At 40.2% G+C, this 60,948-nt stretch overlaps 1 protein-coding gene and 1 long non-coding RNA gene across 3 annotated transcripts; one reads left to right on the top strand and one right to left on the bottom strand.

Moving 5' to 3' along the window:
• Positions 1 to 507: 507 nt before the first annotated feature.
• sema3d (sema domain, immunoglobulin domain (Ig), short basic domain, secreted, (semaphorin) 3D) lies at positions 508 to 34,722 on the top strand. 2 transcript variants are annotated; one of them, XM_049722834.1, is made up of 18 exons: positions 508 to 527; positions 13,237 to 13,481; positions 18,017 to 18,177; positions 19,846 to 19,908; positions 20,002 to 20,118; positions 20,304 to 20,397; positions 21,064 to 21,192; positions 22,225 to 22,361; positions 24,240 to 24,354; positions 25,451 to 25,520; positions 25,611 to 25,755; positions 26,361 to 26,583; positions 26,830 to 26,918; positions 27,082 to 27,123; positions 28,477 to 28,634; positions 29,272 to 29,336; positions 29,421 to 29,560; positions 32,496 to 34,722. In XM_049722834.1, the coding sequence occupies exons 2-18, from the start codon at positions 13,274 to 13,276 to the stop codon at positions 32,913 to 32,915; spliced, it is 2,376 nt and encodes a 791-aa protein (XP_049578791.1). In that variant the 5' UTR covers positions 508 to 527; positions 13,237 to 13,273; the 3' UTR covers positions 32,916 to 34,722. The 2 variants fall into 2 exon arrangements, with proteins under 2 accessions (XP_049578791.1, XP_049578790.1); XM_049722833.2 differs by lacking the exon at positions 508 to 527 and adding an exon at positions 5,601 to 5,859.
• Positions 27,318 to 29,534, bottom strand: LOC125970502 (uncharacterized). The gene is made up of 2 exons (XR_007482121.2): positions 29,398 to 29,534; positions 27,318 to 27,943 (listed from the first exon to the last, which is right to left on the bottom strand). It is a non-coding gene; the product is annotated as an uncharacterized lncRNA (long non-coding RNA).
• Positions 34,723 to 60,948: the final 26,226 nt, after the last annotated feature.

Raw genomic sequence — 60,948 nt, 5'->3', positions numbered from 1 at the left:
CATTGCCCCACTGTGCCCGCTGAAACTTTCAATCGTGGAATATTAGTGGAAATAGAGAATGTTACTGTAGGATTGGATATATTTACGCAGCGAGAACAGCTGGTGGAGGCGGGACAGGTTGCCATGATAAAACCACACAGCTGCCCTTCATCAACACTCGGACAGACACACACAAATCCAACTGGACGTGTAAGGAGGCTGTTAAATGTGTTCAAAGTTGTCCCGTGGGTCCAATTAATACGTCGTCCTCCTTCTCGGTCCTCCTTCAGAAGCGCAGCCGATGTTATCAAGATGAGACCCACGTCGTGTTTATTTCAGCAGAGAGGAATGTGAGGGTCCGTTAGAACCGCAGATAGATGTCAGCACAACTATTTAGTCTGCACGCCCTGCCAAAAGAAATGAACGCCTCCGACTGGCGCTGCAGGAAAGTATCTTTACGACTGAGGCGTGTTTTTTGGCTGTGAAATTTAAATTCTTTCGTTTGCTCAACTTTTATGTGGATGAAGCGACTCAGGAGTTTTTCTAAGGTAGGAGGGAGCGGGACGTTTTCCTTAAAATAACATTTATTTTTATAAGTGAGGACAAGATAAGAGAGCAGTCCATTTCCTCAGGCAGACCTTGATTGGTTCTTTCCTCCTTGCTCCTGCAAGCAGGAGATTAGGGAAAGTGTTCCGTCTTCTCTTTTGGGATTACCTGTCAATTTAATAGCATTTTAATGACATTCTCAACATTTGGGGCTCTTTTTTTGGGTGCTGTCGATTTTTGGTACAAACATGAAGTTTAGTGGGCAGGAGGATACCTACAAACATGTCTCAAGAAGCCACATCTGAAAAGACATAGCAAGTCAGCTATTTTGCTTTGAAGTGTTAAAATTTTGTCCATATCCATAATTCCAGAGGGGAACTGTGCCATGGTTCCTTGAGATACAAGAGAGCTGACTTATGAATATTTTTCAGATGGGAGTAGTTATTCAGGTATTTTTTTGCTTTGACTTGTGAGCTCAAATTTGAGATACAAGCATGTTATAGTGGCAGCGAACTCAACAACTCATTGTTCCATTTACTTCCATTTGTAAAGATAGCTTTGAGTCACAAGCGTAGTCCCAAAACATTTAAACTCCTACCTCGAGACAGCACTGTATTTGTATTTGGTTACCTTCCAACATGGATTGAGTGTGTATTGGGGCATCCATTAATATTATAAAGCAGCAGTACGCGAGTGTGAGCCAAGGTGTAAATAAATAAATGATCACACGCTTGCGCAGACACTCGGCCATCACTAACAAAGCCAAAGATGTGATAAATAAACAACACGTAAGGCTTCTGCTCCGTGCTTGGATGTGTTTACTCCGAGAAGGCCCTTTTTGTTTATGTGTATTTAATTGGGTGGTGTGGCTTTTCCGTTGGCTGCAGTTCGTGCTGATGTTGTGTGTTGAAGTAGTCGTTGTTGTGCCATGGCCAGATTGTTATGCCTGATATGGACTTCTGTACAGAATCTGATTTGTTTTGGAGATGTAGGGCAGTTTGTATGACTTTGCAGGATTGGAAGTGTAGAAATATGGAGTGTTTGTTTATTTATTTATTTATTTATTTATTTATTTATTTATTTATTCATTTATTCATGCTTGTCTTAAAATAAATGTTTCTACTTCGTTTTTTCAGTCAGCATTTATTTGGGTGTTTTACGTGTTTACTATTTTGTTATTAGTTAATTCTTATAAGTGTCTGTTTTTTACAGTATGTAGGTATAATTTTAACTGCGTACAGAGCTATGTATGCAATTATGCTTGTTTTCAAAATGTTCTACAAGTCAAGTTGTGTTACTTCATTTGCATTTGAAACCACTGATGTAACAAAGTATAATTGATGATTGGAAAAAAATAGAAAAGTAAACGTTGACAAGTAAAACAACAATGACAAATACAAATGAGTATAAAGGCTTCACTGAAAACAGGAATAAAATATTCATCCATCCATTTTCTTCAATTTTGTAAGAACCTTTTGAAAATGGAACTATATTCTTGTATCATTCTAACTTCCTCAGAGTATTACTTTATGACTAGTGAACTTTGTTCTTATAATACTATACATTTTCTAACAATAAAACTGTACACTGATATTGTTACTGATATTCCCCAAAATATAATTGTAATCTTATAACAGACTTTTCTCCTCGTTACAGCTTTTCCCTTGGAAGGTTATAACTTTTTTCACCTAATATTGTTACTTTATTTTAGGTAACAAAATATTGCTTTTTCTTGAAAACCAATGTCTTTATTATTATTGCAATGTAAATAATAAAGAAAAAGCCAACCATATTTTTTGTAACATCCAAACTAATAAACCATTTATGCACTGTGCACAACATTCCTTTGTATTATTTGGCCTACTGGTGTTGTAAGTGAGCTTGTAAAATGTAGCCACATACTTTTCGTCCTTCAGTCTGCTTGAGATAAGGTCCATGATTGGACGCCTGACCTTGATAAATAGTTGCTTTAGCTTGTGCTTGATAGGTGGCACTGTATGTAATCAAGATAAACAAATGAGTGCTAAGCTACATTGCTATTTAAAATGTCCGAATGTTCATGTGTGGGAGCTGCCTGGGTGAGCAAGCGTAGCCTTACGCTGGAGATTTTCCTGATTACAGCATGAAATGACTCACAGATTGTACTGCCTGCTCTCACACATACGCACGCACACACGATGACCTCCTGCTGCTGCGTGTGGATTTGTATGAAAAACCTTTCTCTAAACAACCGAGAGACATCCAGGCTTCTAATAAAACAAAGTTATTTGTGCACTCGCACTTCATTTTGCAAAGCGTCTCGGCCAAGGGGAGACTATAAATTAACCTTCTACATTGTATCAACTACCGACTGCTTGCAGAAGAGTGAGCTACGAGCCACTTACACTATCCAAACACATTCACAAGAAGTGAAAATTTTGCCAATATAATATCCGGTAATCCCTCCGACGGGGAAATTATTTGGCCGGCCACCGACTCCTTTGCTGAGCAGATAACGAAGCCATCTTCCTGAGGTGGTTATTGTGCTCTCCATGTAGTAATCGGAACAATTTCCGCAAGAATGATCACTTTTATTCCAGTTATTGCATATCCACTGAGTGGGATATTTGTAGAGGTGCAACAATTAATCAACAATGAATAGATTAGCAAATGTATCAAAAAATATTTTTGATACTCGTTACTCGATTAATCGTTTAGAGACCTTGTTTAGACTAGAGCAAGAGGGTAAAATGAGCTGTACTTTTTGTTTTGGGGACTTTTGAGCAAAACATACAAACATGCTATGAGAAAACTTGAGAGCTATTTTGAAATATATTTAAAACAAAGCATAATGTCTTCATTATGGCTTGCATAGTCTGTGGTTTTTGTCCCTCGCTTTCTTGCTTTGCACGAAGCCCTTCGAAGCCTAATTGGATGAAAGAACTCCTCGCTGGGCTGTCACAGAGCTTTCACTCGGGATTTTTAAACAACTTGACAGCTGCTATGGGAACGAGTCGCCCAGAGATCCACAAACATCTCTCAATTAATTTACAACAGCAACCATAACATTACTACACATGAACGAGGTAATGAGATCCAATGCAGGAGCCTTATTATCCTTTTACACAGAGATCCTGCAAAATTCAAAGTACAGTATCTGCAGGAACATCTGGTATTCATTTACATTTGCCTTTTACACACAACCCGGGATAGGAGAACAAACAGTGTGTGCACACTAACACAGCGTCCTGTGATCAGATAGATGAGATCAGCTCGTCAGAGAAAATAATTTTAGAGACAAGCGCTGTCGACACAGGAGGACGACATAAGTGAGTGTCAGACGTTACAAGTACCACATTACACGTTCCATTCTTTCCTTCATAATGAACAGGACGCAGAGAGAGCCATTTTTATCTTTTTCTCAAACGCTGTACTTATAATTCGAACAGAGGCACAAACTTATTTGATGACTTTGGTGGCCGTAAACAGAAAAAAGAACCCACAGGAATGATAATTTATTAATGTCACCACTAGGCTGTTTCAGGGATTTATTTGTGCATCGTGGCACAAATCCAGACCAAAAGAGAACGTTGGACAAAGCAGCATCTATTTCCCTGCACATATATGTGTCATCCATGCTGTTCATAACTTGCAGATTTATTGTGTGTGTGAGTATGTGTGTGTGTTATTTCAGGGGAAGTCCGCACCCTGGCTAAATCCCCCAGCGGGGAGGGAGGGCTCCGTTTTATCCCATTAACCCATAACCCCTTTCCTCTAAGGTAGCAAAACCTTAAAATGACCACAACTACAATGGCTTCTTTCCACTTCAAAGTGCATTGTCAGGCATCCCAAAAGCAATGAACTCTCAACCTATTAACAGCACCCCTGTGTGAACCTTGCTCTTTGAAACTTCCCCATTTGGTGGCCAAAATGAAAAAAAAAAAACGTGTCTATTCCAACTCTGGGTGTGTACATGTGGGCAGGCGCGCCAAAGACATCAATGTTTATTTAGAAATCAGTCTAGGGACAAAGGCTGCACACTCCTGTCTGCCAGACGTGAGGCCAAGTCGTCCCACCCTGCAGAAGGAAAATGACGGTTTCCGAAAGAGATAGTGAGGTATCATTAGGATTGCAAGATGTTTCAAAGTCGGAGAACGTACATAGCAATCTATTGGAGTAAACTGAAATCAATCAATTTATGAAATGAAAAGAGTATCTCCTAATAGGAAACTTAAATATGGATGGGGAAATACAGTTTAACATATTTCTGAATTTGGGAGTTAACATAAAAGATTGCAGATATGTACATTATCTTCACAGGTAGACTTCAGTTCACGTGTGGAAAAGCGAATGGATGGACTAGAAAAAAAAAAACCAAAAAACCCAGCTGGACTGCCACATCTGCTTCATCCTCAATGGGGCTGTGCTCATTCAGTGACTAATTCGGAAAATCCGTTCCGCAAAAATCATATCCATAATATTGATGCATTCCTTTCGTTTTTGATGTAGGAAACTGGAGATGGGAATTGCGTCTTAACCCAGGTGGTGTCTTTATTGGCAGTTAGGAGACGGCCGCCTCAGGGATTTTTTTTTTTTTTTTTTTTAATCACTATTAACCCATTCAGCTCTTCAGACAAAGTGCATTCATACAAAAACAGTTTTTCAGAAAATAACGACCTCAAAACATTGGCTGTATAGGTAGCCATTAATGGTCACAAAAACCCCTCATGACTTCAATAAATCTCATGAGAGAATACCGCAGTCCACTGATTCTTCAGTCTCATAAAATGTCAAAGAATGCTGCAAGAATTTATATGATCTATAAAAAAATTCAGTAAATTCTGAGACAAGTGATTTTTTCGTGAAGCTTCGAGACTTTTTTGTTATTAAAATTTGACATGAAATGCCGTTCGTGTTTTTTTATGAGGCTTGAAGAGGCATTACACATATCTAGGCATCCATCTTTCTACAAACGCACAGATGCTGAGGGGCCCTTCCCACTGAGCTGAGGGCCCCAATTAGAAGTGAGTGGTCTGTCCCTCTAGGGGCGAGCCTGCAGCGCAACACACAAACACATGCACACACACGCGATCCGAGTGCAATAGGAGTTCAAGAGCACTGGATTCAAGGGGAGTGGACACATTTTGTGCTCACCGTATCAGAAAGGAATCACTTGTGCGTTTTGGAGTCAGAAGGAAGGAGAGTCAACTGTTGCTGCGGCTGTTTCTCTCTTTTTTTTTTCCAATTTTGACTTTTGAGCTTGTGCGTGAGGGGAGCAAGCATAGTGGCGCTGTGTTTAGGTGCAGCACAGACGGGGGCATGTGTCGCGTGTGAGAGAGGCAAAGTTGAGCGCAGGTAAGATGCAAGCTTGATGACGTTATTCTAGTGTATGTGTAGTTTTAAAATCACTTTTTACTGCGTCTTATTAGATTTTTAATCTTATTACATCACAACACCAATCTGATTGTTTTAAGATCACTTTTAGAAACTTTTCAACCAACTTTTAAAGGGTCAAATATCAACCCTTTGTTGTCATTGCTGTCATCTTTTAGTTGTTTTTGAGCAAATTGTGCAAGTTTCAGTTTTGGCATTTTTCTTACCATTTTTGATAAGTGTTAAAAAATGTGTTATCCAAAACGCAAAGAAAACAAATACATTGCTTGTTTGTTTCTAATAAATGTGTTTTGTCTCATTATCCCAAACTCCACAATAACAACCTTTTTTGTTTGCTTTGGGGAAAAAAAGTTGTTTAAAACTTGATCAACATGCAAGTTTACTTTGTCCACTGCATTACAATTAAGCAGTTAATCCTATATATGGTGCCATTTTAAATCAAGTTTTTTATTGCTCTCAATACATTCACTTCGGAGCTTAACTAATGTAAATTATTCCACATGATTTGGAGTATGTTGTGGGATTAGCAAAACACACACACAGTGGCATGATTAAGATATGGGGGGGGCATGGGATCGGATATCTTGAGATTGGTATCAAGTCTCTTCTAAATTAGATAAAAGTCCAAAATGTACTGGCCATCTGTCTGCCATTGCAAGTTCAGCGTAAACACCCCCTAATTTACTTATTACGTAAATATTCTGCATTAGAGCAATGTCTGTCTGCAAAATAATTGCCTATGGTGACCAGTGGCGTCTGTTTTTTTTTTTTTTAACTATGCACTTGACAATATAAACCTTATATCTTCAAGTGACAGCACGTTTACCACAGGTTTATTTTTACGAGTGTGCAGTGCAGGGCTTCTGTTTTCACGTTTTTTAGCATGCATATCCGCTCCAAAATACTGCTCACAGTCACCCTGTGTCAAACATTCCACTTTGCGAGAAGCAAGTGTTGAATATTCACTGTGTAGTGGCGCACAAAAGCAAACGAGACACAGTTGTACGGCTTTTGTCTGTAGGCTCCGCTCTCTACTTGCTTCAAGGTTTTTCTCCAACTCCCTTACAAGGAGCTGGAGGACGGTGGGGGCGAGGTGAAGGTTGGGGATTGTCAAAGGAATACAGAACGTGAATTTCTTAAGATACGTTTGAGGGCTTTGACGAATTACCAAAAGAAAGGCGACTCCAAAAATGACATCATTGCTGGGTCGTCCCCGCATGGCGCCTGCATAGTCTAAAATGAGGACGTGCTGACAGGTAACATCGTGCTCTGTCGTAATCCATTTTCTATTAAACTTCTGGAATGGGAAAGAGGAGCTGGCTCTAGACATAATATATTAAATTTTCTCCAGTCTGGCCCACAGCAGTGGTGCATTTTTTTTCTCCCTTGGTCGGGCGCAATATCCCTAAAAGTCCAGCCTCGTTGTACAGAGAGGGCACATGTACGGCAGTTGTGAAGTTTGCACTGTCCACAGTGAGGAGGTGCCAATTGCTCACTGGCAGACATTCTGTCTGGCTTGGACTGGCCTGTGGAAATATAGCGCAGGATGCACCTTTCTGAGGCCACTTGAACAAAAATCTCTTCACTCAACTGGGGTCAAAACAAGTCTGACCTGGTGAAAACATGTTCACAGGATGTGCAGCACTGTAACTGTAATGAATGGCAAATTCTACATGTTGCGTCTCTATCAACACCAGTTTACAGTACTTACAGTACAGACAACATAATGTAAAATAAAATCTGAAAAATGGTCCCTTATTACATTATTATGGCCTAGTGAACACCTGAAATGACCCCTCTCAAAAAGATAGAATTTCTCTTTTGAAAAAATCCCAACCCTGACAATACAGTGCACAAACCACATTCAAAAATGTATATTGTGGGTGTGGCCTTGGATCGAAAGGACAAAAGAAGCGGACAATGGTTGTATAGCTTCGGCTGGTGTGTGCAGACGGACAAGTGAGAGCACTTAGAGCTGTCACATAGCACTTTCACACCCCGCTGCTTCCATCTGCTCACCTTAGAACAGGATTAGGTTACGCACATATGCTCGTACATGCGGACTCATACAAACGCAACGCGGCGGAGCCGGGGTTACGGCCTAACCGGTGTGTGTCGAGTTACTTGCTTTGTTGTCCCGCATCGTCAAAGCCTTTTGGCATTTACATCTGCGTCTCGATTACGCGACCGCGTCTGTGTTTTCAATATAACTTTGTTTCCACTTTGGGTTGGTTCCGTCTCCACTGATAAACACCAGATCTAGTAACCTTCCATATTTCTATTCGAGCCCACAGTCACTGACCCGACACTGTATCACTTTCATATAAAGTCCGCCTAGCATGGACAGAGTTATGGATTAAACTGCCACATGATACCCAATGAGATTGTTAACAAAGACTTGAGATTTGCCTGAAGTATTGTTTGTTGATTTAATTCCACCAAGTTTGAGTATTTTAGTTGTTCCTTGCTATAAAAATCAGCAAAGGCCAGATTGTCAGATGTTTCTAAAGACTATCTTGAGCGATTGTTCTGTGGTGCGAGACATGTTAACAGTCCTCCCTATTCTGCTATGAAAACAGTAGAGGACAACAATCGTAATTGTTAACCTGTTGAATATTCCCAATTGCAAATTCTTGTGCGAGATACACGCATACTGACAATTGGGCCAAATCTGGGCATTTTCCCTTTAAATATGGTGATCAAAGTCATTAAAGGCCTCCTAAAGATTATCCTGCATGATTATCCTGTGTGGTAAGAGTGATGTTACCTCCCAAACCTGCTCAGAAAATTGATAAATACAACAATCATGAATGTTAAGCCTGTTAAAAATCTTCTTTGTCTAGTCAGCGTAGTGTAGTGTGGGTTTCTCCCGATTTAATAATTACTTAAAAATCTGTGAGGGACATTAAATGCAGACTGGCCGCAACTTGGAGATTTGGAATTCAGTCTGTACTCCTTGGTGTTGCCTAAAGACTTTGTTTTCCCTTCCAAAAGAGAATGAATTCTACTGGAACGTCCTCTCATGGGGGCATAATTTGATTTTGGACACAGATTGTACGGTGAGGTCGTTTATTTCAAAGTGATGTAATGAAATAAGTGATGCAAAACATGCAACACCGTGACTGCACTTCATAAATCCACACCACAAAAAGATTATTCCATGATCAAAAGAGTCTGTGGATTTTTTTTTTGTAGATTTTAATAGAAGGTAAACCGGCTGTGGGAAATTCAAACTTCCCTGATGGCAGTGAGCCTTGTTGAGGTTTCCATGGAAAACTTATCTACTTCAATGTTTCACTACACTTCCATTATAGCTGGTGACTTCAAAGATCCCGTGACACTGAGATGTCCACACTTTGCAATTATTTTGGTGACAGTTTTGCATTCACGCTGATTAGCAAAATACAAATGGATACCATGGAATTAATTGGAAAGATATGCACACACGCAAGTCGTGTTTGAGGTTAGCATCTCAAATAAATGACATTGTGTGTACTGCCTTGATGTTTGACTCAGAGAAAATGTTGTTGCACATGTTTCCAGTCTATTTTTGCGTGATTGTGTGTAATGAGGGTTCCGTGGCCGCTCTCAGACAGAATGTGAGTTGCGCGTTTATGGCGATATACAGAAAATCCCCTTCAATCTGTACATTACAGAACACACAAAAAATATATATGCCCGTGGCATGTTACCATGGCATGCATGGTAGTTTTGTAGAAAAAAACTGACATGCGCTGACTTTGGCAGTTGAAAAAGTTATGCCCGCAAGAGCATGTTGTGCAACAGTGCTGTAAGATGGACCCAGTCCTTATACATTGGTGATATTTAACTGTAGATGTGGCTGTTCTAAACATGGTTATGGGCACTTGCTGGTTGACTGTGCTTCTTTTTTAGTGTACCTGACAGACAGACTTTAAATTTACAGCAAGGGAATAAAAGCTACTAAAAAGCCTAAGGCCTCTCATATCTAGTTTTATAATAAAAACACCAGTTGTGTGGCCTGGTGGCAGCCTCGTGTTTTCACTGAGACGTGAACTCAGACCGACGACTCACAGGGGAGTTGCATGCTTGCTTAAACGCAAGATTACCAAAAAGAAAACAAAAAAACGGGTGACTGACCATTGCCAAGAAAAACAAAGAACGTCTTAAGAGTTAGGAACAATTATCCATGTTGTTACGTTTGCTCGGTGGCCGGGAGTCGACAAATAGCCCGGCTAATGCACCTTGTCACGGCGAGATGGAGGGATTTGATAATGGCGTCCTCCACAGGGCACCTGGGTTGTTGCTAACTGCCTCATTAGGGGTGGTCTGTGTGTGAGAATTCCCATGGCCACACCGCTTTGCCACCATCTGCTGTCTGACAACCTGCACGGGGAAAACGTCCTTCAGAAAAGTTTGCTTAATTGTCGGACTACATTTTGGGATCGCTATGCATGGACTGACGGCCGGGCAAAGTCGCCTCTCCTTGTTGATGTTACGGTAAACCAGAGTATGTGACCCATAATAACAGAGGTGGGCAATAGTTTCCATGATAAGTTTGATTGACCTTCATAAAGACTAAAACCAGTCAGAGCCTGTGGATGAGTCAATCTTTGTCCAGGTCTACATTATAAGGCGGCACCACATCAGTGTCTGGCTTTAAATCTGTCAGGGATGTCGGCAGGTTTGTTTACTGTTGCCCCCCTAATCCCATGTGCAGTCCGCTCTGCCAAAGACAACAGGGGGAACTCCAGGCCGAAGTTGCCAGGAAGCACTTGGGTTTGTTTAACTCGCATGGCACAGAGCCGTGTGCTTCTCTACCCCTGCTGTCACTCTTCATCTATTTTATTGACTCTCAAACTGGATAGCCTTTGTCTTTTCCTGCCAAATGACATCAGAGAGCTTTTTGTGCACCTTCATGTGAGAGCTGCCGTCTGCAATAAAGCTGCTACCCTATTTTGGCGACACTGTTGTTTAAAGAATAAAGTTAGAATTTGTTTGTTGCATTCCCACCGAAGCGACATGACTTTTTAGACCTTTAAACCATGGCGTCACATTTGGGTGGCAAAAGCACAAGCGAACAAACCCTAAATGTCATTTAACTGAGGCAGACTGAAAACAGGAAACTGCTTGAATAATGATTTTAGCCCTCCTCTATTTGGTGCAATAACTTGACTGTGCAGAGTATCAGTCGTAAAGGCGATTTCAACAGACACGCTGATCAGAAATAGATGTGGTAAAAACTCAGAAATGACTTTTAATTTGCTTGACATACATAGAAATGGAACGCCCAGACATTAGAATGAAGGCCAGCTGTTTTGTTCTGATAAATTACTCAGACAACCTGCAAGAAACATTTTTACCTACTTGTGTGATAAAATCTTTGGTTCCGAGGCTGTACCTTTTGAATGGGTTACTCCGCCTCCACTGTAGGCAGTCTTGCAATTATCCCTGTAAATCTATTTACGACATACCCGCAATTGATCCTCCTCACCCACAGGCTTTCCTGGAATCATTTCATTGTTTTCACTTCAGGTCAGTTCCTTGTTACTTGCATTCTGAGTGCTGAAAACGTCATTCAGTATGTGCTACCAAAGAGGCTGCTCTTGCATTTCCAAGCTTCGATTGGCTAAATAGCACTTGACAGCCTTCAGATGCGTTTTGGACAGAAAACATTCTTTTGGTCCCTAAGTTAAAAACAATTTGAAGTGCAAAGAGGTTCCATGAAAACCTAGCCCTCTCTATCACATTCGGGCAACCGCTTTGCTGGACAGGCCATCTGTTGGACACAGCTCTGTATCAAGTATGTAACCCCCGCAGGTGTTAACGTGCCTAAATTTGTCATCTAAAATAAACATCAGCTTGTTTATCGGGGTCTTATTCTCTCTGGTTTGTTGCTTCAGTGGGCGTGATATCATAGCACTCACTCAGTGTAGGCGACTCAACATTCAAACAGTGCGGTCTGCAGTCTGTTACATGGGAAATAAATAAAAAGGCAATAGGAGTAACGGACACTTTTGCCAAGATCCCATTGCACATTATAATCTTTGTTTACGGGAGTGAATGAATAAATGCCTTCAGAATGTCATCTCCATTGTAATTAGTTTGAGACAAGGATAGCAATATTTACAATGGCTCATGGCGGAAGCGGCATGCTTGCTTATAACACTACAAGCGCGACATCACCGCTATTAGTCTGGCTTGACTTTGTTCAGGCAGTCATTGAGAGGCCAATTATGTTACAAAAGATAGGAGGTGGTAAGAAATCAGGGTGATGTAGTGATGAGCAGATAAGGGGGAGGACAAGGGTGCTGGAGCGTTATGAAGCACTTCATTGTTTGTCGGGTTAATTAGTAGCTCAGATTGCTGTGAAATAAGCTGGAACTCCGGTTTGATCAACCCGGCGGGTGCGTAATTAAACTTGGTAATTCAATACATTCAATACACGCAATCTGCAGCTGGAATATATCACTTCCTCCTTGAAGTGGAAAACAATTGCGCTTATAAAGGGTGGCAGTTGGAGAGGTCAATACAGAAATTCACAGAGTAAATTAGAACTAATTATTGAGCACTAATGTTGAATATATCGGTGGAATAACATTTGTGGATAAGTGTTTGCACTGGCAAAAAAACCCCAGATGAGTCGAAACTATAAATCAGTGCATAATCTTGCCGTCCGTATATTGATCCACGCGGCTACAAAGTATATTGATTACTCACTCATTTTTAGTATATCACTTGATTCAACCATGAGGGCAATATTGAAAGAGTAATTATGACATGTTGTTAGTATATTTCCATTGTCTCATAATTGTCTTGCTCTTTGGTTGTCCCCTTTTTCAAAGACGCTCCACAGTTTTTTTTTGTTCTTTTCAAACATTTCATTCATCCTCAAATCCAACCTAATGTCCCGGAGGCCTCATTGTGTCCAATACCTGACGTGTCTGCGGACATAAAGGAAGGAACTGACAGCGTCATCAGTGACTGCTCTGAACTTTTGCCAAGTATCATCTAGGCAAAGCATTAAATGAGTTAGAAGATGAAGGAGTGCGAGAGTGACAGATAGCAAAGTGTAACTTATTTTGGGGGTTGACCTTTGTTTTGAGCAAACAGATTTAAAGGCAACACAAAAGGGAAGAGCTGAGAGATAGGATGGTCGAGGAGAAAGGGCGACATGCCTCCAGGGCTCCATGGTGAAACCGCTCACTGGTCACAAACACAAGTGTGTGTGTACATATCCTGCACTGGATTTAGAATAGACATCCCCCTCACACACACACACACACACAGACACACACACACACACACACTTATGATTGCTCCTCCCTGGCTTCATCCTATGCTTTGGTCTCTCTCCAGGGCAGCACAGAGGGGGAATCAGACCCATCCACGCGCCATGAAGAAAGGAGGCTCTCGCGATCCAAATCCAAATGAAGATGGGGCTCAGCGCGGCATGTCTGGCAGCAATTATGGCACCAAAGACAGCAGGATTAGGGTGCTATCCCATTCAGGAGTCCTATTAGTGGGATTGATGTTCTTGGCCATCCTCCCGCTTGGAGTGAGCATCAAACAAAGTGTCCCTCGAGTCAAACTGAGCCAGAGAGGTAAGAGTCGTGATTTGTGTGATAGCTTCCAGTGTTTATCCTAGGTGGCCACCTTTTACAATCACAACGTATTATTAGCTTTTCCCCTATTATTAAAAATAATTTATAGTGTGGTTATCTCATTTCTGAGGTTATAAGCGACTACAGATGCTGCATGGCAGAGAAATTAAAATGTGCTTTTTCCTATGGATTAACAGAATGGCGGCCATCTTTTTAATAAACAGGAATATAGGAGGAATTCAACTTAACAAGAACTTTTAATTCACAAGTAAAATTGTTAGTTTTAAAGGACTTTTCATTAGAATTCTTGAAGAGTAAAGCTCTTTAATGCCATTCCCAGTTGAACACTAAAACTAAAATCACATTAAACAAGGAAATTACATGTTGGGTATCTAAACCAATCACACAATTCTGTTAGCTTAATGCTAGCACACAACGTGAAATGCCATAGACAGGCTAATAAACGGCAATGACTGTTCCCGGTGGCCAAGTCACACACACAGAATCACAATGAATTTATCATCAGGCACAAACAGATTAATTTTCATTGACTTGCAATGCATGACACGTATCCTAACTCGATTCTATATTTAGTTATTACATTATGTTACTTAAAAAGTATAAGGAGTATATTTCCAACAAAGGGAAGAAATAATCATGCTACCCCCACAACATGGTACAGTCTTGTTAAAAGTTCTTTCAGTGGCTTGTGGCCAAGATACTTGTGTTTGTTTTCTTTTAATTTCTCACCTGGAAAGCAACTACTGAGAACATATTCTGGAGCAAAATATAGATTAGTCCCACTTGTCACAAAGTTCAATTTCCTGGTCTTGGTTCGGTCCGTTGAGTGACTATCGGCCGTTACCTCTGCTGTGTGCTCCATGGGTATTAGCTTTGAGACACCGGGGTAAAGCCAAATGATGGCTAGCCTTTCTATTCATTACAGACTTCAGCACAAATGCTACTTCAAAGTCCTATCGCTCGTGCTATGTATCACTGACAGAAAGCACACAAATGAATGTCTGTCTTGCTCATAAACCCAAATCCCCTCAGCGACCTGAAAGTAAAGTGAGGCTTACCCAAGGCACTTAGTCATAGGCATCCAAAAGTCTGCATAGCTGCAGATTCATATTTATGTTCTGGCTACCATAAATAAAAGTCAAGTATCTGTGGGAATTATGATTACGCTCTGTTGTGTTTACTCAGCAAGGTAGTCTTCAAAACTGGAGTAGATCTTTCATGTGCTTCTTCTCAAGCCATTATGATGGAATCTGAATGCTCGCCATTCTGTATTTTGGCATCACTTGTTTCTGTTTTCCACGTGCTCAGCAAATTTTGTGCTCAGGGGAATACCCTTTTAGCCCTCGGAGTGTGTGACAGTGGATAAAACTTCCTTGTTTGGTTATCTTGGTCAGACAGTGACCACAACTTTGTTTCATCACCGCACATTCTTCAAACACCACATTGGAGCTAACCACGCATGAAAATTCAGCTTGAGTGAGGGAAGTTGATCAAAGCAGTAAATTATTCAGGGGTCAAAAACATCCTCAAATGACAGTGGGGTCACGACTGCCCTTTTCCTGTCAGCCAGCTTTATAATAAACATTTTCAGTTATTTGCAGATGCACCTTGCTCACTAAACTAGCTGCCTTCCCTATTTGCCTCAAAGTTCTGAATCTGACTCAAAGTTTTGAATCTGACTCTTGACTCTACCATTCCTTGTAGTTTGCATGTTCTCACCTGGTTTCAGTGAGTACTCTAAATTGGTCATAGTTGTGAATGTGAGTGCAAATGGTTGGTTATCCATATGAGCCCTGCGATGGGCTTGGGACCAGTCCAGGGCATACCCTGCCTCTCAGCCAAAGTCATCTGTGGTCAGCTCCATCTCACCCTTGACCCTAATGATGATAAGTGCTGTTGAAAACAAATGGATGGATGGATGACTTTACTAGTACTTAGAGATTGACTATCAAATGTTTTTGGACTCATGTACAAATTCCACAGCAGAAACCAAAATGAGGAAACCATGTTTTGTATCTTAAACACTGAGTCCTCATTTCAGTTAGCCCTTAAACCAGAGCAAGAGTCAATAGGATGATGTTACACACTGGGACAATGTTGATGGGATTTAAATAATATGCTTAGTGAAAATGCTCGGTTGGCTGACTTCGGTCGAAACAGCCGATGGGTGCACGAGGAGCGTTTGGTTTATCCGGGCTGTCTAAGCCAATTTGCTGGTGTGTTACAGGTTTGGTGTGTGTGTGTGTGCATGTGTGTGTGTGAATGCTTAGCAAGAGGATCCAAATCAAGAGCTGCTGACTCTGACTGTGCTCTCCTCTTTGGGGAAAGGTGAGAGGCATGGTGCTAAAAAATATCAGCTAAGCTGGCTGATTTAAAAGGACTCACTGTGCTGCATGTTTACAGAACAGATTAGTGTCCGCCGATGGGGCGAGCTGGTCTAATCTCCCTCTTTTGCCGTGGGTGTGAGGTGTGTGGACGGTGAAAGATATGAACAAGTAGGGGTGCTTTCTTGTATGGGTCGTTGTGTGTGCGAGGGCTTATGCACTAGAGGAGGTATTAAGAGGGATTGTGAGGAGTGGATGAGATGGAGAAGTTCAAATATTGAAGGTTGGTAACCTCTTCAATCCTTCACACCGAGGGGGTAATCACAGTGTCAATCCTTTCAGAATGACTCCCACAGGACTCCCCACACAGTGAGCTAGAGTTTATCCGAGGCACGGTGCTGCACTGATGCACTGGAAGACAAGCTTTTTTCATCAAGGACACGCCGCACTGAGAGTATAGTCAGCAGTCATCTCCATGGTAACCTTAACAAATTCTGTCATGAAGCTGCATTCCATTTGCTGCTCATCATCATCTCGCCCTTGATCCATTTTATTAGTGGTTTCTTGAACAGATTGTCTGTAATACCCTTCAGGGACGTCTCAAGAAAGGAACATAACTGATTTTGAAAGAAATATTTTTTTAAGCAGGGTATGCACGTATTGATTCACATCCAGACTGCCAGAAAACAAAAATAACGAGTAGGAGAATAGAAACGGAACAAGCTCGAGTAACTCTTAGCGTATCGGATAACGACATTGTGCTTGCAAACACTTTTCTCACGAGTCATTTCCATTATCCCGATTAACTTGTGAAATAGGCGATATCAACTCTAAAAACAACCAGTTGCGCCTTTGTTCTTCAACAGTGCCATCTTCAGAGTCTCTAACTCAAGCCAGCTCGGTGTTGAAAACATCCAAGGATTTGCCACCTGTTTTCCAACTGTTTTCTGAGAAGATCAGTGAAAACTATTAACATACCCCATACGACAGGAAACACATTCAGAATAATCTTTTAGAGACATCTGGTAACAGTCCTTTCCTGACTTGGAAGTTGGGGAGTAAAAGTTGCCCTGATTGTCAGTGCGTGTGCACTTAGCTTCAGCTAGTTTGAAAGTTCAATAAGTAGCTACATTGTACATATTCTTAATCACTATTTTACTGGTGCATATACAAAGTCACCAATTTACAGTCTCATTCCTTCCTGGATTACTTCAAACTTTATCGAATTATTTCCAATTGTGAAAACCAGAAATGATTTCTTGTTATAGGGGAATGAAAGCAAAGCTGTTTCAGGATGGAACCTAGACTGTTAATTGTTCAACAGAGAACTGTTACTAAGATGCAACAATGGGAATGGAATGCGGAATAGCATAAAACCTTGCCTTTTCTCAAAGGTATGATTGATGTCTTAGTAATAGAGTGAATGGCTGCGTTCCAAGAAGAAAGAACGGAAAATGCTGAAGGTCTTCCATTGTTTCCTTCTGTTTTTATTTTTAAACATGTCACAATCCTATTTGCCAATATCATGCTAGAAGTGTTTACATTATTATTGACACAATCTAGTTTATGGTTTACTCTATACAGGCAAATATACCGCTCTAAAATAATTGAACTGTATTGCCTGGCATCAACATACTAATTTGTCACGTCTTCCTTTCACGGCTCATGAGAGCAAGATTTTGATGGCCAATGAATGATAGACACAAGATGGTTAAGATAGCCTAAGTTATTTTAGACTCTTATCAGTTTACAGTACTTGAGATGACGCATTTGCTTTTCTTCGCTCGATCTGCACGGTGGGAATGTAAATCCTTGACTTGAGAGATGGCTTCAGGGTCAATGAACAGGCTGTGAAAATACCCTGATGCAAATATCCATAAACATACCCACAGAGGTAGTAGACTCTTTGCTATTGTATCTTTTTTGTATTTTTTTTTCCCGATCCGGTTTCTCAGTGAAGGTGTTGAACCACAGAGGATTAGACCGTTTCACTTCAAGCCAAGACACGTTTCTCTCGACAAGAGGAAATCCAGTGCTTGTTTTAGGGATTTTGCTCCGTTCAAAAAGAATCCAAGTAATATCCTGCTGAAATATTTGCGTAGAGACTTTGTGTACACATTTTTCATTTTTACCACATGACCTTGAACGAATCTGTCACTCGTCTGTGTTTTTGCCATTTATCTCGAGCAGAGCTGCTGCAAGCAAACAGTGTTTCACTGTTTTTGGGACCCTCCGATGGCCTCCTGTCACACTCCCTGCTGTTGGATGAGGAGAGGGGTCGTCTTCTGCTGGGAGCCAGGGATCACATCTACCTGCTTGACCCTGACAACCTAGCCAAAGGTCCCAGAAAGGTACACAATGGCAGGAGAATGTGAATATGGATAAGAAGCCAAATTCGATTCAAGCATTAGAGCTATGCAGGCTATTTGGAAGGTTGACAGTTTGTTTAGGCCGACGCATAAGTGTTTAGAGCAGCTGTACAAACTCCTACTTCCACTTAACGAAGGTCCATCCATCTATTTTCTATAACACGTCTTTATTAAGGTCGGGGGTAAAATGGAATATATCCCAGCTGACTGTGGGTGAAACACCCTGATCTGGACACCAGTAAATCTTAAATAGACAGTCACAGTTATGGGCACCTATTTACTGTCTCCAATGCTTTTTAGAGACAACTTTGGTGGCCACACATGCACAAGTAGATGAATACCTCTATCATCTATCCTTGCTAAAATGTGACCATTTAAGGGCCATCTGGAACCCTGATACGGTAATCTTCCCAATCCTCTGACCTGCAAACTCTCCCCTTGGGTCACTGTCAGAGTCTTCATACCATCTGCTTACGACAAGCATGCATGGTTAAGCACAGCCAGTGAACGTATCATGTCCTAACGTTTAAAATGGAACATGCAATTACATTTGGAATGATTGATTCCTGCTTTCTGTTCCAATGTATACAGTATGTGGCTACACTGAAATGCACTCAGTATTGTTTCAATAGCTGACTGAAAGCAGCTGTCAGCTTTAGGTTATTATACGTAAACACAAAATCACATAAGTTCAATAAATACCCATTTGACACACACTTCAACACAAACACACGCACCCATTCTCCATATGTTTGAGTGTTAATGCCGCCCTGGTTGACCTGCGGGCGGAGCGGCCATGTGTTTATTTGATCCTTATCTGGTTGTTTTAACTCTCCGTGCTGCTCTTTGAGTGTTGCCTCTTTGGTTACTGATACTGATGCTGGGCAGATTAGCACCGCACGGAACATATTCGGGCCCTTTAGGGACCACTTTGCGAACAACTTTGGGTCTTTCTGTAATTAGAGACTTACCAAAAAGATGTTAGAGAACATTGCGAGCATTCCAGGTGTTTTTACCTTCTTTTTGAAAGGTATGTTGTTCTCAAGTTATTATAAGGTCCTCATGTGATGTAGTAAAACAAGATTATCGATCTTCATTCCTATTAAATCCTTTCATGGGTTTACAACATTTTTCTGTATGAATTCCTCGCCGGCATTTTGACTCATGGGATGTTTTAACATTGAAGGCAGTATGTTTGCATGCCTATACGAGCCCGATGAAAACGTTTGGCGATAGCTCCCCTTGGTAGGCTTTAGGGGGAGGCAACACGCTAAGCACATAAGCCTGTTATAACACATGTGTGAACACGGCGAGGTGCACTGAAGGGAAAGCGTGTTGTGCGACGTCTGATTTACCGCAACCGCACATGGAGGTGATAGTTACCACGCTACAGTAAAAACGCCAAATTCCACAAATGTTGTGCCACAACAGGAGGGAGAATGTCATCTTTTATTTTGTCAAGATTTATCCAGTGATAAATCAGTTACGATCTACAAACATTGTTTTTCTTTTTAAAAGGCATGAAATAGAGTCGAAATATGAACTGAACCACCGAGCAATTGCTCGTAATTTGAAAATTCCCTAAATCGGTTCACTTGTGAATTGAAGTCTGACCGTAAATGCTAAAATAACTTTGCTGTCTCTCACTAGATTCACTGGCCTGCACCTCGCGATCGAGTAGAAGTATGCAAACTGGCAGGCAAAAATTTGAATGTAAGTCACTTAGTTTTCGCAATATCGCATTGATCTGTGGGAATAATTCCAAACATTTGCCTTGTTCCGTCTTTTTCTCCCTGGTCATGGCAGGAGTGCGCCAACTTTGTGAGGGTGCTCCACAACTACAACCTGACACATGTCTACGTCTGTGGGACAGGAGCCTTCAATCCCATCTGTGCTTTCATTGAAATCGCTGGCTCAAGACAGGTAAGAGGAATGCAGGGAATCTTGGAGGATGGAGTTCTACCTCCGAAAGACTGAAAAATCTCATCTCAAATTTGGCACATCTTGCTCAGTTGAGCTGGCCATCACAAAAATATATATTCTTTACAGAGAAATTAAAACATGCAAACAAGCTACCAAACCGATATCTCCAACCTTTTTGTTGACAGGATGGAGTGTTCCGTCTACTGCCTGCTACAGTGGAGTCTGGCAGATTGAAATGTCCTTTTGATCCAATGCAAACTTTCACCTCAGTCCTCACAGGTATGATGAGCCGGGGTTGCAAAGTGAATGGTAAATTTCAAGAAGGCTTTAGTTAGATTTCTACAGGGATTTAAAGTAAGGAAGTGGAGAGGTTTTCCAAATTGGAAATTTTCCATGGGAATTATCGGAGTGGGAATCAAGGTACCACTGCAATTTCATGGAATCTGATTGTTTCTGTCAGTATTATACTGAAATATATGTACGTATATTTTATATTAAAACCCTACCTTCAATTTTGTAAATTCCTGGTTTGTAATCATTAATTACTGTTAAATTCTATGTAAAGTTTCAAACTTGGACTATTCCCCTAATTTTGCGACGCTAATTTGTCCATCATCTCCTTTGCTCTAGAACACGGGTGTCAAACTAAAGGTTTGCGGGCCAGGTCTGGCTCGCCATATCATTTCATATGGCCCGTGAAAACAAATCATGTCAACTTCCATGATCCTAAATCCTTAACAAAATTTCAAATTTGCATGTGATTAAATTAAGATTTTGCAATTTCTTTTGTTACCCAGTAATTTGAACAATATGTATCAGTCATTTTTACAGTAATTTGAACAAAAAGTAAAAAGAAATCGGTAAAAATGAGTCTGACACCCCTGCTCCAGAATGTTAATGTTCTTTGAAAAATCTCATTTTGAACTTTTTCTGTATTCAATCTAGACCAGTATCTGTACGCGGGCACCGCCTCGGACTTTTTGGGCAAAGACACGACGTTCACACGCTCACTCGGCCCGCCACCTGACCAGCACTACATCCGCACCGACATCTCTGAGGACTACTGGATCAATGGTACACACACATTCCATTGCAAACATATTGCGTTTCTCTCCCCAAAATATCTCACACAAAGAGCCTCTCTGTGCCTGCAGAACAGTTATTGGCATTCCAGTGCAGAGGACAGAGCTCGCTTATTCATGTAGTGTGACGTTTTTTTTTTTTTTTTTTTTTTTTTTTTACATAAACGCCATAGCTGAGCATGGCTGCCACACCTAGTGAGGAATTTACAGTTTGCAACAAAGTTCACGCTGTTAACCGCATACAAACATGTCATGTGCTGACCTGTTCTCACGGTATCCAACCATTTTCTATACCTCATTAGGGTCCTGGGTGAGCTAGAGCCTATCCAAGTAGACCTAGGGGTACAACCTGGACCAGTTGAAAAATTGTAAAATCAGTTGTTTGCCACTTGACAGTGGCACCTACATTCTCATCAGAGTCGTCTCCACACACAGCGATTACTTAATTGTCTTTTGCGGCGCATACGTTTCCACTTTCAAGTGTATTCCAGATTGATGACTTCTGCATCAGCATTTGTCACCCATATCAAAATCCTTCCACATGGCCTCCACATATTACAACCGCTGAATTGGTTGAAGCTTCTCTGGTTCCCTGGTTCCCGCTCTGGAATAGACAGGAATGAAGGGAGCTCATCTTCTGGTGATGACTTTCTTTCCTCGCGTGCCAGCGGAATATCTTTTAATCACAGAACTAACAATAACCTTCTGTTGTTGAACGCATTAACAGCCATACGTTAAGTCGTTCCAGTTGGGGAGTCACTCCGACATTGTTGGCTCAGCTTGCAGCGGTTGAGCTAATGTTGACGTAACGTCACTCCGACACTGAACTTGCCTCACCCAACACGGGACACTACATTGCGTCATGGTGGTCCGTAGTTGTCCATCCAAGCAAGACTCATTTTTATGTCATTTATCTTACAGATCCATCAGTCACTACTATTCATCTAACCATTTTTATTTCTGTGAAAACTATTATTTACTGCACATTATCCAGAATAATACGTTTTCTTCTTTTGGTGTCTAGAGGCCAAGTTCATATCGGCACACCCCATCGCGGACACCTACAATCCGGACGACGACAAAATCTACTTTTTCTTCCGGGAGGTGTCGTGGGAAGGCAACGACAAGAGCGTCCTGTCCCGCGTGGCTCGCATTTGCAAGGTGAGTGAGACTGGATGAGACGGGGGAGGGGTGGAGTGCGTAGATGAGGAAAGAAAAATCGCCTCACACATGGAGGGAAGGAGCCATACCTCCTGGTGTCATCTGATAGGATAAAGATCTCTGTGTCATCCACTTTAGATGGGCTTTATCTCCCATACAAGGAGGCCTTTTCTCCAGACGGTCTTGTTTTGCAGTCCTATGAAAGAGAGACTTGCTGCCGCTGTCAGAGGCAGTAAATCATGTTTTAACCCCGCTTGCAGGCACTCACAAAAGCAAACAGGGAGCAGTGACTGCAATCCTCCAACTGACTACTGTACTTTTGTTAATTATTGATTGAGACATTTTCAGAATGTTGTGTGACTCGGGTGCCTTGACTTATTTTATGAGACGTTGCTTTGGTCATTTTTTTTGCTTTGTGTTGCGACACAAAATGGGTTCTTCACAAACATGGGCTCACCATCAGTTGTGAAAATATAGATCATTGTTGTCTAGTGCTGATATTTTCCATTTCTCAGTGCCAGCATTTTGCCAAATGTTGTTTTTTAAACTATGGGTCCTACGAAAGTGAGTGCTGAGAAGAAGAAGCGGATCATTCAATTAAAGCTTGTAATCGCAGAAAAAAAATGGAGGTGTGGGCAGTCCACACAGTGAAGCAGCACGAGTGTAGTACTTCTATGATATGTATTACCGGTGCAGGAGGAGACGATGAGTTCTTTAATACCAGCCAAGGGCATTAAAATAATTTCCAAGCTGAAGATGGAGAGTCTGTTTGAAGTGAGGAGAGCATGGGCAAAAATGTTCAGTGCAAAAGAAATGTATTAATTGTATTCCCTCACATCATCATTAGTGTATGTTTTTAGAGTCAAAGTGTCATCGTATTAGTTTTCATAGAAAGGAAATTTTTCTTAAAGCATGTTACCACCTGTTTACATTATTGCCACAAAAGAAAGGCTTGTCCAACATACGAGAGAGATTTAGAACGAGTAAAAGTTAAGAAACTAAAGTTTATTATTCTTAATTTGTTTTAACTGCCTTTGTTTTTTAAGTTTAGTTGAGTTGAAAGTCTTTTTGGGAAACGATTCTTGAGACGTTTTTGTTTTGAGGTTAGGGTTGTTGGCCAATAAATTGAAGAATATTGGTTGATGAGTGATGCATGACCACCATACTAGCACAACTCTCAGGCTTTCTTACTATTGGCTTATAGTTTTCTGGAACATTTCAACTGATGATAACTGAATGCTAATTGTCCGACATCCCCATGTAAGTCATCAATTTCTTTACTGCAGGGGGATTACATTTTGACGGTTTAACTTTGCTTCCTATTAAACAGATGGTTTACAGCAACGTTGACTTAGGATGGGGAGTCCAGACAGATTCACAACTGATAACATTCATTTTAAACCTTGGCTGTGTGCTGGACCTGGGCCAAATGAGAGCAGCCACCAAGCGCTTGGCACTCAAGATTCGATCGCTACATTTTTGTGGAGAGAGATTACGGTGTATTTATGACTTGAGATAAAGCTGTGAAGCAGAAGAGAAGGAGGTTTATCTGGGTTACAGTTGCTGTCCGCGCTGAAACTGAAAGCCACAAAACGCATGACACATGCTTTTATTTTGTGGAAGGGCATCCGTGGCCAATCTAAGTTATATTATCAATCAGCAAATATTTTTTATTTGGTCTAACAATATGTACACAGCACTTATTTGTTCCAGTCTCATCTCCTGGACGTTATTAAAAGAACAAGAATGTAATGGTAGTAGCTGCACAACAAACACAGCATTCGGGTCATTTAATTAGCATGTAAAAAGTCTGCACTCAAGTTTGTCCAGCTGTCTTACTGTGCTTTTGTTGTAGTGATGACAGCGCTTGTGTTTTAGAATGACGTGGGTGGCCTAAGAAGTCTGACCAACAAATGGACCACCTTCCTCAAGGCCAGACTTGTGTGCTCCATACCTGGACCCGATGGCGTGGACACGCACTTTGATGAGCTACGTATGTCCCTGAAATTCTTTTTTTTTGTTGTGATGATCATCTAGCTGTCCAAAAAAGATGCTTTAAACCAAAACTGCCCTTTTCCGATTCAAATTTGGTCGTTAAGAGGTCATCAAAGCTCAACTTTGAAATGGTCAGTTTTAAGGAAACATGTTCTGGACTCGGATGTGCAGATTTGCTAAAATTGGGTTTTTGGTATGTTCACAGCCCGCTGAAGGAAATCTAATTTTAGGAGTAAGCTAAGATGAATATGCTGTCAAACTCCCTTTTCCCTGGTGAATTCTCAAAATGACCAACAAACCTTGATTTCATGTACAGATAGCTAAAGCAAAAAATTTAATATTTGTAGCAATCTGTTGAGCTCCTCTGATTGTGACTCTTTGGAGTGAACTTCTCCAAAATGTCTGCTTGAAACCAAAATGGCCAACTTTTGTTTTTTATAAATACCTTTGTGAGAGACATCTCCACCAAAGTTTGTGAGAATTATCTAAACTAATGTCGAGGCTGATTTTTTTTTTTTTCTCCACAATCTTTCCAGAAAAAAGTTATGTAGTGGGCAAGTGCTTTAAGGACCTAGACTTTAAAAAAAAAAAATTCAGGGTAGTTTTTGGGAATGCTGAAGACTCATAAAAAGTCAAATCAAAGCCAAGAGAGTCCCATTTTATTTTTCTACATTAGGTTCCCATGAAAGAAGTCAATTTCTGCGTCTCTTATGCTAAAAATGTTAAAGGAATCCTGATTTCTAGAGTTGCTCATCCCTTTTTTCACCCCGTTAGTGACTCTTTGAAATGTTATGAAAACATTTCAGACGTGCAAATCCTTTGCCGCTCTTAATTCATCGAAATCCCATTTGCATTCCTCTGAGAGAAATAAAAGCAGTGCAAATTGCATTGAGGCTGACTATTCAATAAAATTGAATATAGTGCCTCAGTGGGAAAAGGTGCTATAATATCACACAGTTATGAAAGGTGTAAATTTCAGGGAGCCGCTTGTCTTAAATACAAATAAGACCACGGTACTAAAAAGTAAATACTGTAACTATTAATCTTTGCTGGGTGAATTTACAGTACATTAACACTGTGTGTCTTTCTTTTAGAGGACATTTTTATGCTTCCTACGAGGGATCCAAAGAACCCAACTGTGTATGGGGTCTTCATCACCTCCAGGTTTGTTTGTTCGTCATCCACGGCACCTGCATTCTCCTTGATTATTATTAATTTTGTAATTCGGATGTCTTGTTGTGATCCGACCCTCAGCTCCATCTTTCGGGGCTCGGCCGTGTGCGTGTACAGCATGGCGGGCATAAGGGCTGCGTTCAACGGGCCCTACGCTCACAAGGAGGGATCAGACCACCGCTGGGTTGAGTACGAGGGAAGGATACCGTATCCACGTCCTGGAACGGTGAGTATGTCAATTTGGGTGTTATGTTGCTTGTACTAATGAACACACAAAAAATAATTTTCCTGAAATGTATCACTATAAACAGAAAAACTAGACAGAGTTGCCTCGCCATGGTTATTTAGTTTTTGTTAATAAATTAGCAGTTGATACTTATCTTTAATAAAATGCATTTTATGTTTTTATTGACTTGTCCGTAATTTCTAATAACCTAACTTTTATTTGACACTTTTAGACTCATTGATTGAACAGCCTTTTATTTCATTACAATCCTGCGCTAAATGTTTATTTTTATATTCATTACATTCAGTACACGGTAGTCCCTGCAGCAAACATTATGAAAACTCCAATATTATATTTCTATAATTGTATTACATACATATGCTTGGCAATTTCAGCTTGCTATTCTTCATATGGCCACTAGAGAGAGACAAACGCCCAAAATCTTTTTTCTTTTCTTTTCTTTTCTTTTCTTTTCTTTTCTTTTCTTTTCTTTTCTTTTTCTTTTCTTTTCTTTTCTTTTCTTTTCCTTACATACTTGCTGTACTTGTACTGCAAAGCGTGACTGCATCCAATTGTCTATCTTTGCATTGTATATTATTTTGTAGTGTCCCAGTAAAACATATGACCCTCGGATCAAGACCACCAAAGATTTTCCAGATGATGTGCTCAGCTTCATCCGTTACCACCCGCTCATGTTCCGTTCCGTCTATCCACTGAGCGGCCGGCCCGTGTTCACACGCGTCCGAGTGGACTACAGCCTCACCCAGATTGTGGTGGACAGAGTTTTAGCCGAGGACGGCCCATATGAGGTTCTCTTCTTAGGGACAGGTGAGTGTGGCGAGTGTGGCACCGGTGTCTGTTACAAATACTGACCACTAGGGGGAAGTGCAACATCAGGAGAACAGCAGCAGTTTTTTTTTAGAGTGCTTAAAACAAATGGATTTCATGTTTTAGTGCAAAAAACATTGGCTACATTACAAAAAACGTTTGAACAAAATTCTTTCAAGTGATTGAAATTTCTTTCACAACCAAAGTGTACATGTGTTTTTGACTTTGACTGTCTGTCTCTCACAGATGTTGGCACAGTTTTGAAGGTGGTGAGCATCACCAGAGACAAGTGGTCCACAGAGGAAGTGGTGCTTGAAGAGCTTCAAGTTTTCCAGGTTGGACGCAAGAGAAACGCACGCATGCACGCACCGACACACGCACACACAAAGTGATTTTGTAAATCACTTGACATTACAATGCCTGATGTGCTGCGACAACTATGAAAAATGATACTTTTCTTTAGAAAAATAAATGTTGATTACATTACTTTGTTTACAGGTTCCCACTCCAATTCTCAGTCTGGAGATTTCTTCCAAGCAGGTTAGACCTCATTCACTGTCTTACTGCTATCGGGGAGAAATCGTAAAAGAGAGGTTGTGGGGGGTGGAGCTACATGTCACTCCTACACTTCCTTCACAACACATCTAATCAATCATCTCAATGGACAACACAACAACAAGTTAAGAAACAGGGGGGGAAAAGTGGAGTACTATACACATCAACAATTGGGCTCATTTATATGGTGGAAAAGAAATTTATCAGGAACTTGTGCTTCCAAGCCGCAAATATTTTAGCCGAGGTCACTTGTGTTACTCTTGGAGACGCTCAAGCCGTACAATGTGATGTTAAATTGTTCAACATTTAAAACATAAATATATTAACGCTTTCCGGGAATTGGTTTTCATACAAGCTAAGGGGAAAAACCCTATTGTAGTAAAAATTGGTTTTAAAAAATCATGCTGTGATCAGTTCTTATGCTCATATGCAATTAGAAACGTTAAAATGTTAAAACATGGTTTTGTGAGTTTTGAGTGTTTACACAAACCTTCACAAATGATTCAATTAAAATAGATTACGCCAACAAATCGGACCTAGATCAAAGTTTAAAAACCAACACTTCTTCAAGAATAACTGCAAATGGATTTGACTTCAGAGTTAAATACAATTGAACCATACACAAACAGTGATTCTTTCACATCCCACTCGGATGTTAAATAAAAGGTCAAGTCACAGTTTTTAAATGTTTTCAGTAAAAAAACCAAAGCAAGAACTTAATAGGGAGCTGAGGGTCAAAGGCTGTTGTGGTTCATGTTTCTTGTCAGCATACTTGTGGCATTCTCATTTTTCATCAGCAGTTGCTCTGCGGGTGCAAAACAAGTTGCTTTATTTGTTTTTTTATGCCCCCCGACCGACTTAGTTCTGTTTAATCTCGACTGTAAAAACCTCGCTCTTCATCATGCTCATTCTACTTCCTCCCGTCTCTCTGTGAGTTTCGAGCTCTCTCGGCCGCCTCGCGCCTCATTATCTCAAAGGTTAGGGGTGTCACGAGACACTTCAACCCTAATCAAAGATGCCATTAATCTCTCAATGCATTTTGACCTGCGCGTGTCTGGGCGGTTGGGGGTTTGGTGGGGGTTCCTTGAGGAATCTGCTTACCTTTGGACAAGTTTGAGCAGATACCATACAATGTATACGATACAATAACTTCAGTTCAGACTCTAAAGTGTCACCGAAGTGTAGAACTAACGACAGCAGTCTTTTAACTGGGGGAATCCATGAATCATCAACATAATATTTCATAAAAAAAAAAAAAAACACTAACTCCTAAACTGTATGACAAGAAAGCAGTGGTAGTCAATTTTCTGGCTTCTGTATGTTGTGCTCGGCTTTTAGCAACAGCTGTACGTTGGCTCCAGCGAGGGTCTGGCCCAAATGTCGCTAAGCAGATGTCACCTCTACGGCCAAGCCTGCGCCGAGTGCTGCCTGGCCCGAGACCCCCATTGTGCCTGGGATGGGCACACCTGCGCCAGATATGTCCCAGCAGCCAAGAGGTGAGTACTCGATATGGTAATATTTGTCCTCATTACTGGGCTGGTTACCAGTCAATGGTAGGGTGCATATTCAAAGGATAGTTGTACCAATGAAAAAAATAATCTCCCTATATTTCACAAACCAAAGTTGGCAAGTATAGAATTGAGTGATAACAGTGGGAATTTTTTTTGTGTTAATGTTTGTATGTTAATTGAGTGATTATTTTTTTGCCTATGCTTGGTCTAAAAATGAAACAGACTACCACATTTTTTCTTCAAGCCAGAAAGGTGTCATTTAAATTAAATTTGTTTTGTGCCATGTTTTTTTCCACAAATTCTTTAAGTTAATCTTCTACCCAGAAAGGTGCCATTTAAATTAAATGCATTTTGTGCCATGTCTTTGATTCACTTTTGTACTACAAAACTAAGCAACTCAATGAACATCTGCCGAGAATGGTGATTCCATAATTTTTGCCAGGGGTTAAAAGCAGGCAACAGTTTTGACAAAACGAAGTGTTTTTTCTGCTGTCCTGTGACCTCTATAGAGAATTATACAAACAAATAGCTTAAATCTCAGGTTACTCAATGTATCCTCACTCAAAGATTCCACTATAGATTTATTTAGATTAGTTTTTTTGAAAGATATGTTTTCCTCTAGGAGAGCCAGAAGACAAGACATCAAACATGGAGACCCTGCCAGTCAGTGTTGGGATACAGAGGACAGTACGTTGACAAGTCAAAGTGGCATTTCTTCACACCAATTTTGTATTAGAACAGAACATACCTTCATAATGCATTTTCTTTCAGGTTTTGGCGTGGGACGTGTGGAGGAGCGAGTTCTCTTTGGTGTGCAGAGCAACTCGACGTTCCTCGAGTGCATCCCCAAATCTCAACAGGCTCAGATTGGCTGGTTCGTTCGCAGGGCTGGATCGGAACACAGGGAGCAGGTCAGTCTCAAATTCAACTTTTCTTACTTACAGCACGGAAGTTCACAAAATTAATAAACGCTTCAAAGCATCCAAAAACGTTAAATCTCAATTTAGTTGAAGTCTTATATCTGACTTATTGGAGGTCAGAGTCGTGAATGCCAACACAAATCACATTAGAGCAGATCCTACAGAAAGATGAAAGGAGCACTTAGTCTCAGGACACCAATCACTTCTCAAACAGATGAACAGCCAACTCCCAGTAGGCCGCTGCATCGTAAAAAGTAATAAAGGGAATAAATCGGGCAATCGGGATTGAACAAGTTCCTTAAATTGAGTCGTCATTGATTTTCACGAGTGCCTTGGGCTTGGAAGTGTCAAGTCACAAGGACAGATGAACAGCTGCAGTTTATCACACCGTGATAGGAACTTGTATGAATTGCTTTGTCATTCAGTGGCCATTATCTTCTCAGTATCAAACTATAAGTAGTTATCCATCGATTCGAAACTTCAGAGATTTGCGAGAGAAGCGAGGGAGGTAGAGAAAGTTCAGGGCGAGAGGGATTATTTAAATTGAAAAATGTGCCTTTTTTTTCAGTATTTAATATATGTGAATGTTTTTTTTTTTTTTACAGTGTAATACCTGTACTCTAGAATGCTCTTTTTCTTAAACACAATGAATTTTGGGGGATTTTGGATGGACCCCTTCAAATGCATGCTCAGCTATCCACAGATTTGCATATTCATAACAGAGTGATCCACACAGTCACACACGTTTGCCGCTACCCTGGACACACAGGGGTGTTTTCAGTGTTTATCTGTGGGGCCATGTGATGATTTGTTACCTAATGTGCTCAAAACAAAACGTGACCAAGGACCAAGACCTTATGCTTGGGGTCATCCTCCCCAAGGAATGTCATGTGATAGTCAGAAGAGTTAAAGAAAAACAAGGATGTGCGAGGGAGTGGTGGTTGTAACACAGAACATAGGAATTGTGGAAATGGTGACACCATTTTAAATACACAATGTTTTATTGTATTTTGTTTTACTATGTGTCAGTTGCGCAGTAAGATGGAAGGGACAAACAACTTGAAGCAAGCATGCTTTACTTTTTTGGGGGGAAAACTGCATGTGAGCGAGAACATGTGCTGAGGAATACTTGATACCAAATTAATGTTTGGTTGAATTATCCAATGATTAACATTAGGAAAGCAGTTTGAATAGAAATGGGTGGGCAACATATCAAGAGTCCACAGAGTTCCTTTATCTATCTATCTATCTATCTATCTATCTATCTATCTATCTATCTATCTATCTATCTATCTATCTATCTATCTATCTATCTATCTATCTATCTATCTATCTATCTATCTATCTATCTATCTATCTATCTATCTATCTATCTATCTAATATAAATGGATAGAGAGGTCCTAGAAGTTGTTAGGTGGCAAAACTGAGTGGCTGCTCACTCACTGTACCACCCACAGTGCAGAACTAACTCCCCAATATTGAGTGATTTGAGTCACAGTGTGACATGTGGCTATTAGGTAAGGTGTAAATCTTTGACCTTAGTGTATTTGGATAAAGGCATGTCAGAGACCTTTTATTAAGACTCCTGGAAATTGTTTTAAATTATGGAAAACATTTAAACAAGCAATAAAACATGACTTTGACATTGATGAGTTTTGATGAAATACTGTTTGTCATTATACCTTGCTGAACGTTGTCAAAAGTTGAACATGAACGGGAGATTTGTCGCTTTAAGGATGGGAAGCCACACAGTATGTCCTGGCTCAGGACATTCCATTCAAGTTGGCTTCATGTTAAATGCACACTTTCTGGTTTCTGGTTGTAAATCTGCTTATTAACGGTTGTTTAAGCAGAGTTTATATGAAATAGCCGCCTATAAAACTCCTTTACTGCCCTTGAAAAACACACAATTATGACATAAATGTTTTTTACCAGTCAGCGATATATACTCTCAAACTGTTCTGCAGATGCCCCAAGGCCTAAGGGGGGTTGGGGGACATGGATCCACTACCTTCCTTATCCAAAAACCCATCAAATTGGGTTATTACAGCAACTGTGAGCTGCGACACAGTGTCTCTGATGATTAAGATAGTGTGACATAAAATATTATAATGCATAAATATTTTATTGTCAAGACACCAATGCTGTAAAAGCTATCCTGAGGTATTCAGTTATTATTAAAACACCTGAAAAACAATTTAATCTGTAAATAAATTAGTGAAATTAGCTGAAATCTTAATGCCTCAAATACTAGATCTTTATGCTGAAGAAATAATTATCAAATCAAAAGATCGGTATTTCAGTCGTTCAGTCAATGTATAACGAAAAGAAACGGTGCGAAAAAAAAAGTGGGTGGGATCTATTTTATCCGCTTGACTAAGTGTGTAATGCCTAAGCACAGTGGCATGACACGCTGCTCTATGTGTCAGTCACTCAGTTTCAGACATTGATAAAATGGCAGGGCGTAAACGGAACCGTATGTGGAGCAATTTCAGCTCCGCAAACAGCCATGTTTTGATTTTTGTGGACAATCAGTAAGCAGTTGCGGCGACACACACACAACAAGAAAACTTGTGAAACACCTCAGGTCAAACCACAAAACAAAGCATGAGGCATTTATAATGTGGCACAGTCATGGACAGAAGAGGAAAGAAGCCAATAAAGCATCAACAAAACAATGGGTGACATGGAACGCCCTGACCAATTTAGTGCACTTCCTATTTCAGGCTTCATTCCCACTTTCTGCAATTCTGATTAAATTCAAGCTACGACTGTCATGTCTGGGCCAAGCACATAAAAGCTGCATTCTCATTTGGGATTTAACTACTGCCTTAACAATTTTGTTCTCTTGGGTAAACAAACGTTGAGAGTTTGATCCGGTTTCCATTCCGAGCTTAACCGTTGCGTCATTTTTTTTCCTTACAGGTCAGGCCTGATGATCGCGTCATACAAACAGAGCGAGGCCTCCTGATTCGCTCTTTGCACGCATCAGACATCGGCGTGTACGAATGTGAAGCTCAAGAGCACACTTACTTTGCCCACACGCTTCGCCGGATCACCCTTAAGCTGGTCCCACACGGACAACTGGAACGAAAGCCCAAGGCCGCCGACGACACAATGATGGAGCTACAGCATGGCCACCGTTACAAAGACTACCTGAGGCTCTTGGGCTCCCCCGTGGGCTCCCTAGAGGAGTACTGCGACTCCCTTTGGCTTGAGAAGAGGCCGGCGAAGACCCGCGTCCGAGCCTTGGGAGTTGGCAAGTGGAAACACATGCAAGAAATGAAGAAGAGTAGGAACAGGAGGCATCACAGAGAAAAGGAAAGAGGGACTGACAAACTGTAGTGAACAGTAGACGATGGAGAGGGCTGTAAAAAATGGCGGGACGGATCAATCGTCAAGCAAAAAAAGTTCACAGACTATATTTAGTGGGCAGTTTTTTGTACTTTTTTTGGAAAAGGTCTGATGTAAAATGTTTCAAAATGCAGACCAACTGATTAATCGACGAAATGTAATTTATACAAACCTCCCCGAATTGGTACACGAGTTTGAACAGTTATTCTTTTAGTCGCAAGGCAATCTTGGAACAAAACAAAACATCTTTATGGTTTGAAATGTGTAGAAAATAGCATTATTTGGTAGACAAACCTAAGACCCAGCAAATGCAAGTCCTCAGTTTACGAATGAATTATATTCTGACGGTAGTGAGGCAACTTTGTAGAAAATGGTGTGAAATTTTGATGCTTCCTTTGAATGCGGTAAAAAAAAGGTAGCGCAATGTGTAGGACAAATTAAGAAAACAAATTCCATTCCTCGAGTGGCAACACAACCTAAATCCATATATTAGTCCTCACGTGTTGTAGTCTATCACTAACCTTTGCTTACGCAGTCGTGAAAATAGCTGTTCTTGTTTGAAAAAAATCCAGTGAAAAAAGTAAGAATGACTGTAAATGTAAATGACTTCCGCGAAATGTCGTGTGTCGTTTCCGTTAGAAAACGAGGACCCCCTTAATTAAAGTGTGTTCCCTACCTATACGTATATATTTTTAGCGAATGTTTCACAATCTAATGACACAATTCCACTTGCTGACGTCGGTTTCTTCTAATTGAATCACCAAAACTCTTCTGGTCTCAGGAGTATAATGCAAGTCAATTTTGCCACAAAATAAACACCAAAACCAACGAGTTATCCATTGATTGTTACGCCCCATCCCTTCTTTGGCCACTGAGAGACTTTAAACTACTATCAAATTTGTGGATCATGAAAAGACGGTTTCCACTTGGAGATAACAATGCATTCATGTTGAATGACTGTAAATAATTGTATAACTTATACAGAATATAGAGGCGCAACTCAAAACAGTGAACCTCCACTTTGCCGCGAAGAGAGAGAGTCATTAGTAATTAAAAACACACACAAAACGGTTTGGAATTAAAAAAAGATGCCACAAAATGGTAAAACATTTTTTTCAGCCTGATAAAATGAAGCTTCTCCCCTCAGCAAGTGCTTGATAGCGATATTTTTTATGAGAGACATGGCTAAGGCCTAAGCACAAAAATGATAAATAGATGAGTCAACAAATAACAGCGGCTAGGTTCCCCCTAAAATTTGGTAGTAGGTGAATTTATGAATGGAGAACCACAATTATGGGAGTTCACTGTAACTTAGAATATTATAAAAGTCAAATTATGTAATTGAAAAAGTGAAATAAAATTCATGCAGATGCATTACAAATACTTTTCAGAACTTAAATTCCTTCCTAATTTCCATGTTTAAAAATAACTCATTTTTTGGGACAATATGGGGTTTTTGTTGTTTAGTTGTAAGCTACAATCACAAAAGTGTAAAAAAAAAATAATAAATAACCATCATCATGAAATAATGATGTTAATTTACATTATGTATGATTTCCACGTTTTGAATTGAACTGTTCAGTTTATTAAGAATAAATTATGCTTACACTTTATTCTACTTCATTGAGATGCACCTATGTCAAATGTCCATTGTAGTCTAACTAGTGCTTTTATGATAAACATGTAGGCTGTGATGTCAAGGACAGCCGATATTATATTTTTGTACTGTCAGATCACTTTTTTTGATGTTGTCGTTGAAATTATTTAAATAAATAAGTCTCGCGTGCATAAAACCTGACCGTCCTTGTCATCTGTAAATAAATGTAAGAGGCGTGCAGTTTCTAGAACACGCGCGGCTTGAGAATTGGTGGGTTGGCCTTTATCCAGGTCTCCTGATATAGCAGTCGAGGTCCCCGGACGCTGTACGTCAGGATGATTCAAGACCAGCTGCTCTCTTATTTACTCGAGACAAAAAAAAAAAAAAAAAAGAAAGAAAAGTTGCTGTGTATGTAAAAGCATGTGATCGTGCGGAGGCTTCCGAGAATAAAGTGATAAACATCTTCACGTGTTTTATACCTATGCAAACCTCAATAGTGTCACATTGTAGGAGTTATTTGTGAGATTAACACCTCGAGGCCCTTTTTGCGTCTAAAAAGTATGTTAAAACAGGGGCTCTATGAAGAACATTACAGTGATCCTCCACAGTGATTTTTCGGGTCGCTTTATGAATATTTTACACACTTTCTCCGTGGTCATTGTTTATTTATTTTGTCGGGCCCACAAAGACCAAGCATCTAGCAAAAACACAAACCACTCAACAATGTCCTCATTCTTCAGTAATTATTTTATAGTTTCCTTGAAGGGAGCTGCTACTCAGACAGAAGCAGCGGGAAAGGATGAAAAGCGGTCATTTGATGTGATTGCGGTAATGAGAGCGTTGGAGTGGCTAAAGACGCTCGTGTGTGTGTGTGTGTGTGTGTGTGGGGGGGGGGGGGTTGCGTTGCAGAACACTTGCACAAAGATGGAGGCAGGTTGCAAATATCGAAATTCCTTTCGGTCAGCTTGAGTTACAAATTGAATTTGTTCTGTGACCTGTTCTCAAACTAAAACATTTGCAAAGGGAGATAATGTTTCACGTTGAAAGAAATGGAAAATCTGTTTCAGAATCAGACCATTATGTTTGTTATATTTGTTGTGTGATTAAAAAATAAATTGTAGTGAAATATGGCAACGCTGTAAGTAAAAACAAATTATGATAATGAAATAACATTTCGCTCGCAAATCATTGTGCAGTGTCAGCCTTTTTAAGTACGGATATTTTTACTTGAGCTGTGGTTACTGCTAGCCTTAACTTGCCCCCACCTACCACAACCCAGTGCAGATTTTACATTTCATTGTGGAATGTGGCGGCCATTTTAGGCAATAAGCAAAAATACCTGGAGCATGGCGCCAATGATGTTTATGTGGAGTGATAAAAAGCACCAAGTTCTGAGCCCTCCTTGGCCAGAGACCAAGATTGTTTACAAACTCAAACTACTTGGTCACAGTTTTTTCAAGGGGATAATGCAAATACTTTAAAATTTTTGCGTTGGTGATTGGCCACAAGAATAGCTCAGGCCCTGCACTGAGCAGATCTGCACAAATACAATTTGAATATCCTTGCAAATAATACCAGTAACCAGACGCCCAAACAGCATGTCAAAAGGATTGAGAGCGGAATTGAGACATCAACAGAGAGTATTTACAGCTGTGCCGATGTACGTGTTTGTCAAGTGGTGACAGTGAACCTTTTGGCTTGGGTGGATGGAGGCAGTCAGAATTGCGTCGTAGCTGTCACGCCTGGCCGGTATTGATGGTAGCCTGAGGATAGCGGCGGACTAGTGGTATGTGTGAACGAGCTTCAAACAGTTGTTTCCCGACAAGTAACGACTACCTCTCCCTGATTTACCGACATATGCGACCACCCCTCTTCTCAGCATTTGTGACAGGAAGAATATATAGGAGATCCTAAACCAGGTATGTCCAAGGTCTGACTGCGGGCTATTTCGCTTTTGACTTTGGGTGGTATAGAAATAATAATAAGTCTGTTTAAGATGCTCTGGGGAAAAGAAAATCACTTAGGTCAAGAGGAGTCGTTTCAAATGTTCTTACTGCAGTAATTAAAGACCATAATAGAGGGGGCAGTGGAAGGCTAAGTAGATGACCTCTATCCTGCGAGCTCAACTCCATTTTGCCTTGCAATTTTTTTAAAAAAAATATCTGCTGACTTAATTATGGCTCGTTCACACAGTGTTTTGTCATTGCGGCAATGTTACATCCAATTGGAGAGGTGGCAGTGGAATGATTTTAGATTGAAAGCAGCAAGAGATTTTGGCAGCAGCATGGTAAATGACATGAATAAAATGTAGGAAAAACTTTTTTCGTGGGTGTTCCACGCAGTGTCCTGCGCTCAGAAACACAAGAAAAACAACATGCTTATCAGCAGATGGATGGGATTCATTACAGGCAGAGTAAATAGCAGAGATGGATGGAGAGCTTCACTACTTTTGAGTGCTTGGTTCCTTGAAATGTGAGATTTTCGAGTTTAATAAACATGCTTCGGTTGCATCACATTTTCTCTTTTTTGTGAGCAAACTCTGGGCTTTGTGATATAACTACGAAAAGCATCAGGCTACCACCTGTTTTGGTATCTTAGCAACCAGACACACTTGCTGTCATTGTCTGCGCATGGATATGTTTTATATATATTTCAGCGTTTTTCATAAACTAATAAAGGAGACTATTCAGTATGTGTCCTCAATACCGAGGCCTGGAATTATCTTCCTAAATTCAATATTTATAAATTGACCCAAAGGTCTGTTTCCACACACTGATCACAGTTGCATGGTCAGTTTGGACTTGTGTTCAAAAACAGCCTGCGGTTATATTTTGTCTGCGTCAAAGCTTTATCAATACACAACATACATTCTTGGCATTTTCGCTGGATATAAATATTATCGCACAATGTTACGCGCTGAACGAGTGTTGGTCTAATTTAGATTTGAGACGGTTCTTATTAGATGGTGAAAGTATGCTGGATTAACTGGGAAGAGGTGTTATTTGACATTCCACTATTTAAATAATCTTGGCGTCCTTTTGCTGACGGAGGCGTTTAAGAAGAGCTTGGAGTCAGCCTCGGACTTTAGCACTTTGTTTTTAAAATGTCAACTTCACAATTTTCTTTTGACAAAGAGAAGACTAATGTTCTGGTTCACTTTAAAAGTATAAATTTGAAAAACCATCAAATGGGCTTCCATTTCTATTTTCAACATATCGCTTAGATTAACCACTTATCCAGAATTTATGTATTCCAAGTGGCGTAAAAAATATGAGAGTAATAAAAGAAACACAAGCAAAATCTCAGAGTACTCTCAAGAAGAAAATGATGTATGCTATATTTGAGTCTCATAACACACTGGGGTAACTAAACATTAATGTATCAAATGATTCAGTGCAGTTCAACACCACAAGCACATTGTAAACATGATAAAGAACGACCTATCAATCATAAATCAACAACATGATATTTGTTCTGGTGGAGTTTTTTGACACAGGTCTTGCGTTGGACCTTATTTTTTCAAACCATGGAACCTTTCCAAACAATGTTGACACGAGATTGAATACATGCTGGAGTCAGTGGGAGTCTTAATGCATCACAGATTACAACATTGCTTGAGTCCAATGCCAGAAGAGATCATATTCCACACAACGTTTGTTATGTATGAGCGTGTGAATATGCGTTCCTCATGTTTCCGAGACTTTCATGCACACAAATAACTGTTGAATAGGTTTTTGTAGGCCTTTACTTATTTTAGCTCTGTTAGTGCTATTTTGACTTACGGGTTTATTTGATCCTAGAAGTAAACAGGGAAGAAATGTTTCTGCAATTTTTTTTCCCACTTTTGTTAACTCAGTTTTCTATGAGTTCATGTTTTAATTTACTGGATATTATTGGATTATATTTTCACTTTGTGTCTATGTATATTGTATGTACAGTGGATGCCTGCTCGAAATGCATTAGGGGCTTTAAATAATATTTTTTTAAAAAAGCAAATTGGTTCAGTTTGGCAGCATAACAGCCGCAGCATGATGTGTGTGTTTGAAGCACTAACCCAGGCCAGCAAGTCATCGTAGTCGGTCTGTTTCATTATTATGCAGTCATTGTTCTTTCAATGGCTGTTAGGCAGGCACTCGTTTGTTTGTTTTTCGCCATAAAACGCACAATGTACTTTTATTTTGTTGACGTGCCACAGCCTCAAGCCAAACATGTTGCACAAAGTCTGTCCAAGTTTTAATACGAGAACAGGCAACAGGAACAAAAACAGCAGCGTATCCTTGCTGCCCTGAAAATGCAAACTACATTTTCCGATGCAGAACCAATGCCCCAAATTTTTCAAATGTCTGTGCTTTATTTCTATGATGCATTTTTTACTTTTACTCCATAGATTTACAAACAGATTCTCTATTCATTAAATTGAGAAAATAAGCTGTATTTTAAAAAACAAAACAAAAAACAGCGATATGGACTAATGCAAACCGGGAAAAAAACAATCACAAAAACGATTTAGAGGAGCAAAATCTTCCCCATCTCATTTTTATAAACTGAAAAACAGTCTGATTTTCTACTGTTTTTGGTGAAACAGCTGAAAATGAAAAATGTATTTAACCCGGCCTGAAAGCAACCCGCTGAACACAGCATGTTGTTACATGTAAAATTGATGGATGATTCAGGGATTTCACAAAGGGGTACAATACCAGAAAGTAGAGCCGAAACAGCTGGAATTGTGAGACGACACACTGACAATGTCATTTCACCGATCCATCTTGCCCAGCTTCAAGCTGTTCAGGACCGGGCACAAATAAAAGCGCAACGTTCCACTTGCCTTGTCTGGTCTCTATATGAACTGACTCGGCCCAGATGTTACCAAAAGTGCAGTCTTTTCAAAACTACCAAAAATCTCCCGCCACCTTTCCATATAGTTTCTATTGAATATTTTGCAGAGGCACTCATTTGTTAAATAAACTATCTGACTTGACAGGTCAACACGCCTGGCTTCTCTGTCAAAGGAATTATCTTAATGACCTCTTGGTTTGTTAATGATTTAGCGTTATCGTACTTGACCAGATGCTAGATGACTGTGGAATAAATTCAGCTGAATTGAAGCTTTTGGTGCTTAATGAGTACATTAATCAATTAATCATTTTAAGTATGAACTACTAAATATCCAAGGCAAACAAAGTAAAAAGGCTTCTTGTTGAATAAAATGAAACAAAAAAAAAATCTGTTAATTAAATCAGTTGGATTTAGATTTTATCACCAGTTTCACAAACTATTATTGCCTGTCACAACACATTTTCCTTTATGCCTTGCTCTTTGTGCCGTGTCCAAATGTGCTCTCCAGTTGTAGTATGTATTCTTCATCAAAAATGCATACTGCACAGTCTTGCTTGACTGTGTTGGAACATAATAGAAAATGCTTTTTCAGTGCTAGTCCAAGTCAGTTTTAAACCTGAAAATAGTAAAAAAGAAACATGAATCTTGCTAAAAAGTAAGCTCTTTTGTCATATATTTAGGTACCTTTTTCTTATATATTCCTTTCATGCAATGCATTTTCATTGGATCATAAATTAATCATTTTAAATATTTTTTTTATTTTGTGAATTTTTTTACAATAGTTGAGCTAATTTAACGTTAATGCTCAAATGTGCCATTGTGCATAGTGTTATATAGAGTGGCTTAGTACAATGTTAGGGAAGAATACCTCCGTCGTGTTTTGACAACCACGTTGTTGTTTAGAATTTTAATGTTCATGTTACATGGAGAGCCAAGTATTTTTTTTGGAGGCGGTACTTGGAATACAAAATTTGCAAACCATTGCAGTGAACCATATGGCGTCCTCCTATGAAGGCTTCACGTTGCTTCACGGCAAACAGAGTCCTGCTTTCTGATGTGAAATCAGACGACGGCGCCAGTGCATTTCTTTGTGAATAGTTAAACCCAATTTACCCCTCACTAGTTTAGTTGCCGGAATCCTAACTACGATAGCAAATTTGGGACTTATTTGAAGAGAGGGGAAAAAAAGGTTGATATTAAGGAGTGGCAGCACAGTGAGTGGCACTAAGTCTGCACTTTTGGCAAGCGTGAAGGACGCGGCAGCGCTCATCAGGCTGGACCACTCTCCCCGGGTGTGAGACGACCTCGCTTGCAGACATTTTATGGCTCCTTCCGCAATGCTTAATGCTGAATTATGGCCGAGAATAAGCAGGGAGTATATTTCACAGCGGACGTGGAGGTCACGTACGAGCAGTTGTGAATTTTATAGCAGTTCAAATTGCGAGACGGGTGGGGGGGGGGAAAGGCCGGGCGAGAGAGATGAAATGAAAGTACAAGCAATCTTCTTGATAAATGGCAGAACATTGTCAGGGAAATGTGTCATTTGCAAAGATTCATTGGTCTTGGCAAGTCTACCTGTTTGGACCACACCGAATGCGCTTTTATTATTTTATTTTTTTCTTACTAAGCATGTCAAATGATTTTAAAGACTTCATTCAGTCTGGAACAAATTAATTCACTCTTTTTGATTTTAATACTGAATGATGTACAAGGCCTAAAAAACCCAAAAGCATTATAAATCTAGATTGTTGAATGTTGTGTCTAATAGCTTCTTACATATTTTAACATGGACACTAAACACACTCAAGCACTCAAGTACAAAATTATTCTTAGATTCATGATTTGAACAGCTTCATTACGTTCATACCAAAGGTATTCAGTGGAAATAATATTACAAATGGATGACAAATGGTCCTCGATCGGAAAAGAGTGGAATGCCCTCTCTGGATCGGGGATGAGATCCTGCCCCAAGTGGAGGAGTTCAAGTATCTTGGAGTCTTGTTCACGAGTGAGGGGAGGACGGAGCGCAAGATCGACAGGCGGATCGGTGCAGCGTTGGCAGTAATGCGGACCCTGTACCGGTCCGTTGTGGTGAAGAGAGAGCTGAGCCAAAAGGCAAAGCTCTCAATTTACCGGTCAATTTACGCTCCTACCCTCACCTATGGTCACGAGCTATGGGTCGTGACCGAAAGAACGAGATCCCAGATACAAGCGGCCGAAATGAGTTTTCTCCGCAGGATGTCCGGGCTCTCCCTTAGAGATAGGGTGAGAAGCTCGGTCATCCGGGAGAGACTCAGAGTAGAGTCCCTACTCCTCCACGTTGAGAGGAGCCAGATGAGGTGGCTCGGGCATCTTATCAGGATGCCTCCTGGACGCCTCCCTGGGGAGGTGTTCCGGGCATGTCCCGCCGGTAGGAGACCCCGGGGACGACCCAGGACGCGCTGGAGAGACTATGTCTCTCAGCTGGCCTGGGAACGCCTTAGGATCCCCCGGGATGAGCTGGATGAAGTGGCTGGGGAGAGGGAAGTCTGGGAGTCCCTCCTAAAGCTGCTGCCCCCGCGACCCGACCCCGGATAAGAGGAAGAAGATGGATGGATGGATGGATGGATGGATGGATGGATGGATGGATGGATGGATGGATGGATGGATGGATGGATGGATGGATGGATGGATGGATGGATGGATGACAAATTGTACTTCTGAATGGTGAGCACACAGAAACATGTTTGTGGTAGTCTTTCAACATGACTTTTAATGTTTTTCTTTTATGTTTTCATTTTGCTTTTGTGCCATCTGGTCAATAAAATGTGAGATCACATTCCGCATTATGCAAAGTTCCTGGTAATACGAATTATTTCTTGTTTGCATTATAGCATCTGCTTTTGTGAGATAAAGGTGAGAGAGAATGATTGCAGAGAGGAAGGCCATCAGTCGGCTGCAAGTATTGTGAGGTTGACGCTATTATGCAGATGAGGGTGTTAAAAGTAGCGGCACACCAGCCGGCGTGTCATTAAGGCTGTAATGCCAATGGAGTTCAATATAGCAAAACCAGACACCATCCAGTTATAGCCTTTAATATGCTAAGCTTGTCCATCTGTGTATTATTATTGACAGTGGTTCTCCTCTACTCATTCCAAAAACACCCCGTGTGTTATTTATTTTCTTCTCTACTTTAACTGCTTAATAATGTTGGCGAAGATGTTTTCCCATGTTGTCAAATAAAGTCAGCCAAAATACAATAAGGTGGCACGGTAAATTACAACCACAATATAACATTTTGAAAAGAATCATGTTGTGCTCTACTTATCCTTTTGTGTTATTCTGTTTCGAGTCAGTCCAACATTGCAGGCATTATTCCAAGCCAAATATTATCGGAGTTGAAATGAAAATAAATCCAATTACCACAGGTTCATCCTACTATTGGCCCGAGTGTCTATGTGACATAAAAGGTAGCATGAATACACTCGTGCCGTTTTGTTATGATGAGATCAGAGGAACACGGTGGAAACCCATTACCCCAATTACCCAATTACATCAAATGATGGGTGATTATCAGACATCACCCACGCCACTGCTGCAGTAGACCTGTGTAATAAAACTATACACCATTTTTTACCTTCATCACATTCATTTGTGTGTTGTTTTTGACAGGCCCCGAACCTCGCAGCTGAAGTCTGACGTTAACAAAATTTTGTTTTAGATGATTTTGTCCTTTCCTTGGGTTTGATTCCTTTTTGGTCTAATCCTATTGGGGCGAGTTCCACCACACTCATTTTAAATCATACGGTAAGTTAAGATTATTTATTGCTGTGACAGTGTTAAAATAAGTTGGTATATTTTTCACCCAAGTTTTGGTGGAACCTTTGTAGGTCTTTCGGAGCTGTCAGGGGAATCAAGACCAGTAGTAATCAAACTGAAATCCACCTGACACCTCTGTCTTGTCATCAGAGATAAGAGTCCAAGGTGACCATTGATCCCAAGCGGATCACTTCATCTGACCTCAGTGTCTCCACCCCACGTCTGTCCGCGTCCTTCCCCTCTTCAGCGCACACCACCTAAAACTCTCGGCCATCAGACGCCAGCGATAACGGGCAACTTCAGCACGGTCCCACTGTTTGCTCGCTCTAAAAATAAGAGGTTAGGTTCCAAGTATGTGTAGCACGTCAATCGCAGCTTGTATTTAAGAGCATGCGTGTTCCTGCATGAGGGATAGGTGAGGGGCTATGACGTGGATCAGCCTGAATTTACTAAAAGGTCAAATTTTTGGAAGTGTGTATGGAAATTAATTAATTGAGCATGTGCAATACAAATGATCACACCTGGATGACTTGCAAGGAACATACAACCAAGCTTTGTGTCACAATGAAGTATGATGACGTAAAATAAGGTGATGGGGAATATGAATCTTGTTGAAATATCAGAAACACAGTTTAGCATGATGTTATTTTTTGTATTGCAACAGACATGTTATCAATGTTAACAGAAAACCCAGAGTCAGGCATTCTGCGACAATCTCTCGTCCCAAGAGTCCTCAACTGTTCCATTGACTGTCGGTAATACATACGAGGAGGGGCTATTCTTAGATTCTGTCAAGCCTGTCTCTGGGGAGCCGTCGAGGGGTCTCCATTACATACACGCACATGCACGCAGGTGTCCTCAGACATCTCCATTTGATGTTTATGAAGCAGTGAAAGCCAATTGGAAAGCATGACGTTCCAAGTACGTGATCATGTTCCGCCACATGTGATAACTCAATTAATTGAGTAGTGTGCAGATTGGGTTGCCGCCAGCCAGCAGTTGTTGCACGTTAATATAGAACGCCCTGGTGGAAAACAAAGAGCATGCAGCGTTTATGTGGCGCTGAGATCAGCCATTCCTTCACTCTAGAAAAGGAACATTTTATTTGTGTCACTAAACACATTTACATACCTTAACGGTGACATGATTACGTATAACACGGTTATATTTAAACAGCAAAAATGATCATGAGGTCAGTTTCAATGTTTGCTTGTGATGTCATGTTTTCAAAGTCACTCAGGAACTTTACATCATTTAAGTCATGACATCATTTTAAATCAGGCCTGTTCATAACCAAGAAAAGCAAAACTCATTGATTTGAAGCTTTTGTGTGACTATTCCCTCAAATCTCACTGTTTGGGGAGTCCCAATACACACAGTTGTTTTTAAAATTTGTTGTTTCAGTTGTTTTGAAAAACTTTAAAGAATGCAGTGATGCTTTATTGCTTGGCTTAGCATTGGGGAGATTGAGGGAAATGTTCTCCTGAGGGCACAATTACACAGAAGCAGGAGGAGGAAATAGTATTCCTGTGCAAGTAAATGGTGTAATTGACCTTCTTTTCCATCCCGGTAACCTTAACGTCACAATAGCTTGACGGCCGTAACCCAACACTCCCTTTTAGATGTGAAGCCTGGGACTTTGATCATTTTGCTTTTTCTCGATCTCACTATACGTGTCCCCATTTGTTGCGGAGCCTGTAGCACCTGGCAGTTGGGGCCAGTTTTGAACCCCCACCCCCCACTGCCCTCCATCACATGTAAATCCCGAGGTAGGCGTCTTGAGCACATAGCACCTCATAACGAGGGCATTGACTTACAGACCACACGCAACATCGACGAGGATAGAAATTCTGTCCACGTGTGTGGTGAGCTTGGGAGAAGGTTTGACTCTTTGCAGCTGTCCTTACAGTTTCAGAATTCCAACATTCATCGAGACAATGGCAAATTATTTCTGTCCTATTGTGTGTTATGAGAATGAAAACGCAACCTCAACTTAATATCCTAGATTTACGCTGCAAGTCCAACTGTCCAATTCAGATTCAGTGCTTATGCTTGGTTGTCTCCATGTACGCTTCATGTGACATGCATCCCATCAGTGTTATCACAATACCTAAACAAAACTGTGCAAATGCAAAAACTGAAACGATACCATAACAAATAATTTAGAAGAGGTCTGATTCGGATAAAAAAAAAAAAAAAATCAATGCTGTCTTTCTCGTCGCCTCTTTCTGCTGCCATAAGGTCACTAAAAATTGGAATTGCAACATCTTTCCCGACTGGAATGTTGACTCAGACCCACACACAGAGCAATATTTTATTGTGGGTTCAAAGTGTGAATTTGAGAGACAGATGCGACATCCAAAGTAAACTATCTGTTAGCACAGACATGAGAACGTACAATAGTAACTATTATTGTGCAATTTCTATTGTTTTACTGGCCAATAATGAAAATGAGTGTTTTACCACATTTTCACCGCACAAGATGTTTGAACTGCCACATTGCTCAGTGTGTGCTCGACTCAACACTTGCACAATGCGCGAGGTTCTGCTAAAATAATTTACGCCAAAACAAAGTAAACAATACATCTAAAATACAGTGTTTCATAAGAATAATTAACCGTGACTTATATGTGCCTGTGGATGGATTTGTAAAAATAGATGCAAACGACATACGTACCGCACCGGTTACATTCAAATGGATGAGAGCAAGCCACATTATATTTTATCATACTTATTCTCTCTCATGTTCTTTTTGTAGTACCTTGCTATTATGTATTTATTTCTCCAAATGTAGACTTCCTCTGAAAATGTCTGTCTAATTGCAGATGAGATTTTTACTTAGGTACGTTGCTCTCGTGAAAGCAAATCTATAAAAGTTAAAAGCTGGGTGAAAGTGCACCTGTAATATTTGTTCAGAAGGGGTTGACTCCCATAAACTCCATGTTGTGCTTTCACAAGGTTTCGTACCTTGTGCTGGTTCATTTTTTTCGTATCATTGTGACATATTATTGCTATTTTATTGGCAGTTACTTGATTAAATTGATTGTTCTTGAGTTTCCAGAAGCTGATAGGATTCTTCTATACTAGGCTGCTTCAGAGCCGTCAAAGACTGGCTTTCCTTGGAGGTGGGTTAGGCCCTTAATCGTCCAGATTATCTTTTTGTTTTGGGTAGAATCCAAAGGGTAGAACAACGTTGTACTTGGATATCTTCTAATACTGTACTCCATGCATGATAGGAAGGTTAGAGTTGGCTTTTGTTGCTCACTGATGGATTGTGCGCCTGCGGTCGTTTGCTCTGCAAGCAGAGCTCTAAAGCTATGTTTCTGGTGTTTAATGGTCTCCCATGAGCCTGCTCCCGTTTTTACTGGCCAGCTCGTGCGAGGGTGGAAAAGACAAATGTGATGATGCCTGAGGGGGAAAGGAATAGAGAAGAGGAAAGAAAAAAAAAAGATACGATGCGGGAGCTGAATTTGTGGATTGAAGGAAGTATTGGACGCATCGATAGGAAAAGAGGGTAAGACGGACGTTGACAAGTAGGTAAAAAGAAACAGAGACGCGGGACTTGTGGTGTAAGGTAACTCAGAGCGCTGGACTCGGTCTGACTTGCGCTGATGGATGGGCTGTTCCACAGAAGACGTCTGATGACTGGATGAAAAGGCTCGACTTTAACCACATGACATCCCCTTGAACTCAATATGCTCTCCAACACAGCGCTTGTCTACAAATGTAAGAGCATGGCCGAATGCACCGCTCATAAATCTGTCACTTTTACTTCAGTACTTTATCATTTTGCAACCTCTTGCAGCACCTTCTTGAATTAATACTAAACATGTGCACCCTCCCAAAATAAATGAAATTTTGTTTCTTAAAAGTAAAAAGTGAAGGGAGAATAGGATATTGTCGTGGATTATTGTTGTGGATTTGTTTTGTTTGTAAATCGATTTGTGTTATCTAATCAATTTCCACAAGTGGAATGAATTGACATGCCATTTATCCATGACAGCCTCCCAAAGTATATTTTTAAAGAGAAACAACAATTAATTGCCAAAGATAAATATGGAAACACTGTGGCGACATGGTGGAGTAAAGGTTAGCATGTTTGCCTTACAAGTCTGAGATTTAATTTGCCCTTAGTTGTTTTCAAACTGTGACATTAAAAAAATTATATTTGCAAGACTTTAATAAAGCAAAAAAAAAGTCATACTAGAGTTTTTTTTTTTTTTTTAATTAAAAGTGGGACTTGGGGATAAAATTCAAGGCAGGTGAAAATATAACCCAGTTTGTATGCTTTTATTGGTTTCAGCAGATCCACCATCAAGTTCAGGGTCACACTAGCAGCCATTCATCACAAAACAGACTCCAGCATGGAAGTGTCACTTCGCTTCCCCAATTTAGGACAGCTGAGAATGCAATTCAGACATTTCACTCTGTAAAAACAGTTGTGTACCTAAAAGTACATAAAAAATGTACTTGAGTATTCACTTTTTACTTTAACTCCCTGTGTGATATCATATCTGTACTTTGTATTGTTAAAATGGGCTCATGCCTGTACTCCTACTTAAGTATACTTTGTAACCTCGGATGATTTTCCATCTGATGTGGCGGCAGGAAGTTGGTGACAGAGCTAATTTGGCAGCGGGTGTTTCTGGGTCTCACTAAAAGCTTCATTTGAGGCTTGCTGCAAAACCAGCGGGAAGTCGCGGTCGTACTTTACGACCTGGGTCGTCTGAAGGGATGGAGTCAGTTACAGGGCAGAGAGATGGGAACCTGCACGCAACCACCAGCACTGAAGATATATATAGAGGCTCTCCTCCACCTCCCCCACCGCCCACCACCCTTCCGCAGAGGTGAATGGGTCGTATAAAAAACACATTTTACAGCTTATATGACCTGCTTTCACACAGACTTCCAAAGCTTTTATTTAGGATGTGGTTGGGGCCACTCTCATATGGTCACCATCACAACTCAAATGTAATTCATGCATTTTTTTATGTCAAATATTCTTAAATAATCTCAGAATAGTAATGCGGCCCATAGTGCATTTAATTCTGAACTTTCTTCACCTTAAATGTATTTTCAGATTGTGTTCACAATTCTTTTTTTTTTTTTTTCAGAATTCATTCAAATTAATCTAAGATTTTTCAACCTCAACTACCCAGGGTCACAACATGCTGTATTGCACAGGTGTCAAACACAGCCTGACAGTTTTGTAAGAAAAGTGAAAAGGGGTTGGGGCATTGGGGGGTGTAAAAAAAAAAAAAAAAAAAAAAAAAAAAAAAAAAAAAAAAAAAAGTGGGTGTCGGGGTGGGAAGTGGGGTGCTGACAGCAACAGGATGCATGGACATTGTCACGGGGGTTGATTTGGGGCCCTCCCATAGAGTCGCACACTGCCACCATTGTCCTGAGACGAGGACTGACCGCTCATTTGCTCTCGGTGACCTGGTACGGAGGCCAGGTCACCCAGTCCAGACACTCTAAAACCAAATCTTAATTTGAGATAGGGGCTGAAATTGATTTACTTCAATCATTCACAGATTTACCTTGACTGACATGATTGGTCATCAATGAAAGGACAGTGACGACAATGAATGAAAGAATAAGTGAAATCAATACAATTAAAATGGCTATTTCTCACCATATGGCCTTAAAAAATAAATAAAAATATTCCAGAACAGTCTATGAACCACTTGAGAATCCAGGTACTAATTCTTGATTGTTGTACATGTGCCTAATAAAATACAATTGATCTTATGTCTGATTGCCAGTAGATGTTGAGGGAATGCTATTAAGATTGCTAAAAGCAAGTGCCATATGTGCTACTTTGTGTATTTAAGAGTCTTGTGCCAATCACCTCCGGTGCGCTGAGAAAATATTTATTCGTATTTAGCACTTTCTTTTGTTACCTTCTGTTTCGTCTCGCACTCCTACAGTGATGTTTTTTTTTCTCTTCACTTGGTACCATGTGGAGTTCCTGGTGTGTAAATCAACACCTTGGCTGACACTCCACAGCACCAGGCTAATTGCTCATTTAACTGACACCAGCTTTACAGTAAATGAAAATTATAACCTCATGCAATACTGAATCGTGACAAAACCAGGAACACACGCCTGAGATGCTCTGACAAACCCGTATGGTCGGTGCCACAAGCAGCTGATGCCCCACTGTTCTGGAAACAATAAAGGCGAGAGAGATTGTGGGAGTGATGGGAGCAGTTCAAGACTAACTTTGGCTCGGTGAAAAAGACAAAAACAAGCTAAAAGCTTATTGGCCTCTTTGGAGGACTGGTGGCTAATCACACATTCCTAAAACTTGGATCCATCCGTCCATTTCCAGCACCGCTTATATGCTAAATATTTCATCTCACATTCAAAAGCCACTGCGTCAGAAAAGAAAGGCACACAGTAACACATGCTTGGAAATGCATATGGTGTTCATCATGACTGGTTGTCAAAAGTGTAGTACCGTCACTGCATATGGACCACCCAGTGTTAACGTTCAATCTCAACGATTTTTTTTTTTGTCACTTCATTTTCACACAGTGACGACGTAACATGTTGGTCATCCACCGATTTTCCGTAGTATCAGACCAATAACTTGTTTGCAAGCCTTTCGGGAAACAACATTTTGAGGCACCACATATAATGATTCCTTGAAAATCTGGACACAGCTATAGAAGAGTTCGGTAGGATTAGCCATTTTTATATATAGCATTTTTAAAAGTGAAATTGAGGTCAGGTTTCGGACATTTCCCTTTAAAAAAAAGTCTCAGCACAATGAAATTAATCTTGACCACATATTAAAATATATCGTTCATCATCACATCACTGAACCACAATTGAACAATTCCATTTTGTGGCCCATAGAAGGTTCTATGTGAAAACAGGACAGGATTGCACAACCCGTTTTGACTTGGCATGATGTAAGCTAGTTGTGCTTTTCTGTTGTTCATCCTTTTTTGAGATGATCCAGTCTAAAATGATGAATATGTGCAATCGTCAATTCTCAGCAGTTGTCATTGCGAGATTTATTGTACCACTGTTGGCATGCGAAATTAAAATCCACAAGCTTGCTAGTAAAATTTTGCTTTGGTCTCATTTAATGGGACTACATAAAACATTTGCAATGTTATGAAAACGACTTAAAAAATATACTAAATATAATAACTGAAAGGAAATATGGCGTGTTATTATGCTGGCAAAGTCTCATTTATTTTGCGTTAACCTGACCACAGAGAGAGAAAAAATAAAATATAGCTGGTAAAATGTCTCTTGATGTTCGTGCGTCTGCATGTTTGTCAACAGGTCAGTCGTGAGCACAGTAAACGTAAAATGTTTACGGGCTTCAAATCAAACCCAATAAAACTGGACACAGTTGAAGAGCAGTTTGTAAATGACGTATTTAATGACAGCTGTTTTCAATGTAGAGCTCTCTGTATTGCCAGCCCTCATTTTGACAGATCTGTCAAAACCCACAGAAAAACTTAATTTAATGTTGTTGGTTTGTTTTAAAGTAAATTTATGGATATGGTGAAGGCAATCAGATCTGCTGTCCGTGCTGATGAGGTGTCAGGAGAAACCAGGAGAAATTCTATACTGTATTTTTCAGAAGATGTTAAAAATGATTTCACAACATTACACTGAATAGAAATCAGCAACACCGCTGCTACAAGGTGCTTAACACTTGCTAACAAGGAATCTTACATTTCTTGATACGCAAAAGTATGTTTTACCACTGATGGGAATTTTCATGCGTCAAACTACAACAAGCAGCTCATCATCTCGTATGAAAAATTCCTGTCCAGTATGTCGTATCTTTGCTGTTTTCCGCTGTCGTATCGGACTGTCTGGTCAGGCGTCAGCATATCAAATCACCAGGATGAAGAGTGCGTATGTTCTGTTAACACACTTGCGGGAATGAAACCATCTGCACGGCATTAGAGCGACATTCTGTAGCCTTTTTCTGCGGATGTATGAAAACACACACCAGCCGGCCACTCTAATCTGACTCGGTCTGCTTTTGCTGTTTATTATTTCAAGCCGAAATGGAAACGTGCAGTAACTGGACTTGCGCTGGACTGACAACTGCAATGACAATTCCACCGAATGTTGAAGATGAGGTGTCCGGCAGCACTGCCAACAATTAAGCTTATATCATAAAAAAATAAATGAAGATGTGAGGTACTTCAGCTACTGGTCTCTCTGCGGGAAACCTTTAGGGAGAAGTAAATGTGAAAGTCATCGTAACAATCTTTTTGTATATTGTTTTAGCCTAGCTCCTGTCGAAATATTTTATCTCTGAGAACAAGTGCGCCTGGAGGACAGGAACACCAACAGCAGCCAAAGTTTATATTTGGACTGTACTTCTGAAATGTAAATTTTCTGAGCATGGGTAGCAGTCTCATAATAAGATTTTCAAAATTTTTGGTGATTGGATGCGGTGCAGTTTAGGTGTCTGTACATCTACTTTGACATCCACTCCATGAATCCTCTTCAACCACAGCTTCTCCATTTGATTTTTTTCTCAGATTGGTTGATGTACATTTTCAACCTTAACAGCCAACCTTTAATTTTGTAGACAAACTAAACCATCATGCAATATTTGGTGCGTTCCAACACATCCCTCGTAAATAAATCAGAAACTGCCTATGGACTATAATGCAGTACAAGGAGCAACACTTTATATTGTACGTTTCATACATGAAACTATCTTTTACCCTGAAGTGGTTTTCATGCGTGTTATTATTCAGCGAGCGCTTGTTTTGTGACCTCGGATATCATGTTGCCACGGTGGCAAGTTTACACCTTTTTACAAGGCAGTGCATTAAGTTATTGTATTGCTGTTGCACTCGAGAACAGACACGATAACATTAGGAGAGAATCTGCCTCGAGGCGAGACAGCATGACTTGATCTCATAGTGAGATGTAAATATGTGGTAAATATGCGGGTAGTAACTAAGAGCAAGCGTGCCGGCGTGCGCTTTATGATGGCATGCAGCCCACTTAATGGATTGATGGAGTGCTCAATGTTTGCTCATAAACTTGCGGCTTTTATAGAGTCTGTATAGGCTCATAATACGAGAGAAAGTGTTCTTCTGGGAATTGAAACACTCGCAACTCTTGGTGCGACTCGTCGTATCAGTTTTACAGCAATAGTAACTCAATAATGATGACTTTGGAACTTGACCAAAATTTACTGGAAAAAACTATCCTATTAACCCTCCCCATAGTCCACTCAGAACTTCATGTCATTGCTCCTTTGTAAAGATGGCACCAAATACTAAAATTAGCACTACATCCCAGTTTTTTTATTCTCATTTAAGTGCATGTTAGAGAATATACATGCATCATTTTGGATATGCTTTATCCTAAAATCAAACTCTACAAAGAATAGTAGTTTTTGTCTTTAAATGAGAAAATGGCCCTGTAAACATTCTTAATGCATTCAGGCCTCATTATAAAGTAAAATATGAAAACGCACCTCGGCTGTGTTCAAATAATTTCAGTGGTATCCAAGATCAACAAATAAAGTACACGCGTCAAATGGAAGGCCTTCCAGAAAAATGTACTGCATCATTATCAATCTTTTCACTTTGACTGGAAAAAAAAAGTCAGTGTGTCTGGCACAGTAAGAAAATATAAGCTGAAGCCAACGTGCTTGTGTGTCAGTGGGAGAGTGGGAGACTTTTTCAAGTTTAATAGTGCCATCGAAAAAAGGCGTAAGAGTTTTTCAGCTGCTTCGATGTGCTGAGAGTACTGATTGTTTGGATCACAATGACCTAATAAATAACACGTAATGCAAACACATCATGAGAGTGGACTAAAGGCTTGCCTACTTTTCAGAATCATCAAAAAGACATATAGTGGCATACACCTTTTCATAATGTTTGTAAACAAAGGTACACACCATCATAAGGTTGTTTTTGTTCTTTGACTTGAGAGCTTAAATTTCAAATACTGCCACCATGGTGGCAGTATACTCAACTCACTTAACAGTAAGCAGTTTGTCGAGCTGAATAATTCGACTCCAACTTAAAGTTTACTAACAAAACATAAAGCAAAGATAATTACATCTTCAATTTTTTAAACAACTTCATAACTTTAAGTATGCTAGCTAAACGTCAACAGTTATGGGAAAATGTCAATGATACGCGAACACATAGCATCTATGTGGTCGGGGTATAACGCTTTCAGGCAACGGATATTTGAACACAACCGGTGCAGGACATTTAGTCAGACAATATAACAATAATCACAGGCATATATTTTTTATCCTCTGCAAAGAATAACTAATACGAGCTCATGGAATCACAGAGATTTTTAAACTGTTCTTTTGTGCATGACTGTATTGTACTGCCCGATGACTGTTGGGATAGGCTCCAGCACGCCCGCGACCCCCATGGGGACAAGCGGTATAGAAAATGGATGGATGTATTATACTTCCCCCTAGTGTCCAAGTCATGCACGACAGAAGCCGCTGTGATGATAAACATTTATCACAATTAAACTTATAAACAAAGTGTTTTTGCGGTTTAGAAGCCATTCATTTAACTCGTAAAGATAATTTGACATTTGAGTGTTTTGAATTCCGAGCATGGTCATGATTTTTCTCAAGGCACCACTGCATTGAAAATAAACAAGCTCGTCATTTTGAACTTTGCACAATGAAAAAGAAACAAACACTCAAAGTCATTGTTGTGTAAATGTGGACTCAATCAATGCATCTTTAAAAAAAAAAAAAAAAAAAGTTATATAATAATGTTGCGAAGCACTGTGTCATTTATTCCCCGTTTTTTGCAGTGTTATGGAAGGCGAGTGTGGGAGCTAATTGGGCCTTAAGATGCTAAGTAGAAACGTGCTGTCGGCCAGCTTCCAGCGCAGTCTGTCACTAACATGCACGGCAAATGGGAGTTAAGTGGTTGTTGAGGTTACACTGCCATCGAACAATCCTTCTTGGTCAATGTCTGCACATATTTGTCTCTAACTGGAGCCTCTTTGTTGGAGAAGCAGACGCTATCTGGTCTCTACCAATGTGGTACTGCTTAGCTGGAAGAAATTCCTGAGATTGGAGTGGTGAAGTTTTGCGCACTATTGCTCCCTTCATACGACATTACAGTGAATTTATGACCAACGATGCAATCCAGACCCACTTGCCAAAGGTGAAGGCAATGTAGAGACAGTACAGCCTATAAGTATGTATATTTTAATTATATTTATTTGAATATATAAATATGTGTGTGTGTGTAAGAGTTATAGATATATCTTGCATGTTAATATAAAGTTATAAATATATATATATATATATAATATATATAATATACTATTGCAAGTCATGTTGCATCAGATTCACAATTGATAGAAAAATGTGAATATTAAGCCATTATTTTAAGTCAAGATGTTGTGTCGTGTTGTTAGCCCTTCTGTTAAAGTGCCGATGAGCACATTTGCACTCTATAAGGAGCCTTTGATGGCTTGAAATACATCCCATTAATTTTAGTGTTTGTTTCTGGGTTGCTACATGTAAGAATTTTTGAACCACTGTCCTTATATTGTTCTTGTCCATGTGGTTGTCCTTAATCCCAGCATCTCTGGATCATCCTTCATCCATGTTGCAACAATGCTTTCCATCTGGATGCTATTATTTCCTCTTCATCCTGAAGCTTCCATCATAATTTCTCCCTATTTCAACAGTTTACCAAGAGCCATGCGCAAGTTCAGTTGGCAAAACCATCATTGATGAACATGCCTGTGCACGCTATCACACAGACCAAACATTCATTCCAAAGTGGCACTTGAACATGTGAATCTTTATCCATCTGAACGATGCTGAAGGACAAAGCCTACAAGCCATCATTTGGTACTTGCTTAACTTGCCAAATAATCTGTCTCGGCCCTCACTTAAAACATCCCAATTAGTCAAACGAGTCATTAATTTTTAGCAGGGTGTTATTAAGATAAAGTTAATGAAGGTAAGGCTAATTAAGTCACGATGAATTGATGTGTCTGGGGAACCATTAGCACGTTATCTACTGCTGTTATCACACACTTGTCCGCTTTTACTGAAATACTTAAAAACTTTGTGTCGCTGACTTTGATGAAAGTTAATTTATCCATCTTCAAAACACTTTTAGACATAATGGCTGTTCTTGATTAAGTTTTTTTTAAAGGTTTAGTGCTATGCAGATTATTATGCAAAGAAACATAATGCATGCCCCTGAAGTTTCTATGATATTCCCAGAAAGTGAGCGAGAGAAAGTGAAGCAAAAAACCACCCTAGAACACCAAAACTCGCATCATGACAAGTTCTGCTGAGAACAGTACGGAATTCAGATTAAACCCTTATTCGTCATCTAATTAGAGGCCATCAAAATGTCTCCAGATGAGTGAACAGTTTGTTTCTGCCCTATGACATCACATGGAACAACAAAACACAAACTTTTTACAGCAGCATAATTCATAAAAATCTATAAAGAACTATATTAAAGGGATGTACTAGTTGAACTATAAATCTGTCCAATATGGCACTAAAAATGGTTGCAGTTGACAAGGCATGCAGAACAAGTCAATTCTCATAAAGTAGACAGGGATAGTTATTGCAATTATATATTTCGTAAAATGTTATGTCAATCTGAAATGAGCGTTTACGAGGCCACATTACAAGTTATGGGCCAGAATCAGATTCTAACCATACGTTGACCATGACCTAAATATTCCAGTTTTGTAATTACAACTCTAAAATACATTTTAAAATGCAGGTATTTTTCCTTCCAACGCACTCTGTAGGTACATCAGTAAACATGGAGTAAATAATTTTCCTGATTTCAACATCCTGATGCTGAGACATTTTTTTTAGAGACATGCAGAATTTGAAACAGGATTTTCTAAGTAATTTCGAAATATGAAACAACATCTATTATGTTCTGAGATATATTTGGATTTAACAAAGTACATGTGCCTATGCTAAAAATTTCGCATGCTTCTTGGGCCACATCAAACTCATTCATAATCTGTCTTTAGGGATTTACTTTCTCGGACAACTTTATCTGCCAGAGTGTCATAAACACTTCAATGGCCTGGAGTAGATTTGACTTTGTTTGGGGAAAACCCTTTCAAGTGTGCCATTATTTGTCACTCACCCAAACCACTTATTAAGCTAACCACCTTCCTGAGGGAGAGCAGGAATTAGACAGGCCGATGATATGATTGGATTTTTTATTTTGTGCGGCGCTAAATAATCACTTGTGGTCAACAGCTTCCCGACGAAAAAAGAACGAGAACTCGCATAATTGGGATGCTTTTGACAAAAAAAAAGTTGTTGGACCTTTCACAACTTTGCCAATGAGGTTTTTTTTCATTTAGCGGTAGCCCAGCATAACACAATGCATCACATAATACAGAGAGACCGACGGAATTTAAGATAGTTTAGTGATGTCAGTTTGGGGTAATTACTCAATTCAGCAATGTAGCAAGCATTATGCTCTAAATTATGTGTTGTTCTTTATTCACAACAAATCAGTTCAGTTCACAATGTCCTTATTAGCCAGTGTGACGTCTGAAAGCACAAGAAAAATATTCATCTGTGGTGAGTGGTGTGTATACTAGAAACATGCTTTGTGGAGTGGGAAAACTGTTGCAGATGGGTGGGTTGGAATATAACTGATTATGGACCAATAAGAACTTTAACCAACTACATGAACTAATTTTTGTTGACTCAGATATCCATATGGCTATCGAGACCGAGGTCAAGGATGTACTCCTTGTATTTAACTTTACTCTATTTGATTTTGGCTGTTTTTATTTACCAGTAGCTTCTAAAAAAATTGCTTGTGCCTGTAACACCAACATGTCTCCTCGAGTATCCTTTTTTTACAATATTTTTTTCTAATCCTTACAGTACAAAACAAAAAACAAAAATTTCAATAAACTATTATGATCTTTCCTTGTCATGCAACAAATAACGAAAGGCCTATATTAAGTGCATTCAATTTCAACAGATTTTCAACGTTGATATAGTTCCTGCAAGTCCGAATGAGAATTATTCTGAAGGATGTGATCGATTTGATTTTGATGGATTGCATCATGATGCAGTTGCCTGAATCAAATTGACTTGCCAGGAGGTTTGGTACTTTTATTTGTGGTGATCATGAGCGGTTGGGTCAGCGCTGTGGAGTGTGGGTCATACACCAGAATAGAAAAGCTCCGGATGTCGGTGTGGTTGACTTTGCTTTCTTTTGTTTGGGTTTGAGTGCAAAGCGGCGGTATTATTACAATGTGTCTGCTCAGTGGAAAGAAAGGTTCCCTTCATGTTTGTTCACCCGTAGGTCACTTAAGACTCTTTGGGTGCCATAATGAGGCACCCAAGCAAAACAAGCTAAATGCTTTGATGTAGAGATTTGGGAAGGAAATTGTAAGTGAGACTGGAGGAGTGTAGTTTGAGAAGCTTTAGGCAACTTCTCATTTTCAACATCTTTAGATGAAACACCCAAAGTACATCAAATTAAATTGTTTTTTTTGATATTGCATTTTTGGACTATGAGTTGAGGATTTTTTTTTTTTTTTTATCCAACATAAGGGACTTCAATTCCTACAAAGACAATAGGGACATCGCTGTGGTTGTTTGAGCTCAGGCCCAAAAAACTGTTGCTGTGATCTGATCTTTCAACTTTGTCTCAACTAGAGGAAGTGTCTGTTATACGGGTCAATGTGGGCTGAAAAATAACTGCTTTCTTGTCTAATTTCAGTCAAAACATGCCTCTCGCCTCAGGTAATGCAGGTCATATCCATCCCCCACTCTTCACTGCTACCAACCCTACGAGGCTCAGTAAAATTCGTCGAGGCTATAAGGGGCTTTGAATGCTTTCCCAATGCTTACATTGAAGTGTACCGTTTTTCTCTTTAAGTCCTAAAATGTATCCTGTCAAACATGATATGTTGGGAAAAGTGAACCTCAGATTTAACTTTCATGACGAGTTATTGCACAACACATGGTCAGTTCAGTACCTCTGTTTTTGTTTTTGTATGAAAGTGAAGTTTGTTCAAAATTTCATTCTGAATCATGGATTTTCACTTTTCGTTGAAGTGTTTATAAATGTAATGAAAGACTCTATTTTGTGTTTTATGCAGTCATTTTACGTCTGGTCTGTGTTTTTATTCCGTGCACTGTTCATACCCGAACTCAAGCGGACAGCGACCAACCTCTACATTTGGTCCCAGGTCAATAGTTCAGATTACGGCATTCACACTTGACCCAAATAATGTCCTAGCACAGCTAACATATTGTTTAACTATGCGAACAAAGTCTTAGTGATATAAGTAGTAAAACAAAACAGTGTGGTGGCTATTTGACGCTTGGGCTGCCCGAGCTTTCCTTTGGCTTTGTTTTGTCCAGTTACACATGACGGAACAAGGGTGCACAAATATTAGTGGGTCTATATGTGAGTCAAGGTTGTGGGTGAGGGTATAAATCTTGACGGAAGACTGCAGCAACATATATCCCCTTCTGTTTTGACCTTGCCTCAACACCGGGAGCCGCATTAAAAAAGATGACCGCGAATCGATGGATCATGGCCCTGAGACTCCACGGCTCTCAACAAGGTCAATCTTCTCCATCATTAGCTGTCGAAACATATGACGTTTAAAGGCTCTGTGGGTGCTGATTAGGTGCGATTACAATTCACGGAGAAGGACATTGAGTCGTTAGAAATTCGTACACGAGACTATGCATAATAAACATGTCAACAAATAATAAACATACGTGGTGACAGATTGCTTGATAAGAGAAAATTAACATTGCTTTCTATTATTAACATGCCAGTAGATGTGCATGAAATTGTCTCTTAATCTTAGACTGAATTTGGAGTGACTGAGTGAGAATGGAGACTCGTTAGCTACTGTGCGTCTTGCCACTGTGACCACAATGTTGAGGGAGGGTGGGGGGTTGTAGCCAGTCACGTTTGCTGAAGAGCAAATGTTATGTCTACTTCTCAAAGGAATACCATTACTTAGAACAGCTCTGGCTTTTAGAACTTTATGATTCATTTCCACCCACTGTTTCCAAACATTTTTTCTGCTTCACACCCAGAGTTAAATATGCCTGCTGGAGTAAAACTCCTAGAGCACGAACAAGACATTGAGACATGGCAAGTAGAGGGGCAACTAATGAAGCACTTTCCTACTGAGTTACAGCATTTATTTTAAAAGGTCAGACTCTCATTTGCGAATGAGCACATTAGTCAAGTATTGCGACATGACATAATTTGCATTTCATTTCAAAGCATTACAGCAGCACTGGCATCATTAGTGTGACATAAATCCACGAGTTTGATGTTCAGTTACATACAATGAGAAAAAAAATCACAGATATTACCGTGGCTAAACTAAAGACTTGCAAATATTAGTTTACTTCTCTGACTGCCTTCTTGATATTGTCGATCAACTGACACTTGTGCAACAATCCGGGTAAGGTGACAAACCAGAAGGTCAGGGCAGTATGCGCAAAACAAAAGAATAGTTTGAGATTGTTTTTAAATTGTGTGGGCTCAAGAAACAGTATACAATAATGTGGTGAAAAATAGAACATACAGTATCTGCTTTGCCACAATCGGAAAGGGTTGGCCAATTTCCTATTACTCCATCGACATATTTTCATATTATTGATGGAGTTGGATCTAGAACGGTTGGAATGTCTCCTGAAAGGATAACTGCTGTCTTTAAAGCCCACAGAATGGAAAGTAGAGCCAGTCTGCGGGTACTGGCGCGACGGCCGGAGTCAGAAAAGAAAAGCTTGTGTGTGTGTGTTTTTGTTTATATCAGGCAGCCCCAGTGATTGAAATACGGATGGCTGGTGCTTGTTCATGTCCTGCAATCATACAAATGCTGACATTGTGGATGGCTTTTGTTCCTGTACCTTCACTCGCTATCATGGAGCATGAGGTGGCCATGACGAGGGTGTGGTTAGTTCGGCGTTGGAGCTGAAACAGTTCAGCATTGGCAGTAATTAATTTATGGCTCTGGGGTCTTTGCTGCGTTTCCATCCATTTTTTATTACGAAACAGTAAATAACCAACAGAGTGTGGTTTATGTAGTCATGAATTGTGCATGTGCCACTCTTGCGTGTCGTCTCAAATTGAAGAGCTGGCATGGAAAAGAGTGTACCGCTATTTGTTTGAACGACCGAAATGCCAGATAAGTTATGGCTTTGTTTTGCCGCAAAAGCCACATAGCACTAAGATGCGCATGTTTCTCTTGTCGCATGTTGTCAAAAATGCCTGGGGCGAGCAGGTCAGGACTGGGAATGGTTAGCATTTTCCAAGGAGTAAACATGCGCTCCTTTTTCATCTGGGCCTGCACACACAGCTGTCCTCCATCACAGTAGGTTTGCATAAGGAAATAATGCAACGTATATACATCATTGCTCACTTTGTTCATTTTTCTTGTTTACAATTGCGATCGATAGTATCCACAAATGGCCACAAATACAGAATATTTGCCATTTCGTGTGTTAAAAATGGATGGTGTGTTAAAAATGGATGGATGGATGGATGGATGGATGGATGGATGGATGGATGGATGGATGGATGGATGGATGGATGGATGGATGGATGGATGGATGGATGGATGGATGGATGGATGGATGGATTTATGGATGGATGGATGGATGGATGGATGGATGGATGGATGGATGGATGGATGGATGGATGGATGGATGGACGGACGGACGGACGGACGGACGGACGGACGGACGGACGGGCGGACGGACAGATGGATGGACGCAATCTGTGATCATACTGCTATTCT

This window comes from Syngnathus scovelli, chromosome 6 (genome assembly GCF_024217435.2).
Source record: "Syngnathus scovelli strain Florida chromosome 6, RoL_Ssco_1.2, whole genome shotgun sequence".
In the NCBI taxonomy this organism is placed as follows: domain Eukaryota; kingdom Metazoa; phylum Chordata; class Actinopteri; order Syngnathiformes; family Syngnathidae; genus Syngnathus; species Syngnathus scovelli.
This window is presented reverse-complemented; position numbering and strand designations above follow the sequence as displayed.

Bases quoted from the DNA above. Each gene is read 5' to 3' on its own strand.
- sema3d (XM_049722834.1), top strand. From the start codon at position 13,274: ATGAAGAAAGGAGGCTCTCGCGATCCAAATCCAAATGAAGATGGGGCT. The intron at 22,362-24,239 runs GTGAGTGAGACT...CTTGTGTTTTAG, and splicing joins GCGTGGCTCGCATTTGCAAG to AATGACGTGGGTGGCCTAAG. The intron at 28,635-29,271 runs GTGAGTACTCGA...GTTTTCCTCTAG, and splicing joins TATGTCCCAGCAGCCAAGAG to GAGAGCCAGAAGACAAGACA.